The 72,089-nt window shown below is 40.0% G+C and overlaps 1 protein-coding gene and 1 long non-coding RNA gene across 2 annotated transcripts; one reads left to right on the top strand and one right to left on the bottom strand.

Moving 5' to 3' along the window:
• Nucleotides 1-4,222: 4,222 nt before the first annotated feature.
• Nucleotides 4,223-17,931, bottom strand: LOC116315953 (CMP-N-acetylneuraminate-beta-galactosamide-alpha-2,3-sialyltransferase 1-like). Its single transcript, XM_031734403.2, has 7 exons — nt 17,818-17,931; nt 17,249-17,510; nt 16,964-17,160; nt 16,694-16,873; nt 14,083-14,128; nt 13,877-13,996; nt 4,223-5,755 (listed from the first exon to the last, which is right to left on the bottom strand). Exons 2-7 carry the CDS (start codon nt 17,501-17,503, stop codon nt 5,576-5,578), a joined length of 978 nt encoding a protein of 325 aa, XP_031590263.2. The 5' UTR covers nt 17,504-17,510; nt 17,818-17,931; the 3' UTR covers nt 4,223-5,575.
• A 45-nt stretch (nt 17,932-17,976) lies between these two features.
• LOC120435521 lies at nt 17,977-51,704 on the top strand. Its single transcript, XR_005609785.1, has 3 exons — nt 17,977-18,100; nt 22,450-22,517; nt 51,406-51,704. It is a non-coding gene; the product is annotated as an uncharacterized LOC120435521 (long non-coding RNA).
• Nucleotides 51,705-72,089: the final 20,385 nt, after the last annotated feature.

The following is a 72,089-nucleotide window of genomic DNA, read 5'->3' on the forward strand; positions in this document are numbered from 1 at the left end:
GACTGATCAATTCATTCAATCATTCACTGGTGTAGATTTTGATCTCTACTTCAAACCCTGCATTTGAAACTGTGTGTGTGTGTGTGTGTGTGTGTGTGTGTGTGTGTGTGTGTGTGTGTGTGTGTGTGTGTGTGTGTGTGTGTGTGTGTGCGCGCGCATGCGCGCACGCATTTTCTGGTTAAGTTCTTCTTTTGGTTAAGAAGAAGTTAAATTAAAGCCATGCAGTTTCTTGTGCTCCAATAAGAAGTAAAAGAGCACCCTCTATGTATGATCATGTATAATGACCAACCTTAAACCTTTTATTCAGTTGTCTAGAAGACAAATTTGTTAGATTCTAATTTAAATTTGATCATTTAAAATCACTCAAACACTTCATGTGAGCCTTTTTGTCTCTGGTGACAGTGATTTTGAGCTAAAAAGAGGCTCTCCGGTGTTTGCAAATGTCCCATAAAGAGGGAAAAATTGTAGCCTGCTCTTTCAGGACATTAGTTTGTCTCCTCTGGCTCAGACTTTTTCTCTCGTTGTCCTTGTTTAAAACTTCCCTCGGGATAAAGTCAATTACTATCCAGATCAAGAAGCATGACAGTGCATGACAATTAAATCATCACATATGTAACTGTTATTACAATTTATTTGGACATTTATTCTGCTGACTAAACACTTATGGCAAAGTACTGAGTGCCTTTTTGTTTTATGAGTATGTGTTTGTATACATGTGCATGTTTGTGTTACTGTTATATATTACGTTATCTGTTATCTGGCCAGGAACAAGCCAAAAAAAGCCAAATACGAGTGCTTCTTCAAAAGGCAAATTGCGAATCTAAACATTACCAGTTTACCTGTCACATCCCCTTATTGTGGTTTTTGGGTTCATACTGAGGACACATTGGCAAAGACCTTTTCACTTTATTGTTTTTAAAATATTGATTGACCGATTAGTTGGTTGCTACATTCATTTATTGATTGATTGATTTATTAATTGGTGTAATTTTTGAGCTCTGCTTGAAATACTGCATTTCAAAATACCTGTCACATCAGAAAAGATAATCAACTTCATGTGTTCTGTTTGGTCTATTCTGTAACTTGATAATGATATACATAATCTGCAAGTTTGAAGTATAACGGCATGGCATTGATTGGGGAGCAGGATAAAATTTGTTTTTGTTTTATTTGATTTTTACATTTATTTTCTCTGTGGCATTGGCTTGAGAAACTGTCCAGTATTTATTTATTTATTTGTCAACAGAAAATAAAATGCAATACCTCTGTAGATTTTGTTACGAAATCAGTTTTTACCCCGGTTCTTTATTCGTCGAGGGATCCAGAAAACGGCACCGGAACTCAGTAGTTATTTTTACAAAATCTTTATTCATCTTCATTTAAGCATGCACTTCTAGAAGGGAAGACGAGGCCGGTGTCTCTCTGAAACAATCTTCACCCCTTTGTTAGTTCCACCCAGCTTTATAGGAGCGACCCCATCATAAATCCCCATGTGTGCTGCAAACTCTGTGTCTGTGTCTATGTGCACGAGCACATGAGTGCCTGTGTGTGCGCGTACCCGCGTGTCTATGTGAGTGCTTGTGAGTGACTGTGTGTGCATACCTGGTATGTGCGTGCACGTGAGTGAGGGTGCATGTGGATGTGTGAGTGTATCAGTTAAAACACTGTGGGTGTGTGTCTCTTCCTAGGGGCCATAAATACCATCTCCCCTCCAGACCACAGTTATCAAGTTAAATGTTGAGACCCCCACACAGGTATCCTCTGGGGAATTTCCACTCAGCATTAACTCCTCTTTGTCTTACTTTCATAGTTCAACTGGGGAGGGTCTCCTAACATCTACTCCTAAGTTCATGACACACTCAGGCCTTTATTTATATCCAGGGCAGTGTCAGTGTCTCGACCATAATTCTACATTCTATCTTAACACATTTCTAAACTCTAAAACAAACTAAACATTCCTACTTGTCTAAACTCTAAAATAAGCTAAACATTCCTACAATTTTCAGAAAGAAACTGCCAAGAATGACTCAAAAACTATACTATATATATATACACACACATATATATATATATATATATATATATATATATATATATATATATATATATATATATATATATATATATATATATATATATATATATATATATATATATATATATATATATATATATATATATATATATATATTTAACAACAAATTAAATATTTGTTGACTATATTAAAATATCCAGAAGATAATATTGCATGACATGTGGCATACTCTCTGTAGTACTTACTTTGTTATGAATGTAAAATGTTCCTTTCATGTAAACAGCTTTTTTTTAGTGAAGAACAGTACAGCAGATCATTTCAGCTAAACACAATACACAATGTACACAGTGTATGGATCCATGTATTTTCCATATTTATGGATGCAGTACATAGATTTTCCTTCAAATGTCTTCCTATACTATATTGCCAGAAGTATTAATTCACCCATCCATCCTAACTTACATGAGTATATAAAATCCATAGGAGTATAAAATGAAGTGGACTGCTTCTATAAATTTGGGAAAGAACATTCGCTTTCAGGTCAGTGAATTCCACCCTGGTACTGTGATAGAAGGCGTAGAGAGCTACATGGAATGGGGGTCCATGGCCGAGCATCACCAAGTGCAATGCAAAACATCAGTTGCAGTGGTGTAAAACACATCACCACTTGCCTATACAGGGCTCTAGACTAACTTTTTGCTATGGGCGCACTGGTACGCCTAACTTTAAAAAGTTAGGCGCACCGGCACAAAAGTTAGGCACACTCAAATTTTTCAACCGCATCGCTTAACACCGCAGTTTTACATGTGCACTTTTTTGGGGAGGAAATTGCAGTCCATACAGACAATATTCATTTCTAAATTATTAACTAACAATCTTGTGCTTAAAGTGCTTTGTCAATATTGTAGAAAATGTTAAACTTAATCATCATCTCGGCCTCCTCTGACGTCCTGTTTGGTGTTGCATGCTGCTAAAAGGCAGTGGGGAGAGGGGACACTTGGGCAGTGCATTTATTGCAGCATATAATGTGTTTTCTGGATACACTGCTGCTTTTTCAACATTCAAAGATTGATGGCACCGTGTCAGAGCTGGCTATGAATTTCAGACGGATCAGTCCTTAACATAACAAAAAAGTTATCAATAGTTCTTTTCATCTTTTCTTATTACTCACAGCTACATCCACTTCTGTCAGGCCTAGGCTGCTCACTAGGGCTGGGTATCATCACTGATTTCTATAATCCATTCGATTCCGGTTCTCAAAGTCCTGATTCGATTCAATTTAGCCTCAGACAGTCAGAAATATTATAATTCTGATCATTTATCAGTACTGATACATGTGAGACTTCATCAGAATTGTGAACATCACAGCAGATGCCTTTGTGTCAAAGTAACTGAGAATAAAACACAGAAAAACATGAAGGAGATTTTTCTGGTCTGGCGTTTTATAGCAGATAACCTTAAAAATTTAAAAAAGTTTAAATTTCTTCAGTATTGAACAGCAGAAATTAGGCTTTCTTGTCCGAGGTCATTTAAGTGAAAAAAAGAAAAAGACAGCGGCCGACAGCACTGTAAACAACGGTAGACTGGTGGGTAATAAGCGAATGAATAATGCCGAAAACAGAAATTTGAGACGGGAAACTGTTCTTGAAGTACAGAGAGAGAGAGAGAGAGTTGTGCATGAAGTGTGATTTTTATCGTGTTGGAAGCAAAACAGCAAAAGTCAGAGGGAATTCATGAAGACATTGATCAAATGTGAAGCGCAGTTTGCTGCTTCTTTTGCTGCTGGCTCGGTGAATTTTGGTTGGAGAGAGACAAAACCTGCAGCTCAGAATCAGCGCAAAAAGACGTAAACACAGCGCGGACCCGACGCATCAGAATCGGTGAGCTCCGACAGTGTGTCTGTCTACGTGCCGTCGGGTGAGAAAGCCGAGAAAGACAAAGCTGATTCTGATGCATCGGGTCCACTCTGTGTTTACGTCTTTGTGTGGAATCCGTGTACCTGCTCTCATTTGCTGTTTGCTGGTTGTTGAAATTGTTTTGTGAGCTTTAATCTGAGAATCTGGCGTTTCTGGCAAAACACAGTTATATTTAAAACTCAATTCAGGATTTAATGAATCGATATCGCTTTATTCAAGCTACTCACCTCCCTCTTCCAACTGCACTTTCAACTGCACCACGGCCAATCAGAGAGGTCCCGCCCCTGACTATCTCTGATTGGTTTAGTCCACGATAGGGGCATAATGTGTGTCTGTTGTTGACCACATGGAGAGTTGCAGAGATTTTTTTTGTTACCCAAACAGTTGGTCGCACTGGTGTCACCAAATATTTTTTTTAGTCGCACCATTGAAAAATTTGGTCGCACTCTAGAGCCCTGCTATAGAACAGTGGACACGTGTTCCCCAGAGTGACGAACCATGCTTCTCTATCTGGAAATTTGATAGATGAGTCTGGCTTTGGTGGTTGCCATAAGAGTGGTACTTGTCTGCCTGCATTTTCCCAAGTGTAAAGCTTGTTGGTGGGGGGATAATGGTGTGGGGTTGTTTTTCAGGAGTTCTTAGTTCCAGTGAAAGAGACTCTTAATGCTTCAGTGTACCAAGATATTTTGGAAAATTTCATGCTCCCAGCTTTGTGGGGAACAGATGTTTTGCTCTTGTACATGCAGTTGAATCCTCACGTCAACCCAACCCCAACCTTTGGAATGAGTTACTTTGGAAACTGCAAATCAGCCCTTCTCATTCCCATAAAAAATTCCCATAAACACACTCCTAAAGAATGTCCAAATTCTTCCTAGAAGAGCTGAAGCTTTTATAGCTGCAAAGGGTGTGCCGACATCATATTAAACCGTATCTACTCAAGTAGATATGTGTCCGAAGGCAGATGAGCTAATACTTTTGGCAATATAGTGCACAATTCTGCTGACCAGCTTTTTATGACCTACATAAACTTAATCACATTTACGAAAACACGTCATTCTAACAAACTTTCAAAAAAAATACCCTTTCAGATATTTTTTAACATAGTTACAAATATCTGATTTCTAAATGCAGTTAAATGCTACTATCATCAAATACCTTCAAAGCATTTTATTTCAAAAGCTGTAATATTTTGTTTCTCCCATGGTCATTACAAAAAGCAATAAACTTAAATTATTGTAACCCTATATAAAATGTGGATGCAAAAGGATGCAAATGCCCATTTTAAACACAATTTGAATTGTGTTATGTCATCTGCTTCTTTACCCTTTGCTCCTCCTTCCATAATGCCATCCTTCAATAATTACTTTATAATGCTCGGCATGTATGTATGTATGACTGACTGCTTTTCCTTGGGTGCACCTATTTATTTTCAAAGTTAGCATAAAGTCTAAGATGAGGAAAGACACTGCCAAAACTGCACATATCAAATGACTTGTCCTTCAGGGAATAATAGTCATTCTTCATAATAAATCTTAATTTAAGTTTGAATTGTCTCTATATGAGACAATTATAGTTGTAAATTCATACATTTGGCTTCACATCAGTACTTTGGCTCCTGGTTCAATCATATCGTCTTCATTACAGCCTCATAAAACTTAATTTTTTGTTGCTGAGCTAAGCGCCAGATGATGTCATATTCATATTTTCCAGCATGTACTCCAGTTTTTAAATTTTTGTTTTTGAGTATTTCCCAGTAGTGACTCCAGTTTCCATTACTGTCAGCTCCATAACCAAACACATCAACCTAGCAAAAAAAAAAGTGAAAAAAGATATGAGAAAGAGATAATGTATGATGAATGGAAAAATGCATTTCAGAAATATTCAAAATGTCACTTTTATAATCAAACTCAAAACCAAAGGTGGAAACCTTAACATGAAATGAACTGTTAAGCTGCTTGGGAAAGCAAATTGTCCCTGGGTTATCTGGGTACAGTTTGCCTTTCTTTCTCTCTCTCTCTCCTCTGTCAGTGTGAGTGTGTGTTTGTTAGTATGTTTGTTTGTTGTCCAGAGGCAGAGTGTTTCCTGGGTCTCTGCACTTGTTGATCACACACCTAAAAATCATGTCTGAGTGCACACCTGCAAACAGTTGGGCTGATTACATCTGGGTTACTTAAGGCTGGGTTACTGGATGTGGTATCCAAGCTTGGCTCTGATTCATGAATTGTTTGGGGAAGTTTTTTTGTGCTGAACTTACCTTCGTCTCCTATGCTTAGATTCCATAAGAACTGGATTGTGAGCCTGAAAGTATTGAGATGATGTGGCGGGGATTACTTGCCTACTCCCTTACTTTGCCTATGTACTTGAAGATGGCCTTGAAATGTGAACTGACTTTCTCTTTTACATTTGTTCTCTATGTTGATGTCCAGGTTTACTATTGTGCATGATGGAATGATCTGGCCATTCATTGGATGCAGGAGACATGGACCCAGTAGACTTTCGTTTTGTTTTTAAAGAGTCTGAGAAAGATTTAGCCCAGCTTCAGAGACTCTTCATCTGTGAAGAAAGCCCAAAGCCATTACAAGAGGCTGATACGGTCAACCTCCTTGGATGATTTAATTTCATCATGACCATAGCTCCTGTCTCAAGTTGTCACAGTAACCCTGGCACACACAGTCACCCAGCAGAGAAACAATTGATAGTAGGAGCTGTTGGCATAGGTTCTCCTGTTAACGAGTGTTTCCACCTCTCTCCTGCAATTAGACAGTGCTTAGCTTCCTCTGCAGCCCAACAGTTCTCTGATGCAGCTGCAGACTAAGACCTTTCTGTTCTTGGTGCTGCCCAACAACTCATCGCCACTGTCACGGCCAGCTCACTGCAGGAGGAAACATGTCCAATGACTTTGCTCCTCTTTTGTGTGCCCTGCAAAGCCTCAGCTCAAGCTTTACCCCTGTTTACAGATGCCAGGGTAAACACACACAAAAAAAAAATGAATTTTATGTGGTAGAAGGTAGCCAGGGATGTGAGTTAGTTGCTGAACTGGCTACTACGGGCCACTACACTAAGCACCCTACATCCGTCCCTTCTCCAAGGGTGAGCATAGCCAGGGCCCGACCTGTCCCTTCAACAATCCCAGCTCTGGAGGTGATATTGGCCAGGGTTGGCCTAGCTCTTCATCCATCCCTGCCCCAAGGGTGAGGGGGCTCACATATCAGTCTCAACCTCAGCCTCCAGGGTTGGTTGTATGCCCCGCTGCAGCCCTGGGTCCTTTTTCACCTGAGTCCCATGATGGCCCATGGCTCCACTGCAGGCCTCCTGCCAAGCCATTGGAGGACCTTCATCAACACTCTCTAAAGATCTTCCTATGATGTTTGCTCATGGCAACCAACACAACCAAGTCACCAGAGAGCTTTGTGCATGACATCGTGGAGATCTCCTTCGCAGCCAGCCACCCCCTTATCCTCCTGATTGTCTCTTTTGATAGCAGCCTCCAGAGGGATCCCATCCAGAGATCCTCTGGAGTTCTTGGCTGGCCTCCAGAGGATCTCCTTCAACATCCTAACTGTGTCATCATCACCGGCCCCTGCTTCACCACTTCTGGCCTCCCGTCAAACCTACTATCTTCTCAGACCCCCATAGCTGCCAACCAGGTTTCCTGAAGAGCTCCAGCTCTTGTCTTTGTCACCATTATTCACCAACTGAAAAGAGCTGTCTCCACTGCTGGCCACCAGGTTAGTCCCACAACTGTTGTAACTCTTCTGCCCTTTCCCCACTTTACTGACACATACATAGACCAGCTGGGGTAAATGCATGATTCCGGGATGCTCTGCCACAATCAGTCTCTCTGCTCTCCTTTCCTGAGCTTCTCCCTGCAGCCTGATATCTTATTGGATACGCTCAAACAATTCATCTTTTTTTAAAACTCATGGCACCCACCATAACAATTAACATAACCATCTTTTGCTTTGTCTGTCACTACCGGTATTTTCACAGAACACCTGAAGTTCATGGCGGTTTCCACCCACAATGAATCTTAGGATAGTGTAAGCTGAGCCAGGATCCGTTTCTTGGATGAACACATCTTGTAAAATCCAGGAAAAGAAGGACACATCTAGGGGCTGCATTCAAAGGAGCCTTCAAATTTGGACTGCTTTCATTATCTTGACCATGACATAATCAGGTTACAAATGGAACCTTTGAAGCATGCAGTCCCTGAATTTGGACACACCTTCTGCGTGTGTGTTTATATTTGCTTGCGTGTTCCAGAATCAGCATTTTCCTGGGTTTCTGCCCTCGTTGACTACACACCATGGCTGATTACACACCTGCAAACAATTGGCAATTGCCTTACAACAAGAAGATCTGAGCTGGACTTTACCATCTGGCCAGGGTCTTTGTGTGTGGCATTTGCATGATTTCCAAGTGTCTGTGTGGGTTCTCTCTGGCTTCCTCCCACAGTTCGTAGACATGTAGTTAGTGGGATGAATGGTTGTCTGTCTCTTTGTGTTAGCCCTAGGACAGAGGTCAGTAACCTGTGGCTTGCAAGCCAAGGGTTAGAATCGAGGGTTAACTGTAACCAAATTAGTGGCATCCACATTAAGGGGATGGCTGTGGAGCGTGTGAGCAGCTTCAAGTTCCTGGGAGTCCACATCTCCGAGGATCTCATCTGGACGACCAACTGCTCCAAGCTGGTCAAGAAGGCTCACCAGCGCCTCTTCTTCTTGAGGACTCTGAGGAAGAACCACCTGTCCTCAGACATCCTGGTGAACTTCTATCGCTGCACCATCAAGAGCATCCTGACCAACTGTATAACAGTCTGGTACGGGAAATGCTCTGCCTCGGACCGGAAGGCGTTGCAGAGGGTCGTGAAAACTGCCCAGCGCATCGCCGGAGCACCACTTCCTGCCATAAAGGACATCTACAGGAAGCGGTGTCTGAAAAGGGCTGGGAAAATCATCAAAGACCCCAGTCACCCATCACATAGACTCTTCACCCTCCTGCCCTCTGGGAGGCGCTACAGGAGCCTCCGGACTAAGACCACCAGGTACCGGAACAGCTTCTTCCCCACAGCTGTCAGACTCCTGAACTCTGCCTCCTGACATCTGACCCACGTTAAACTCATGGACTGAACATACACACACCCACAACCACTAGCACTTTACCACTATTGTATAGTTCTGTGTAAATATCATTCTGTACATACGATAATTTTTAATCCTACAACTGTTTATAACTTACATAGTTCACATTTCTGTATAACTGTATATCTCAGATTTCTGTATAGTTTTTATTTCATATTTATATCCTGTTCATAGCCTGTACATAGCTTGTACTCACTACAGCCTGTACATACTTATAGTTATAGAATATTCATAACATACTTCACACTGTGTACATTATAACATACCATAATAGACCCATTTCTGCAATATACTTACACATCTCTATTATTGCTAATATATATTGTAATATATCTATATCACGGCTAAAGCACTTTCTGGATGGATGCAAACTGCATTTCGTTGCCCTGTACCTGTGACATGTGCAATGACAATAAAGTTGAATTCTATTCTATTCTATTCTATTCTATTCTAAATTAATACATGTACTATATGTATTAATTTAGCCTCTCCCTGTTACATCTTTTATATGCTGTTTAGTAGAAGGAGCTAAAATGGCCCTTTACATATTGAAGGCTGCAAACACTGGCCATAGAGCAAGAGGCAGGGTGTACCCTTTGACAGCTTGGAGGGCTGCCCAGCAGCCATTGATGGTTTGAGAAAGTTGCTTTGTGCTCAACTTATCTTCATCTCCTCTCTTCAATAGCATGTCTTTTGTCCTGTCTCCCTCCAGTCACCCCTAAGCGGTCACAGCAGATGGCTCTCCCTCCCTATGCCTGGTTCTGCCTCAGGATTCTTCCGGTTAAAAGTTTTTTCTTCCCACTATCCCCAAAGCACTTCCTCATAGGGGGTCATATGATTGTTGGGGTTTTCTCTGTATTATTGTAGGGTCTACACCTTACAATATAGATTGTATTGAGGCAACTGTTGTTGTGATTTGGCGCTATATATATCAAATTAAATTATGTTTACATGCCTACTGCTTTGAGGATAACTGACAGGACAGAACTGCATTCGGACAGCCTGAAAGCACTGAGATACAGGCATGGATTACTTGCCTGCTCTCCTGTTTTGGCCATGCACTGTTAGGATGCCTGGGTCGTTGACCCAGGGTTTTGAGTTTATTATATTTATCATTTCTAGTCTTTGGTTTCTTTGAAGTTCTGTCTGATGGTTTATGTCTCTGTGTTATCCTTAGCTGCTGTCTCCCCTGTCGGCTATATCCTCGTGTCCAGTCAGTGTCTGTGTCTGCCCTGTTCCCACCTCTGTTCCCTCTGTAGTGCTTGCCTGTGAGTCTGTGTCTGTAAGTTCAGTCTGTGTTACTTCCTGTTTTACTTTGAAGGTCCGAGTCTTATGTGAATGTGTCCTGCTTTGCTTCCTTGTCTCGTTAGTTCTGATTTCTCCCAGCTGTGCCCTCCTTCTGTGTCTCATTCCCCTCGTTACTTCCCAGTGTACTTAAACCCTGTGTTTCTTTGAGTCAGTGTCGCGTTGTCCCTAATGCTGTGTGGATCTCCCTGTGTCTCACTGTGAGTTTAGGTTATGAGTTTCCAGTTTAGTTTGCTTTTTGTATGACTTTCCCCTGCCAGCAAATAAAGCTGAGTTCTTTGTGTTTAAACCTCATGTCTGAGTGCCTGCATTTTGGGTCCACCACTCCTCCTTGCCAGCCTGCCACACAGCCAACCTTAACAGAACGACGCGACCATACTATGGACCCAGCAGACTCCGTTTGGTATCGGCGACCCGCAGTTTCTGCCTTCCTCAAGGAGAGCGTGAGGCAGGAAGCTAAGCATGCCCAGGAGCTCCAGTCACCCTTCTATGGGTCTCGTTTGGCTTTCGGAGGGCCCCGCAGCCTCCAAACTGCCATGGCCACGGCCGAGCCGGCGCCTATGCCTCGGGCGATCAGATTGAGCACGTGCTCATTCTCTCCAGTCGCTACTCCTCCGCCTCCACCCCTGGATTACCAGTCCGACAAGAAGGTTAAGCGGCGGAGGAAGAGGGATTACGTGACGCCGGACGTTAGACTCACTCCGCTGCAATCCTTCGCTCTGTTTTTGGGTCTGCCATGTTCTGAGCTTCACAAACTCTCTGCTTCCTCGTCGCAGCCCGGTCTTTTGGAGGATTCGCAGCCCAGTTTGCCACCTCCCACTTCCCGGAGAAAGCGACGTTCACGCAGTCGCCACTCCGTCTCTGCTGAGCCCCTCCCCGTGGTGAGTTATAATGACTGTTTTCATTCTGCTCCCTCTAAGCTGGAAAAAGACAATCATATGAACACTGCTAAAACTGAGACTGTTAAGACTATTACACATGGTGGTGGTAGGAAGCTAAAAAACATTTTAAAGGATTCTGTGTTTTCTGACCCTGCTCCTTCGCCCAGTTGCGTTCCTGCTCCCAGGGCGGCTCGGGCCCAGCATTCCCCTGCACCTGTTTCAGTGCTTCAGGTGAGGGAGGCTGAGGTCCAGCTGGTCCCTGCTCCGGTGCCTGTCGCGGCACCCGTACCTTCTCCTCGGGTGGGAGAGGCCGGTATCCGGCAGGTACCTGCACCTGTTTCTGACCTCGCTGGAGGCTCAGGTGAGCCCGTCCAGCGATTTTCTTCAGGTTCTGGAGGCTCAGGGGAACTAGCTCAGCTTACTGCTAATCCACCACCTAACCCACCATTACTACCATCGTTACAACAGTCAATAGAACTTAAACTTCTATCCATAGCTCGAACATTAGCTCACCTATCAGCTCAGTCACCTGCTCAGTTCTCACCTCAATCGTTTACTCAGCCGTTTATTCCCGCTGGAGGGTCCGAGGGACCGCTCCAGCCTTTGTTCGTCTCTGCTGGAGGGTCTGAGGGGCCCGTCCAGCCTTCTGTTCCCGCTGGGGGTTCTGGAGAACCGCACCAGCCTTCTGCCTCCGCTGGAGGGTCCGAGGGGCCCGTCCAGCCTTCTGTTCCCGCTGGAGGGTCCGAGGGGCCCGTCCAGTCTTCTGCCTCCGCTGGAGGGTCCGAAGGGCCCGTCCAGCCTTCATCGCCACCACCTGCGGCTCCCACGCCGTCGCCTGCAGTGCCACCACCTGCGGCTCCCACGCCGTCACCTGCAGCTTCGTCCTCACCTGGTCCAGCTACGGCTTCAGCTCCGCCGTCGTCTGGTCCAGCTTCAGCGTCGCCTGCAGCGTCACCCTCGCCCGGTCCGGCCTCCGAGTCTTCGCCTTCGCCCGGTCTGACCTCGGCTACAGCTTCGCTTGGTCCTGCCTCGGCCACGCCGACATCCGGACCACATCCTGCGCCTCTACAGCGCCGGCCTCCTTCCAGGCCTCTGATTACACGTCCTGGTCCTGCTCGTCCTGTCCGGCCTGCTCGTCCTGCACGTCCTGTCCGGCCTGCTCGTCCTTTCTGGCCACTTTCCAAGCCGATGATTGGGCGTCCTCGCCGTCGTGGACGGCCTCCTTCCGGGCCGATGATTGGGCATCCTCGCCGTCGTGGATGGCCTCCTGACCTGCTCCGTCGCCGCCGGTGCCTCCCGCCCGGCCGGCCTCCTGACCTGCTCCGTCGCCGCCGGTGCCTCCCGCGCGGCCGGCCTCCTGAACTTTTTTCTGGACTCTTGGGTCGTCATCCTCCGGGCCGGCCCCCTGAACTTTGTGTGACCTGTTTTTCCTGGCCGCCTGCGCCTGTCGTGCGCCTATGTTTTGTTATGTTGCTTTCTGGGCTCCGGTGTTTCCACCTTTTTTGTTTCTGGCTCCTTGTTTGGTTTGTTTCGAGCCCTCCGTCCTGTTTCCCCCACCGCCCGCCCTGGTTGGGTTGTTTTTTGTTTTGGTGTTTAGGTTTGGGCTGTCTGGGAGCCAGCCCTTTAGGGCGGGGTACTGTTAGGATGCCTGGGTCGTTGACCCAGGGTTTTGAGTTTATTATATTTATCATTTCTAGTCTTTGGTTTCTTTGAAGTTCTGTCTGATGGTTTATGTCTCTGTGTTATCCTTAGCTGCTGTCTCCCCTGTCGGCTATATCCTCGTGTCCAGTCAGTGTCTGTGTCTGCCCTGTTCCCACCTCTGTTCCCTCTGTAGTGCTTGCCTGTGAGTCTGTGTCTGTAAGTTCAGTCTGTGTTACTTCCTGTTTTACTTTGAAGGTCCGAGTCTTATGTGAATGTGTCCTGCTTTGCTTCCTTGTCTCGTTAGTTCTGATTTCTCCCAGCTGTGCCCTCCTGTGTCTCATTCCCCTCGTTACTTCCCAGTGTACTTAAACCCTGTGTTTCTTTGAGTCAGTGTCGCGTCGTCCCTAATGCTGTGTGGATCTCCCTGTGTCTCACTGTGAGTTTAGGTTATGAGTTTCCAGTTTAGTTTGCTTTTTGTATGACTTTCCCCTGCCAGCAAATAAAGCTGAGTTCTTTGTGTTTAAACCTCATGCCTGAGTGCCTGCATTTTGGGTCCACCACTCCTCCTTGCCAGCCTGCCACACAGCCAACCTTAACATGCACTGGTACCATTCCTGGAAAAGACTTGGTTGTCACTGCCTTGCCTGCAATAAACTTACTTTACTCAAAAGCATTGAATGGAAACTCCATGACTTTTTCAAAATGATCCAGATATTGTTCTGTCCATCTTCACTATGACAGCAACAATAATAAGGATTTGTGTCACTTTCTCCCAGAAAACACTGTGTGTGGACATTTATAGATTTACATATATCTAAGAGGGAAAGATATAAAAGTAGAACAGATTGGCAAAGACTCACATGAGCCAGCTTGTAAAATAATGATAAACACATTTTATTGTGTACTTGTAGCACTTCAGAAACTAAAAACTTTGTGGACCTCTCAAGGGAATGAGCTTACCTCATCACAAATGTGCAGTGCAAGAATCAAAGCCATAAAGCCAGTGGATGGATAAAGTCCTCTGTGTCCCAGCCAAACGTCATGAACATATTTCATAAAAGCTGGATTTACCACCATGACCTGTTATAAATCAAAATGAGCCTTTAAACGTATTTTATTAACATTTGCCATTGCCACCAGGTAGCTTCATCACTGAAGTTACTCACCAAATCCTTATTAGCTTTGATCTTTGAAGGCACTGGCATATAAGACCTGTTGGAAACAGCAACATTTGGGAAAAAAACATGTTTAAACAAAAATAAAGCTAATCAAGAGATTTGTTTTTATAAGTAAACTTACATGTGTGCTTCACATGCAAGAGAAAAGCTGCAGACATGTGATTTCTTTTCTGAACAATGCTTGAATGATTTTATTTCAACCTCACTGGAATTTGTTTCCTTGTGACATAACTAGTATATTGTTAGTTACATTTGGTGTTTATTCATTAATCTAGTACCATCTGTGTTTATTTTAACTTGCCTAGACTTCTGATAAAAATCTGTTAATGTCATTTAATTCTACTTACATATACACACACACACATATACATATATATATATATACATATATATACATATATGTGTGTGTGTGTGTGTGTGTGTATTAGGGGTGCAACAATACTCGTATCCATATTGAACCGTTCGATACAGTGCTTTCGGTTCGGTACGCATATGTATCGAACAATACAATTTTTTTTTTTTTATTTTATCAACTTTTCTTCTGACGATGTTGTTTGTGTTGAGCGCTCAGTGGATCTGCGTTCGACTACTCCACCTAGGCTGCACTGTCGAGTGCAGATCCACTGAGTGCAGCGCAAGCTAGCGAGACAGAAGCTAAGCTCGTTGCAACATGGCAACTCCCTCAATGCTACCCCAAACTGAGCCTCCCCCACCCTCATTCAGATCTGGCGTTTGAAACTATCTTGGTTTTCATGTGAAGCATGACGGTAAGCGTGTCATGGACAAAAATAAAACAGTGTGTCGGATGTGCTAGGCAATGCTCAATTTGTGGGAACTACTGCGTTAGGGCAGTTAGCTCGTTAATGTGTTGACGCCGTCCAGCCCCACACACGGGGCGATCCCCGGTAACTCGTTAACGGAGATTTGTGGTGTTATGGCGCCAATGTCATTTTAACGAGATTAACGCAGACAGCTCTAGTGGGAACACAACGAATATGACTGCACATTTACGCCGACATCATCCTAGTGCAAAGACAAGTGGAAGCAGACAAAAACAACAAGCACGCATGCTACAAACTTTACCCGAGTCATTTAGACAGCCGTTAGCACATGATTCTCCTTATGGGGACCTGATATGTTTAATATGCTGCTGAGAATATACCCCAGAAGAAGCATATAGTATAGCTTTTATTTTGGAAAGAGCCATTTCTCTGTAATAAACTCTCTTTTCCAAAGAGGAGTGATTTCTCGATCAGATGGATTTTTTTATTTATTATTATTATTATTTTGTTGTTTCAGCAATATTAAATTTAAAAACTGTACTTTTGAGTTAAAATATATATTTATAATTTTAATAAATGACAAATTAAAGAAGCATGAACATTTTTTTGTATCGAAAAAATATCGAACCGTGACACCAAAGTATCGAACCGAACCGAACCATGAATTTTGTGTATCGTTGCACCCCTAATGTATGTGTGTATATATATATATATATATATATATATACACACATTGGGTATAAAAACGTTTGAGTGTATAATGTTTGTTTTGTTGGAAAAAAAAAAAAACGCCAAATTCATAGTTTGAGACTGGAATTTACCTTTTCTCTGGGATATCAATCAGCCAATACTTTTAATCTGCATACACACTGGATTTTTGCATCATGTAAATGTTGTGCTGCAAGACAAGCTAGAGAAGTGTAAATTTCCTGGGATGCTTTGTTTAGGGGCAGGCACAGGAGGTCCTAGCAACTGGCACAGAAGTCACAGAAGAGGGTGCTGTATGTTGACTGTAAATATTCATAGCAGAAGCATTTTTTTTAAATGGGGTGGCATTGGGGGGACCAAGAACAAAGGCGTGCAAGCTCAGAGGAATATTTTATCTGAAACAAAATTAGCAAAATTAGAAAGCATAATTTTCGAGCCCAAATATGACTAAATACAAATGTCAGTATATGAAAAGTAAGTCACAACTGCCTAAATATGTTTTTGCATTGAATGACTGTTCCAAACAAATATTTAGTCTTTTCTTTCAAATTTCAGAATTCTTCAAGGGCATCCTTAAATTAATTAAAGTAAAAGTATGATATGAGGACTCATATTTAATCATCATCACTGATTAAAAAATGGTTCATTATAATAAATTTGTAGCTGCAGATTATTTTTATTTTTTACGAACATGATTTGTTTTGTCTTGCTTTGGTTTGTTTATTCTGCAACATGATAGATAGCTTTAACAATCTGGACATACACCTGCTACAGAGCTTTAAGTGAAGATCAACCTGCCAATGTGGAATTGCAGTCTTGCATGACTGTTGGGACATGTGCAATGTGCACCTAAGGTCAGCAAGGCTTTGATTGATCTTGTTTGAACAGTAAAGTCTGATATATTTCAGGACTCACAATTTTTTTGTGGTAAAGTAGTAATGGAGACAAACATAATTTCTTGTGTATACAAATATCTTTAATCATTCATAGCTGTCTTTTTTATATACAAACATGTTATCTCAGTACTATGAATATTTCTTTCATGATAGCCTGGCTAATATAACATTGAATGCATGCACAATAAAACAAATAACTTGCATGCAACTCACCTTCCAGTAAAACCTGTTGTAGAGGCATTAATGAGCCACTCAAAGTCCTGTATCTTAAAAGGAAACAGCACAAAATGAGTGTTGTCATCCACATCCACAGCACTCTCTGGATACATGACACGATGAGTTGTCTTGTTACCAACATCTTTTTCAAAGCCTCTGGTAATACCAGTGTTCATTCTAAACAGCACAAAGGGATATATATCACATCAGTTCGGATCTTTTCCGTAAGCAAGGAACTTAAATGGTTAAAGAAGACTGAGAAAGTACCTTATGACAACTTCATGTAAATCTATCAGCGGTCCATAATGTGATCTCCTTAGATTACCAGAATTACCTACCACTGCACAAGTCCTGCAGTGGTCAGGTTTGGGTTGTATAACATCTGGATTCCGTGGGAAGATTTTAAAGAAGTTGGCCACCGTTGTTTCATAAACTCCAAAGCTACGGCTTTCAGTCTGCAAGCGCTGACAGACATATCAAATAAACTTTGTTGTTAGACCAAATGAGCTGGAGGGGGTGTAAAAATGTTACCCTTTCCGGGTGACTACTTACCTTCCACCAGTTGAATTCATTCTCCAAGATGCTGAAGTCTGGAGTCAAAAATGGTTGAATGCTTCTGTTCGATTGATCCAGAAGCAACTGCTTATCTTCAGATAAGCATTTTTTACAAGCACACGGCTTTTGGTTCATAGCATAATAAGTGAAGTGGTAGCCCATTTTGAAATACACACCAATGCCAGTGAAACACAGCAGTAAAACAAGCATCTTCAATTTTGAAATCATTCTAGATGTGTGACCAGGAAACATTACAAATCTGCAGACAGAGTACACACAAGTTAAGCTCACAATAAGAAAAGACGTCATATAATGCTTATATAATATCTATATTGTGCAAAAGGAACATACAGTCCTGCAAGCATAAGTCTTAGCTTAATTAACACTTATACAAAGCCATTAAAAATAAACGAATAAATAAATAAGTCATGGTCATTTTCAGAATAGTAAAGATTTGGCTATGACGTTTTTTTGTAGTAATATTTGTATTCACTCATAAGAAAATAAAGAAAATAATATCAGTGAAGATTAAGCTGTTAAAATATGATACCTTTTTTATGACTTACCTGATCTGCGAGGGAATCCCTTTCCAGTCTAGTTTTATGAATTACACGTACAAACGTTGCGTAGACTCACTATCGGTGACAGTCTTTTCACCATTTCACTCACAGGTAACAAACATGACATCAATACGCGTTTGCTACCCGAGAACGCGACACCTTCGTCTCTGACAAAGGTGTAGAGAGGTGTGGTTTGTGCGGGTTTCCTCATGTACCCATGTTCGCCTTTGGAAACCGCTTCACCCATTTTATGAAGGATATGTTTTTCACATCAGGACAAAGTTGAACGGTAAGATTTGTGGAAGACTTCATAGTCTGCAGATTAGAACAAAGCCAGAAAATCCCTCCTTGACTGTTTTCGCTTATGTGGAGAATCCTAACGGGTTTCAAGGTGTAAATAACCACCAAATGAGCTCTGTTTATATCCATTTTATTCACTGAGACAATACAGAAAGATTAATAAACGATTATACAATATAAATTATCATAAAAACGCCGAAGCAGACGCGCGCGCGTGTGGGTGCTTTCCCGTTCACTCTTCCCTGGGAAAAAACAAAAAGTCATGTTAAATATTATTCCACGTGATGAAGATCTCTGCAAATTAGCTGGGCTTCTGTCACTTATTACGTTTATGTTTTTTCCCAGTTATGAATCGTATTCTAATATGTTACTTTCCTTAACATTTGAATGAGATTTGCGTATTAGTTGCTGTTGTCTTTCCTCAGAAAGGGTAGATTAGAATAGGGCTGGTTGTCACATGAGTTGGTTGTCACATGATTGTTATTGCCACATTAGAGCACATAGTACAATACTGTTAATGTCACACTGTCAATCTGTCCATTTTGCAGACACACCAAAACTTTGAGAGAAGGGAGTATTTTGTCATCTCCATGAGCCAAAGTAATTTTTTGTCCCTTTGTTCTTTTTGCAATAAAATCTCACACAATATTAGTCATTAAAAAACAGGCATGTTTGAAGGTAAAAACTTTGACTTGAATAAGTTTTTCTCTAGTAAACTAAAGTCATGTGAGAGTTAGATCAAATGTTTATAAAGAGTTCGGCTGATGGTTGTCTCACTTGTCTTGGAGTTGATTGTCACATGTGTGAAAATCAAGCCCCTGAGTATGAGAATGCACAGGCAGTGATGTTTCTTTGTTTCTTTGTTGGCAGAATGGTTTGTGTTGATCCACACATCAATAGCCAGCCAAAGGAAGTATGGCTTTGTTGTTGTTGTTGTTGTTGTTGTTGTTGTTGTTGTTGTTGTTGTCGTCTGCAAAGACTGATCTCACAAAGATTACTCCTGGCAATCCAGGGATAAACATTTGTCATAACTTGCGACTCGTATGACTGTGAGTCAGGGTTGCTGCATCGAGACTAGAAACCCAAAAAATTTCCGTACCTTGTTGATAGGGCATGCGTCAAGACTTAAAATTGTCAGAGTCAGATTAATGTAGTACATTTTTTCTGTTTTTGTTTTTTTTGTTGTTTGTGTGTTTACACTGACTTGCTCACTATTGCTCAAGTTAAAAAAGAAACCTTGTAGAAAAAGACTGTATTTTAAAATATAAACTCTGTCTTAGATTCCAGTGGCAAAGTAGGAAATGAATAAAAGCTGATTAGTGAACTCACCACAAACTAGTGTAGTTATCTGTGAGTGCATTTGTTTTCCATTTTTAGTATGGCCGCACTTTCTACCTATGCAGCTGATGAATTCCCTCTATAGTTTCAAAGAGTCATGAGGAGATATTAGGGGTAATCCTAGTGTGTGAATTGCTTAGGCCCGTAAACTCTGTGTTCTCCTCATACTTACTACAGTTCCTGCAGAAACACTTGGGGGAAAAAAAACCTGGACTGCAATAACCTATCAGCTTTAAGGGTGTTTATGTTTTTTTTCTTTCATAATGTATTTTTCAGTGCTCCTTAAACCTAGTCCATCCATAAAGCCATCACTTCTTCAGCTACAGTCTTTCCTGATAGGGCGATATGTTTATCAATGATTTTATATATCTGCACAAGTCATTTTTACTGAAATACATTCAGTCTGCTATGATGATTGCTATGTATTCAAAAAGAAAAAAAAAGGATTATCAAGTTTCCTGTCAATGGCACCTGACTGTGTATTGTTTCCACTGACACTTTTGTCTGTCGTGTCATCTCCTTTTAGATTCAAGACTTGTATTTTACATTCACATTTGCGCTTGGTTAAAAAAGCAACTCAGGCATTTTCAATTAGTCTCTGCAAATCTCCATTAGTTAAATCTAGCCAGTTCTTCACCTGTTCTCTGCTTACAGTTCTCTTGTTAATTATTTTCATTCCAAATTACAATTTAATGTGTGTCTTCCTAGATGAGAAATCAATTGATTCAGCCATGTGTGGAGTTTCTGAGCATTCTGAAAATACAGCACAACCTTCTTTGCTCCTTAGCTGCCTTTCCACCTAGGCCGCTTGAATCTCTGTCATGTCCGTCCACAAAACATTTTCTCAATGCCACTTCTCTTTAGTTACATTAGATAAAGGTTGTGCCTGGAAGTTATTGTGCTTGTTGCTCAATAATTTAAATGGTTTGTCCGTTTCTATATCATATTTTTACTATATTTAGTTTGTCACTCCTTTGACACTATTTTCATGCTTTTGGGGTGTACTGTCAGGGATAATAGTTGACAAGCTGCAGAACTCCAAAGTTTCTGCTGTTTACTGTCCTCCACAAAAATAACTTTAGTCTCATTGCATGTTTCTTATAAGGTTAGAATCGGCAGTGCGTGAATCCTCATATTACAGTACAAACATTGCAGCAGAGATGTGTCCATTCTTCACTGATGGCTAAGTCAAGATGTATCCTAACAAGACTTTAACTCAGTTAAAGGTTCGACAGCTCCACAAGGCTTTTCTCCCTCTTATCCACAAGTGAACTGTTGGTCAATAATGACCTTTTCTTCTTGCATCCAATTCATTTCCAGCATCATCCTGCATTTGTGTGTCTGCTCACATCCTCTCAGCTCTTCTCAAGTCTACATGGGGATGGTATCAAAGTCCCTTCTAGCTTTAGTCACATTTCTGCTCCCATTAACAAGTGTTTCATTCTGTGAGCTTGAGCAGGCTCCAGTCTTTGCTGTAGGCTCTCCATTCACTAACTCAACGTACCTTACCCTTTCTGCCTGAATGCAAGCTGTTTCTCTCTTCTCCCCCCTGACTTTTGCCAACTCTGACAGACTCTGTGCTCTCCTGGCCATCGGCAGCCTTGAGCCTTAATGCAGGCTCTCTCTTGCCTCTTCTGTATTTTGCAACTCTCATCTTTATCGCAGGCTCTGTACTTTCTGCTGGTCATCAGCAGCAGTGAGCCTTAAAGCAGGTTCTCTCTTGTCTCTCTTCTCCTTCGCCTTATCAAAGGCTCCATGTTCTCTCTCCTGGTGTACACTGGCCTCGAGCCTTTTTCACAGGCTCTCCTTCTCTCTCTTAACTTCAATCTAAACTCATCCCTTACTTTTCTTTTTAATCAGGTTGGTATAGTTGGTCGTGGGTTAGCACAGTGGCTTATGATCAAAGTAGCTATTTATTTCACTTGTGTCTCTCCTTTTCTCATGATGCTGATCTATTTTCTTATCATGTTAATTACACTTCATCTTTAATTACTCCACCTTTTCCTCACTCTGTTGTTGTCACTGTCGTCACACAGATAAAGCTAGCAACAGTAGCTTCCTGTGACTGCGAGGGATACAACTTGTTGTTCACACTACTTTTAACAGTTCAGCTGTAGCAGCAGCAGCCTTGACGACTAAAATGTCAGTTAATTTGAAACATTTTGCTACATCTATTTCTATTTTTTGTCTTTTTCTGTTAGCTTTTCAGCTCCCCCTTTGTTTCGAACTACATTGAAGGTCAGTTCCCACTTTCACCTGTCTGTAGTCTGCATTTGGGTACACGTTCCTCCACATCATCACAGCATGTTCTGACCAGTAATGGACCCTGCAGCCCTAAACCCTTATGATGAGGAAAATGAGACCAATATTTATATTGTGGAGATGGTGTGTAACAAGATAAGATAAGACAAGATAAACCTTTATTAGTCCCACACGTGGGAAATTTGTTTGATAATGAGTGGTTGACTGAGCCCTGTAAAAAATAAAATGAAGTGGTAGTTCTTAAACTACACAGGCAGGTTTCTGGCTTTCCTTTAGTATTAGACCCCCTACCTAAGTTGGTAAAGTACTTTCTAGTCAACACTCTAATGTACTCAACTCACACTAATGTAAATAATAGCATTTTACAGGAGCCATACCACTGTAAACGTGGCTTACACAGGACATCTGTCACTACATTCATGTGACAGACTATAGATCTATTCTCTACATGATGCTTTGTGGTGAGTCTGCACAAAAAAGGGAGGGTTTGTATGAATGGAAAAACTTGAAACTTTAATTCTGTATTGAATGATCAGCTGGGGCGTCAGCTGACCTGGGCGCTGCTCTTGTGGCAACCTGCAGCAGGCGTTTATTGTGTTTTCTAACTTTGTTTTTCAGGGCGTTGGCAAGACGGGCTTTTGGCCATTTATTACAAGCATGTGCTGAGGAAGGCTCATTTTATTGTTTTAAACATCCACTTCACCTTGAGTTTGACTTGTTGCCCTCTGGCTGTTTTAGAGTACCTGTGAGGAAGACCGAAAGACTCCAGGTTTCTCTTATCCCTACTGCAACCCGCCTCCTTAATGGTAAATAACTGTCTTGTGGCTTCTTTTGTATTTATTCTTTTTTTTAATTTTTATGTTATTTAATTTTTTTATTATTATTATTTTGTTTATTGGTGTTTTGGTGGACTCTATCTGTGGTGTTAAGAGACTCAAACAATGGTGTGCATGTCCCCCCCTTCTGTCTGCTTTGCCAAATGTTCTTTAACTTGTGAGCTGGAACACACCTGCATGTTTGCACACTGTATTATGAAGCAATTAGGACCATATGTGTGGTTCTAAGTGAAATAACTGGCTGATCTGGTTAATTTACACTCCTCTGACACACATATATAGATTTTGATCATGCTAAGGAGCATGCAGAACAGAATGTCCAATAGTAAACACAAGGACAGTATGGGGAAGGAAACAATAGTGAATGTAAAGTCACTATTGTTAGTGAAAAGGTATTGGCTTTGTAAGCCTCTATGCACATTACTGTGTTTCTGTGATGTGTTTCATAAATGCATTATGGGATCTGGGCCATTTTACTGCATGTCATCACCACTCTCTCTCTCTCCCCTGCCATACAATCACCTTTTGTCAAATAAAAGTAAAAGGCCAAAATTAAAAAATTTTAAAAAATCATTTGAACTATATATAATTTATGATAATCCTGAGTATGTTTTGTCAGAGTACACATGCTTGTCATCACCATTAAACAAAGTCATGTGTCTTTATTGTCTGACTCTAAGGGTGTGTTTGTAAGCTGAGTGTTTGTTATTCTGTGTTGCAATGCTTCTGTCTCCAAGATAACAAATAGAATAGAATAGAATAGAATAGAATAGAATAGAATAGAATAGAATAGAATAGAATAATCCTTTAATTGTCCCACAAGGGGAAATTTGGTTGTAACAGCAGCCAAAAAGACACATATACAAACAAACAAACAAACAGTACACAGGACACAGAACAGAAACATACACAATTTTTCTTACATATTTACATTAAGGACAATGGTTACTATATACAGAGTACTGTACAGTTATTAAATTAAATAAAAATAACTACAGATAAGAGGCAAACCAGGTTGCAGTGCGAATCGGTTGATTAACTTATTAAATATACATACATAAATACATAGCTTTACTTCCCACAGTCTGCTGTCATGAACTGATTTCTTTTTAGACAATAGCAGAGCTTTCTCAGATTTCTCAGATCAAATTGCTTGAGGTGCAGTTTTGTGATACAGTGTCACATTAATACAAAATCAAAATGCAATTAATCAGTATTTGTAATTTTACCGTTCAATAGTTTCTAAATTCTGGCATATGGTTTCCTATCCAGTGTATTATGTTGTAAATGGATGATATTTAAAAGGTCCTTTAGATGATTTCAAAATTTAATGATTGTCAACAAATCTGCATGAAGCAGAAAGTCAGTTTGGAATGTCAGGACAGTGAAAGCATTATGGGAACTGTCTATAAGTGTGTGTGCGTGCGTGCGTGCGTGCGTGTGCGTGTGCGTGTGTGTGTGTGATTTTGGTGTTATTTCTTCTTCACTGTTTAACTGTTTTGTGCATGTGGTAATTAAAAAAGCTGATGGTAGTTGTTAGACTTTTCTCACTTCGTTCATTCACAGCTCACATTTATATATAATATAATATAAATGTATATTATATTTATATATAATATAACATATAAATGTAATATATATTATATTGTTTTTAATATAATAACTAGCTAGAAAATTTCATCCAGTATATTTGTGTGAATCAATGAATGTAGAAGGGAAATCATGAAAAGAGAGATTTTAGTGGTTAAATCACACTATGAGGCACATAAATTTAAGACTATACATTTCTTTATTTCATTACATATAGGTTGCCATTCCATATAGAAAAATATGGTCTATCATAATGACTCAGATTTGATCTGAAATTCCTTGTTTTGATACTCGTATTTCACCTCTGCCTACAAGATTATTTCCAAACTTAAACTCACAACTTAAACTCTGAACAGGTTTATTTTACTTTCATTGCCTCCCTAGCAACAAAAACAACTTTGAGCTGTTGTGTGTAAGAGCTGGGACACATGTATATGTTGCAGTTGTTTTTAACCATTGCCTTCATTACTGTTATACATTGCAAGTGAATTAACATGAAAAGTGTGTTTCTGCAGATTGTCCTGAAATACATTAAAAGGAAAGCCTGAGGTTTTCCAAAAGTCACATTCATTTGGATAAGTGAGTATTTCATTGAGAGAATGCGAATTTTTCTTTTAGCAGTTTAAAAAAAACCCTTAAAAATATGAAATTAAAAACAGTGTTATATTTAGTGCTTCCAGTGCTCCCTGGTGGTGGCTGTGGCACACAACAACAAAGCCCCCTTAACTTAAGTGCATCTCAAGCTTTGCTACGCTCACAGCATCACCTACACTTTTATACATACTTTTAGACTAAATTGTAAGCTTCTTTTCTGTGCACTCTGAGTAGGCAATTAATTATAAAATGTTTCCAGTGATGGCATTTAGAATTTTCTTTTTTTCTCTCTCAGTTTAGATTTTACATCTTTAATCATCTTTCTCATTTCACAAATGAGCTTGGATGGAAGATTTATGACATTTGACAGGATATTTACCTTCTAAATGTCACCCAGTCGTCGCAGTTTACCGTCTGGAGTGGGTACGTGCAATTGAGCATAGTTCAGAAAAAGAGACTCCAAGAAATGCTTCACATTTTCTCACTCCAACAAAAACCACATTTATTTATCTGTTGCCAGCACATGATCTCTATCTCAGTACATTATAATTATACCCACAATGCCAATAAAGAATGGGTGGAAATACAAAAGGCAAACTAGCTCATACACACACACCTTTTACAATTCAGTACTTTTTTAATGAAATATTGTAAACATACACATAGATTTTTTCCACATTTTTTAAATTTTTTTAGGCAGCATCACACAGACTGTGGCTTCAAACCATGAGTGAACAGTATAATCACAGTACAGAATGAACACTGCTAATGAAGGAGTCTTTGTTGACATCTATTCTAAGCAGGCAGTGTTCATTTAGGATACAGAAGCATGATGTCTACATAAACTGGTGGACAGCCTTTGGCGCGTGAAGAGTTAAATTTCCAATTAAAATAGTTTGAGGCAGCGCTGATAGAGTTGTCTGAGAATTACAAAGCACCGGAACTTTAACTACTGCCATTTAAAGTGTTGGGTTAAACCCTGGATGTGTTTAATTAAGTAGCAGTCAGGAAGTCATCACTGTGTATGCTTTTTTCTCTTTCCTTTTTGTAGTTAAGGCGATGACAGGCAGAAATGGGGAAAAAAGAAAGACATGAAAACAATTAGAGGGGCTTCTCCTGCCTCCTCCTTCCTGTTTTATTAAGAAACAATCAAGTGAACAATCGAGGGAATTTGTGATGTATGGAGGTGTCTGTTTAATTCAACCTGTGTGTACAGCGCCGATTTTATTGTTCTGATTGAAAATGTGCCTGATTTAATTTCATTTAACTGAAAGTTACTAGTGAGGCTAATCACAGTCATTAAAAAGATAGACATTTATATCAAAGCAGCGTGTGGACACATTCACGTTGGGCACTCATATACTGCAGCAATAAGTATTTTATGTATGGCAGGCATTTTTCATCTATATGGGCCTCAAACTGCGTTCTAATTAAAACTGAGCTGAAAAGATTATGTTGTTGTAGATTTTGTTGTAGTTGAGGATATTTTTCTTGCTGCTACAGTTTATTACTGAGATGCCCGAGTTATCAGTCAGGGAAAGCAAATGACTTTCATAAACTGCCCGGGGACTACAAAGTTTCCAGGTTTGGTAGACGGAAATTAGAATGTGGTAATTAATTTTCTATTAGTCGCATTAATCGGGGAAAATGTACAACCAAGACATGATATTAGCTGAAATGATAAGAAGCTAGTTTTTTCCCCCTCTCCCTTTTGTTTATTTACTCACTTACTTATTCTACAGATACCATGTTATACCATTTTAATGTAGAGAAACTAGTGATGGTCTGCTGTCACCTGCTTATTGTGCTACTTTGACCCAGACTCATAAAGACAGCACAGCTCTAGTTCCTTTCAAATAAGACTGGGTAAAGCTCATTCAGGTAGGATTTTTTTTACTTTTTGTCTGACCTGTTGTCAGATTTTTGGGATCACAAGACACATAATGAATCTCCTGTTAATGTATGAAATGGTTTTATGTCATGTAAATAAACAGTAAGAGTTTTTAGCATCAAGTTTTGACTTCTATGGATTAGTTTTCCTTTAATAAAAATTGTAATTGTAATTGTGTAAAACAGGCAGGTGTAGCTCTTATCTGCCTGCTAGGCCTCACGTCTGCTAACATCAGTGAATCAAAACATAGGATCACAAAGCAAAATTCATGTAGTAAAGACAGAAATCAAAGACTAAACGATAACACAAGAAATCAGGTTCTTTGTAATAATAGTAAATAAACTGAAGCAGGAATCCAAAACTCAAATTACCACATATAATAATCTAAACTTTTAAGCACTAGAAGAAGTGAAAATCTAAACTGAGACATTGTAGATCGTCACAAAAGTCACAGATCATGACACTCGAGGCTCCAAAACATCAACATGGCAGTGATGAAAAATGCTAACATGAAATCTTTTATTTACAGTCTGTGCTTTACAATTGTGACTAATGTCCAGCACTTCAAGTTCAGCGATGTTAAATTCAGGGTGGACATGTAGAGAAATGATTCGGAGTCAACTCTGATTGCATGCTGTGCGGTCTGTACTTCATGCTCCTGTGAAGGTTGCCAAAGACGAGAAGGCAAAGAGAGCCAAGATTTAAATAACTGTAGAGCTGAGGAGTTGAGAGACACTTGGTGCAAGGTCAAAGCCGGGAGCACTGCGACCGTTACATCAGCGGCTGCACGGAAACAGAACAAATTCAGAGTCTCAACACTTTCCAGTCAGAAGTGATTAATCTGAAGGTCGCTTGGACAAAAATCAAATATGTGATATTTGGAAGCTAAAAACAATCCCAGTTTCTGTATGAAATATTTCCCACCTTTATGGTTTTAATGTGTCGTTCCTCTCACCTTTTAATAATCAGTCCACTTTGGATGCCAAATAAAATAAAAAAACAGCGACTGTTTCATGTTCTGTTAGGATACATTAATGAAGATTGAAGCCTATATGTTTCTCTCTTCACTGAAAAGCACACCCACGTGCATAGCTGCAAAGACGAAGCGACTCTTTGATCAGACAAAGACCGGCCGGGAAGACGGCAAGAGGAGCAGGTGACACAGAAGGAGAGAGAAGCCCTCGACTTAAAAACAAAATTCAGCTCATGTTTCTCTGCTGGAAACATAAAGTGACAGGAAGACCTTTAGTCTTTCACAAACAGTTTTGACACACTGCTCCATGGTCCATCACAAATGATCATTTCAGTTGTGATGAGGCTGGCACGAGTCATAAATCAGTATTTATGAGTGTCCCATGTAGCTGTGAGGAGTCTGCAGCCAGACTTTATGAATGTGTTAATCATCAGGTTATTAAGAGAGCAAGTTTAATTCCAGGCTCAAAGGACTCTTAAAGCAGTCCTGCCATATTTATGACTCTACTCTTAGAATTAGTAATTGCATTATCAGATAACATTTTAAGGGTGACTTTCCACTTCGGGGCTGGATCTTCATTTTTCATTAAGCTCACCCTGATGTGACATGGAAATATTTTCACCCAGAGGGCGGATATCTCTCACCGCAGTCAGCACTTTTGTTTCCACAGTGGTCGAAAAGAGAAAAAAAAGTGCACCCTCTGTATTTTGTGCACAGATGTGAACAAATATTCTGCTAACTAGCATACACTTTAAAATGCAGCATGTTTTCTACTGCGCTCACTTTCATTTTACCAAAGCTCAGCAGTAGCTGACGAGAATATCCAGCCATCTCTGTTGCAAATTATCGTCCTTATGGCAAATTCTCAAACAATAAATTATGAAATCCTCCAGACTGTGAAGTGTTTAATTGAACATTTGCTCCAGCAGAGGTAAGCAGCTAATCTTTCTCTTCAGTGAAACCATTTGTCATGTTAGTTGGAAATTATGAAGAGTGTTACAGCTGCACAGCATGTCAGCATAAGACTATCAAACAGCTCCAGGACCATCAAACAGCACCATGATCACATTATAGAAAAAATATCACTAGGCTCAGTCCCAGTGCTTCTTATAGGCTTTCTGAAACCCGTATGCTCAGATGAAATGAAATGGTTTATTTCCTCTTTTAGCCATTCAGGACTGCATTGGATTTGGCTGCGTTTTTATAACCTTATATACCAGCCAAGTCCTCTCTGATAGATGATTAATGATCCACTGACTTGCTTTGCCAGAATGGGGCCATCTACATAGTGACTCCATCACTGAAGACAGTGAAGGGCAAAGCCCAATAATATAGATTGCTGTATCAGTGCAACAGGATTTCTTGCCAAGTGTGCACATGAGGGTTTAATTGATATTACCAGTTGCATTTTTATTAAAAATCATGAATTATATGTGTGTGGGAAAGTAGCAACATTAATCTGATAAGTCTTTAACCCTTAAAAAATAATTCCACAAAAGGCCAAATGGCTCATTTTTGAGGTGTATTTTTGAGAGGTTACTAACTTTTTTTATCTAATTGTTTTCATTTAGAAAACACTCATTAGCAAACCTCATTTCCCCCACAGTACACAACTGCTTTCGGTAAAAGGCATGCAACCTCCTAAGTAGGTTGAGACTGTAGATATTAAAGATGGACATAGCCACTATGGCGTCACCCAATCATTCTGGACTCTACATTTTGAACACATTAGTGTCTTCTGCCTAGTTACTTTTTAGGAGTCAAATGTGTCTAGAAATGAATGAGGAGGTGGATTACTTGGTCAGCAAGCCGCATTCATAAGTCCCCAGTCATACTGGCCTACAGAGTGGTAGGCAGTCATAAGGGATAAAGTTGTATTCTCTGACTGGTTGGCGAGTGGTTGCTAGAGGTTGATGACAGCTGCTGAAAAATCATGCAGACCTAGATCCTGGTCAGTGACCAACCTGGCAATGATACACTGCTAGAAAAACGTGGGTTGGCAAATAGTGGGAGGTTTGCTTGGAGGGTTGCTGGGTTGCTGGATGGTTGCTGGCAGTTACAAATTGAAACTCGTTGTAAAAAAAAGTTGGAAGCAACCAGTTTATTTCTGTAAAGTTGAACAATGTAACATTTTGAGCCATACACGGCATAAACTGCAGTTTGTGGCCTTTCCATGCTAGCTTAATTTTCATTGTGGGAGGTTGTTGCTTGTTCAGCAGTCACAAAGTTTTAAGAGGTTGTATGTATTGCTTACCAAGCACACCAGCATGTTATTATCTCCTAACTAGCACTGAATGTACCACTGAGGCACCAGTACAAGTATAGATAAGACCTTTAAAGATATTTGGTTATAAATCAATGTAGATAAACTGAACTTCTGAAATTTAAGAAATAAAACATAAAACCTGTGAAAAAAAATGAATTTGAAGCTCGTGGTTCCACTGATTGAAAAGTTGGGTGACTTTTCAACAACACTAGTAAACAGAATTACAGTAACAAGTGTTTGTGATATTATGTACCCGAAAGGTTGGGCAGCCAGGCAACTGATATTCGCTGCCCTACAGTCACCCTGCTAAAGGCTAAATGTGCTGCAGAGTATCCAAATGAAGTAACAAGTTATTTTAGGCCTAGACTGCTGGGGCTTTCCCAGTTTCTTCTTCACTACAACGTTGTTCACTCACCCTGTGTTTATACAACACTTTGCATTTAATCATTAGTCATTTACCTCTGGCTCTCCTCTACAGGAGGTCTTTTGCTCTGTCTTCCTCCTTCTGATTTCATAGAGGTGGTCACTCTTTATGATGATCAGTTAATCAAGTTCACTTGATTAGCAGCACCTACAGTAGCTGCTACTTACCCTCTTAATTTCTATGAAAGCAGTAATGGTGCACTTACTTTTTCACAGGACTGTAAAAACTTCTTTTTTTCACATGGCTGTGGCAACAATGTGGCAACTGATACCCTTACACATGCAATGAGAACTGCATAAACATGTTCTGCAGCTCTATATGGCCCGAGGTTTACCCAAACACAATAGCAGGGATTACCATTTGCTAAAAGAAATTTTGAACAGAACAACAGTGGGTCATACATACAGAAGAATGGGTATTAACTGATCCATTAAAACCAGACTCATATTACACCGGTGCCTATTTTTCATTGATTCTTCCCTAGCTTCTCACATTCTGAGGAGTGCCTTCACTCCAAAATGGCCACAGAGCATATCATAAAGTATATTTCTGGGAGATTCAGTATGAAATGATATGAAATGACCTGTGTCCATAGCGTGACTCAGAAAGTGCCGCAGTAATTGGTTTTGTCTTCAGAAGGCATTCTCCTTACTTCATCTTTATGTATTACATGCAGCTTGTGCCGACGCTTCCTGCCACTCCATTGTATTCTCAGGTGAACGAATGAGTTATTAACTCTGGTAAACATGAAACACCTCCACCCAGACAGGAGAGATTTTAAAAGTGATGCATGACAAAGGAAATTGAAAATAAACAAACACTGATGGGGAAGAATACAGCATTTGCAGGGGGGTATGGGTGCGTGCTTAACAATGTTTGTTTCATTTATGGAAAGCATTTAAGGCAACCACGCATTGCTAGGAAAAAAAAATCAGGGTTGGCAAATGGTTGGAGAGCGTTGCTGGTATTTACAAATTGAAACTGATTTGTAGTTCGAAGTTGGAAGTGTATTTTTGTAAAGTTGAACGTTGTAACATTTTGAGCCTGTGGAGTTGAACTCATGTTTTGAGCTAGCTGTAAGAGGATAATAGAGGAACTGCAGTTTGTGGCCTTTCCATGCTAGCTTAATTTTCATTGTGGGAGGTTGTTGCTTTTTCAACAGTCACACAGTTTTAAGAGGTTGTGTGTATTGCATACCAAGCACACCAGCAAGCTATGATTTCCTAACTAGCACTGAATGTACCACTGAAGCACCAGTACAAGCATAGCCATGACATTTACAGAAATTTTGTTATAAATCAACACAGATAAACTGAACTTCTGAATTTTAAGAGATAAAAAATAAAAGTCAACAACCCCAAAAGGTTGATTCTGTTCATCTGGACGTAACGTTGCTCATTCAAGTGACTTCTTCAGTCTCAGCTGACTGCAGGATTCCCCAACCTTATAAACCTTTTGGGATTTACTTACCTGAATGACTGAGCATGCATCAAGACAAAAGTCAACAACCAGTGGGAAAAAGCTCATAGTTCCACTGATTGAAAAGTTGGGTGATGATCAGAATAATTTTTATTTTCTTTGGACAACACTAGTAAACAAAATTATGGTAACAAGTGTTTGTGATATTATGTAACAGAAAGGTTGGTCAGCCAAGCAACTGATGCCCTACAGTCACCCTGCTAAAGACTAAATGCGCTGCTATTTGCTTCCTCACAAATGAAAAAAGCCTGGCTTTTCATTTCCTCCAGAACAAGCTCTGGTTAGGCAATACCCTTGGATATTGGTGAATTCCAGTTGGTGACTGTGGGCAGGGATTACAGCTGCTCCGTCAGCCACAGACGGGAGGACAGGTAGGACACTTGTCGTCTTACAGTGCAGTGAGAAGTAACATGGCACCGGCTGCTTTTGATCACAATGACTATGAAATAAATTGTACACACACTACACATCAGTTATTCCTCGTCTTTCCAACCTGTTGTATTGTAGGATTTTCATGCAAAAAAAAAAAATCCTGTAAACAAGTTTGCAGGATGTCAGCAGCCGACAGCCATGCTCGTCAGCTATAGCACAGTGCCAAGGACAGAAACACATCTGCCAGAACCTTCACAGCCCCAAACTGCAAACTTCTTTCACTTGTCAACTGAAACTATTTTTCACTCCTGACATCTGTGTTGGCTTTCCATCTTGCCCGTAAATTGAATCTCAGATCCTCCTCCCTCCCAGTTTTTTCTCTCTGTAGAAAAAAAATGGAATACACACATTGAATCCACAAACAAGCCTGAACCCACAGCACCCAAGGATGAATTTCTTGTCCTGTGGTGCAGCAAATTGTATTCCCCCCCCCCCAGCTTGGGGATATATCCCTATAATTAATAAACATGAAGCAGAGCAATTTCTCTACGACATCTGGAAGCATCTTGTGAAAGGATTTCTTCATTAGAACTTCCAAATGCACTTGTGTGCCATAAAATGCAGATAAATATATGTCCGTGTGAGAGTATCTCATTTACAGGAAGCATGGAGTCTGCCCATCTTAATACGTAGCATGAATTATACATTTCATTCACACCGGCGAACACTATATATCAAACTGGACATGCTGACAGTTCTCATTGTCTGGCTCACCTGTGCCTCCAGATATACATTTACTCCTTTGCCGACACTGAATCACTGCAGACTTAAAACTCAAAGACAGTTAGTGATGCACCTTGGCACTCCCCATCTGTGAAACCCATTTCAGGAGCGAGAAATGGGGAAAAAAATGCAGCAAAAGCTACAGATGAACTCAGACAGGATTAGGTTTCACATTGTTTAGCAAGTGTTTTTATGGCTAATGGGATTTCATCAGGTGGTAAGGTGAGAGAGGCTGGGTGGCGAGGGCTCACGATAGCCAAATGTCAGCTCTGGGTGCTGACATTTGACATTCGAGGGCTCTTTGTGTAAAATAATAACCAATGCATTTGTTTTTCCATTCAAGAAATCAGTTTTTTAGTTGCTGCACCCTTCGTTAGTACACTTTTATCATTTTAACTGAGTACATTAGAATATTTGTCTGTGTTCATTATTGAACTGTCCCTCTGCAACCTTGAATTACATAAGGAGCTAACAGCTTAATGCAAAACATGATAAAAAAAAATTTTCTTATTTTATGACTTTCATTATATGTTCAAGAACATTTGAGTTATGTATTATAGTACAACTCTTTGTCCAGAGTAATTTTGGTTCCTACTTGTCACTGTTTATGTTGGGACTGTTTAGATTGTTACATTCTCTAGGCAACATGTGCACTAGAGAAGCGAATGAGTGCTCGCTGGCCTTCTGTGTTGGTTTTAATTAAAAAAGATAAATCTATCAGACTGTAGCCCACCTTCCCCCCATGAGACCTGAAATCGAGGTAACTTTGTCAAATATATAAATAATATAACCTGGTTGATTTCAAGTGTCTGTCAGTTGCTAAGAAGTGCTACTTCACATTTTGAAGAAGCACCTGTAAGCTAAGCGCAGCTCCACAACACTGGTTGTGAGGCTCACTGAGGAGCAAAATAATCCCTATCCTACAGAAAAACTCAATGGTTAGCATTTAGAAAATTTAACCAGCTCGTTGTTTTTCAGTGAACATGACTTTGTGTGTGTAAAAATACTGAATCATGAACCCACAGATGTGTATGTTGTTTTTACAGATAATGTAAGTCAGCATTCATAGTGGGTGGATCATATTAATTGTTGCGTTGCTTGCTGAAGTTTATTGTCAGAGCTTACTTTGTGATGTCTTTCTATCCCTACCCAGCCTTATAAACCTGTGTTGGCATTTATGTTGGACAAAGCAAGAGATTAACGTTGTATGAGCTTCTTACTCTTCCCACAAGCCAGATTTTTTTATTTTGTTTAACAGTATAAAAGGATAATACAAAACAATTCTTCTCGGAAAATTCACCTTGCTACAGAGGAGAAACAGGCAATATTCAAGAGTGGCACTGAGCAGATGTCAAGGTTATCTCAGTTAGCTAAAGTCAGCACAGAGTAAGTTTATCAAAAAAGTGATACTAAAAATGTAAGCCAACTGTTAGGGTAGTGGCTACTACATACATTAATGTTGGAGCTAGGGAGAAATGTCATCAGTCCTAGCCATGTGTAATGTTAATAGGCAGTGTTAATTTAACTGCATAACATATTGATTTGTGTCTAAAAAGTGTTGTTTCTCAGATTGAAGCTAACAAAAGTCTTCTCTTTTTGATCAGCAAAAAATTACAGTATGGTCCAGCACTACCTCAGAAAACCTAAAATTATCTGCCACCTTATACTTTATAAGTGTATTTTTGCACTATGTCATCCAATGCAAAAAAATTGTGTTATTCTTTTAGTCATTCTAATCTTAATGAAATTGCAGAGGTAAATGTACCTTATTGGCACTGGCAATGACTGATTGTATCGCTGCCAGGCACCGGAGGAGCATACCATTATGGTAGCCCTATCCACTGTGTGTAACGTAAAAATGTGTGCCACAAAAAAGCACACAGGTGAAAGAGAAACACATTTACTTGGTGTTCATTTTTCACTTCCAGACAACTTTTACACTTACATAAAATGCGTGACTGACTTTAGCCAATCATTAAATGGCTGGATATCAGCTGACAAGCAATAATATTAAGTCACGACATTTGCTGGCTCTTTAACTTTTAAACTCAGACCTATAGTTCAACCAGCTCATCCAGTTTGTTTTTTTCTGTCTAAAGTATCTCACGTGTCTCTTTCTGTGCTCTTTACTTTCTTATCTCCCTTCTAACCGGAAGAAACCTCCAGAAAAATCAGGTTCAGTAATGGAGACAGAGTCTATCTGTTGCAACCTTTTTGTAATAAAGAGAAAGAGAAGACAGAAAAGAGAGAGAGGACAAGAGACACACTGTGGGAGATAGGGAGAGTTTAAAAATTACTAATGATTAAATCCAGCAGTGGTTTATAAACACACAGGGGGATAAAAAGAGATGAGTGAAGAAGAAAATGCTCAGTGTATCATGGGAAGCCCCTCAGCAGCTTAAGCCTATTGCACCATAACTAAGGAATGTCAGAATGTGCAGGAAGGGCCAAATTTGAATTTCTGAGGCACCTTCCACCTAATATGCAGCCAGCAGTGGTGAATTACATGGTGAATGTCAGAGGCAAAGAAGACCTTTGGAGGCCAGTGTCAGCAGAGGCAATTCAATTCAATTTTCAATTCAATTTTATTTATATAGCGCCAAATCACAACAAAAGTCGCCTCAAGGCACTTCATAGGTACAGAGAAAAACCCAACAATCATATGACCCCCTATGAGCAAGCACTTTGGCGACAGTGGGAAGGAAAAACTCCCTTTTAACAGGAAGAAACCTCCGGCAGAACCAGGCTCAGGGAGGGGCGGGGCCATCTGCTGCGACCGGTTGGGGAGAGAGAAGGAAAACAGGATAAAGACATGCTGTGGAAGAGAGACAGAGATTAATAACAGATATGATTCAATGCAGAGAGGTCTATTAACACATAGTGAGTGAGAAAGGTGACTGGAAAGGAAAAACTTAATGCATCATGGGAATCCCCGGCAGCCTACGTCTATTGCAGCATAACTAAGGGAGGATTCAGGGTCAGCTGGTCCAGCCCTAACTATATGCTTTAGCAAAAAGGAAAGTTTTAAGCCTAATCATGAAAGTAGAGATAGTGTCTGTCTCCAGAATCCAAACTGGAAGCTGGTTCCACAGAAGAGGGGCCTGAAAACTGAAGGCTCTGCCTCCCATTCTACTTTTAAATACTCTAGGAACAACAAGTAAGCCTGCAGAGCGAGAGCGAAGTGCTCTAATAGGGTGATATGGTACTACAAGGTCATTAAGATAAGATGGGGCCTGATTATTTAAGACCTTGTATGTGAGGAGCAGGATTTTGAATTCAATTCTGGATTTAACAGGAAGCCAATGAAGGGAAGCCAAAACAGGAGAAATATGCTCTCTCTTTCTAGTCCCTGTCAGTACCCTTGCTGCAGCATTTTGGATCAGCTGAAGGCTTTTCAGTGAGTTTTTAGGACATCCTGATAATAATGAATTACAGTAGTCCAGCCTGGAAGTAATAAATGCATGAACTAGTTTTTTAGCATCCCTCTGAGACAGGATATTTCTAACTTTAGAGATGTTGCGCAAATGGAAGAAAGCAGTCTTACATATTTGTTTAATATGTGCGTTGAAGGACATGTCCTGGTCAAAAATGACTCCAAGGTTCCTCACAGCGTTACTGCAAATTATGATTTTGGTCAGTGATTGTTGATCAATCGTCATGGGAATTTGCATAATTATGATTAAGGACCTGACCTCACAGCCCATTGTTCCTTCAGTGGGCTGGTTTCAGTCATTATGCAAATGTACTGTTTATAAGGTTTGGGGAAACCTGCAGTCAGCTGAGACTGAAGAAGTCACTTGGATGAGTGACGAAACGTTTCTCCCACCAAACGCTACGTCCAGATGAACAGATTCAACTTTTGGAGATTTACTTTCCTGGATGATTGAGAATGCATCAAGACGCTCTAATAGGATATTATGGTCAACAGTATCGAACACTGCACTGAGGTCTAGCAGGACAAGCACAGAGATGAGTCCACTGTCAGAGGCCATAAGAAGATCATTTGTAACCTTCACTAAAGCTGTTTCTGTGCTGTGATGAGCTCTGAAACCTGACTGAAACTCTTCAAATAAGCCATTCCTCTGCAGATGATCTGTTAGCTGTTTGACAACTACTCTTTCAAGGATTTTTGATATGAAAGGAAGGTTGGAGATTGGCATATAATTAGCTAAGACAGCTGGGTCTAGAGATGGCTTTTTGAGTAAAGGTTTAACTACAGCCAGCTTGAAGGCCTGTGGTACATAGCCGATTATTAGAGATAGGTTGATCATATTTAAGATTGAAGAATTAATTAATGGCAGGACTTCTTTGAGCAGTTTTGTAGGAATGGGGTCTAAAAGACACGTTGATGGTTTGGAGGAAGTAATCATTGAAGTTAACTCAGAAAGATCAATTGGAGAAAAAGAGTCTAACTTAACATCAATGGTACTAAAAGTAGCTGTAGACGATATTACATCTGTGGGATGATTATTGGTAATTTTTTCTCTAATGATAAGAATTTTATTTGTGAAGAAGTTCATGAAGTCATTACTAGTTAACGTTAAAGGGATGGTTGGCTCAATAGAGCTCTGACTTTTTGTCAGCCTGGCTACAGTGCTGAAGAGAAACCTGGGGTTGTTCTTATTTTCTTCAATCAGTGACGAATAGTAAAATGTTCTGGCTTTGCGGAGGGCTTTCTTATAAAGCAGCAAACTATTTCTCCAGGCTAAGTGATCATCTTCTAAATTTGTGACACGCCATTTCCTCTCCAGCTTACGAATCATCTGCTTTAGGCTACGTGTTTGAGAATTATACCACGGAGTCAGGTACTTTGGATTTGAGGCCTTAGTTTTCACAGGAGCTACAGTATCCAGAGTCGTACGTAGTGAGGAGGTAAAATTATTAACAAGATGATCGACCTCTGTTGGAGTAGCGTTCAGATAGCTGCTCTGCTCTATGTTGGTACAGGGCATTGAAGATGATAACAGTGGGTGGATTATATTCTTAAACTTAGTTACAGCGCTTTCAGAAAGACATCTACTTTGATAAAGTCTACTCTCCACTGCTGTGTAATCAATTATTGTAAATGTTATCAGGAAATGATCAGACAGCAGAGGGTTTTCAGGAAACACTGTTAAATGTTCAGTTTCTATGCCATATGTTAAAACAAGATCTAGAGTGTGATTAAAGTGGTGGGTGGGTTCTTTTACATTTTGAGAGAAGCCAATTGAGTCTAATAACAGATTAAATGCGATGTTGAGGCTGTCATTTTTAGCATCTACATGGATGTTAAAATCACCCACAATAATTATTTTATCTGAGCTGAGCACTAAATCAGATAAAAAGTCTGAGAAATCAGAGAAAAACTCTGTGTAAGGCCCAGGTGGACGATATATGATAACAAGTAAGACTGGTTTCTGAGTTTTACAGCTGGGGTGGACGAGGCTAAGCATCAGGCTTTCAAATGAATTAAAAGTCTGTCTTGGTCTTTCGTTAATTAATAGGCTGGTGTGAAAAATTGCTGCCACACCGCCCCTCGGCCTGTGCTTCGAGGTTTCTGGTAGTTAGAATGACTCGGGGTGTTGATTCATTTAAACTAACATAATCATCCGGCTGCAACCAGGTTTCTGTAAGGCAGAGTAAATCAATTTGTTGATCAATTATTAAGTCATGTACTAACAGAGACTTGGAGGAGAGAGACCTAATATTTAATAATCCACATTTCACTGTTTTACTCTTTGGTTCAGATGTGGATACTGTATTGTTCTTTCTTTGTGATTTTTTATGTTTAAGTTGTTTATTGCTGGTTTTTGGTTTGTTTTTTGTCTGTTTGGGAGCTGACACAGTCTCTATGGAAATGGGTTTTGGGGGGTAGCAGGAGGAGAGAAGCTGCAGAGAGGCGTGCAGTGTTGCCAACTTAGCGACTTTGTCGCTATATTTAGCGAGTTTTCAGACCCCCTAGCGACTTTTTTTCTATAAAAAGTCGCTAAAAAAAAGATGAGCGCGCCATCGCTTTTACTCTCAACAAGCAGCGGTGCTGTAACGCAGTCAGTTCTTCTTTTAATCTTTTACTCTTATGCTGTTTTGTGGATCACAAGGTTTAAAACTACTTATAAACACACACAAACACAAAGTAACTCCACCAGAGTGCCTATTTCGGGTCACTTTTGCCGGTCCAAGCCCGGATAAAGTAGCAGGGTTGGAATTGTGACATTAAAAAAAACAATAATTGCTAAAAGAAATTTAATTGTAGTTCTAAATAAACTCTAAATGCATTTAGGACGTTTTTTACTCACTTTATGTCTCTTCCACGATGTTATTTCTCTCTCCAACAACATAGGTTACAATTATATTAGCGTGACCAATTATGCAAATTAGGTGATGACGTCATTTAGCGACTTTTAGGACAGCCAATAGCGGTTTTCCTTACTGAGGAGTTGGCAACACTGGAGGCATGTAAGACTGCAACTCTGCTTCCTGGTCCCAACTCTGGATAGTCATATTTTGGGGGGTTTAATAAATTGGTCCATATTTCTAGAAATGAGAGCTGCTCCATCCAAAGTGGGATGGATGCCGTCTCTCCTAACAAGACCAGGTTTCCTCCAGAAGGTTTGCCAATTATCTATGAAGCCCACATCATTTCTGGGACACCACTCAGACAGCCAGCAATTTAAGGACAACATGCGGCTAAACATGCCACTCCTGGTCTGATTGGGGAGGGGACCAGAGAAAACTACAGAGTCCGACATTGTTTTAGCAAAGTTACACACCGATTCAATATTGATTTTAGTGACCTCCGATTGGCGTAACCGGGTGTCATTACTGCCGACGTGAATTATGATTTTACTGAATTTACGTTTACCCTTAGCCAGCAGTTTTAAATTTCCTTCAATGTCGCCTGCTCTGGCCCCTGGAAGACAATTGACTATGGTTGCTGGTGTCTCTAGCTTCACATGTCTGAGAACAGAATCACCAATTACCAGAGTTTGACCCCTGGCGGGTGTGTCGCCGAGTGGGGAAAAACGGTTAGACACATGAACAGGTTGGTGGTGTACGTGGGGCTTCAGTTTAAGACTATGCTTCCTCCTCACCGTCACCCAGCCGCCCTCTTTCCCCAGCTGCTTGGGGTCTGCCGGGGAACAGCTAGCGGGGCCTACGCTATCTTCGGCTGCACCAGCTACAGGGGCCTGGCTAGCTACGGGTGAATGAAGGGTGCGGCCGAGTCTCCAATTCAGTAATCCTGGCCTCCAGAGCTGCAAATATGCTACATTTGTTACAGGTATCATTACTGCTAAAGGAGGCCGAGGAGTAACAAAACATCTGACACAATGAGCAGGAAAGTGCAGGAGGGACAGGTGAAGTAGCCATGGTGCTAACGAGTCAGCTACGAGCTAAGCTAAGCTAGCGAAACAGTACAGAGACAGTGAGTGAATACTTTGGCTATAAATTAGGTAGTGAGTACACAAAAAGTGTGCTTCGGATGAAGCACGTGAAGATTATACTATGAAAAAAGAATATATCTACCAGTTTTTAATTAAATTGCTAAGCAGATAAGCTACTCAGAAACACCACTGTGTTTGAGCAGGAACAGGAAGTGATACTCTACCGCAGGGTTTTAATAGTTTTGCAATTTTCATTAGTTTTTATTTTTATTTCGTTTTGACTTCAGATTTTCAATTTTATATTAGTTTTAATTAGTTTTTACCAATTGTTTGCTAGTTTAGTTTAGTTTTTATTTTTTTGAAAATCCTTAGTTTCAGTTTAGTTTTGATTAGTTTCAGTTATAGTTTTAGTTGTGTTTGCAATAAAGTGTAACAAAATCCCAGTTTCATCATATCAGTCATTCTCTTCTGCTTATCCTTGGGTATGTTGCTATTCCAGCTACCATACCCTGCACCCTGGACAGGTCGCCTGTCTGTCGCAGGACTAACACGCAGAGACAGACAACTCACATTCCCACCTATGGGTTCTTTAAATAAATAAATAAAGGCAGACGAACAACCATTGATACCAGGCAACTATAAAATGTATATATATATTGCAGCACCGGGTGTTAAGGCAATTGACTCACACAGTTATGTAGATATCCCAGTCCTGTTGTCTCGGGATGCATCACGCTGCCTTGCCTGGGGTTAGCTTCGGTTTCTGGGGATGAGGGTTGAGTGTGCTCCCTTACCTTCTCCAGGTAAGCTAGGTTAGCCTTATTGTGTGAGCTTTTCAAGTGCACTTTAAGGTTTGTGGGATTTTTTTCCTTTTAGAAATGTCTCTCATAATTTGTCTCTTTCCACTACAAGACACTTGCTTTATCCAAAACACAGTCATATTCAAAGTAATCCCAAATTGGACTCTGGTGCTTTCTCCAGACTTTTCCTGCCATGATTCTGCGCGTGGACGGAGCAGCAACACAGATGACTCGACTAACGTACTGCCACCTGCTGGCATAATGAGACACAGCAAGAAAAAAACCTGGAAACTAAACTTCATTTTCACCCTTGACTATTGTATGACACGCACACATCAACGAAAACTAAACGCAGTTTTGCAATAAATTCAGTTAATTTTAGTTAGTTTTGTGAACACTCATTACAGTTACGACCCGGCTCAAAGGCCGCAACATAAAAAAAGAGATGAACACCAGATTGTGGGTGAGAAGAGGTTTTTCTTAAAATGGCATAGCAGGTTCGCTAAAATGGCTGGTGCCACCAATGCAAAGACAAGTGAGCTTTTCGGAAGCTTGCCTCAGGTATGCTTTTATCCACACCTGAGTAGGTGTGGCCAATTAGCACCAGCTGAACACACTGAGCAGATTAGAGGCTGCAGAGGGACGTAACAAGTTAGTTTTCCTTTTTTTGTTTTTATTTTTATTTCCGTTAACGAAAATGTTTTTTCACTTCTAGTTTTCGTTATTTCGTTAGTTTTCGTTAACGATAATAACCTTGCTCTACCGCAGAGCGAGCGAACACCAAGTGACAGCAATAGGGCAATACTGGTTTGGCTGGGGGTTATTGATGACTGAGGAGGCAGAACCCTTCTGGAGGAATGACACGTGGCCGAGATGAGGCCGAGACCCTTGAACTTGATAGAAATGCACAGTCCATTGTCTCCAAAAGTTGAATCTGTTCATCTGGACGTAGAGTTTTGTGGGAGAAACGTTTCGTCACTCATCCAAGTGACTTCTTCAGTCTCAGCTGACTGCAGGTTTCCGCACAGTCCATTGGTTCAGCCTTAGGCGGCACAAGATCCACTGCCTGGGGCTCTGCAGGTTCTGTAGGTTCCAATTCTGTCTGTATTGAATGTCCAGGACACTCAGTAGTGCAGAATATTCAGGTAGCTCTAAAAGCTCGGGCTGCTCAGCAGAGCTATCTCCTCTGATGGCTGGAGCTCTAGCTCTAACTCGTGATGCTCAGCATTAAAAAACTCATTTTCTATACTATCAGGCTCAGAAAAAGAAAATTCAGTCTTAATCGTGCCATTTTATTGCTGGTCAACTCAAAGATGGGAAGCACTATTGCAATTTACCAGCACTGGAGATATTTTCAGAGCCACAGGAATTAGCAAACATGGGCAAATAAGCTGGCTCTGGCTGGGAAAAAGAGACAAAGGCGGGAGTTCTGCTTCCTTTTGGATGAGAGACCAGCCAGAGCAACAGCTACAAGCTTATAGTCCTCTGCCCACAGCCTAGCCAGGGAAGCGGCTGGAAAGCTGGGCAGCACTGCAAGAAGACACTGCTGAGGTAATTGTGACTCCGGGCTCACATTCCTGAATCCACCGCTGTGAGCCTTGCCTTCTCTTGCTGACTCCTGGTAATGTGGCTTGAGTGCTGGGCTGCTGCTCCAAGAGAGAAGAATTAGCTAAATGTAACGAGAACGAGCGGATTGTGATGGGATTGGAGAAAAGTATAGCCAGCCCACCATCATCGCTGGAGCTTCAGGTTGAGATGGGGCAGCTGCTGGGATAAGCTTGAACAACTCCCCATACAGAAAAATGAGAGTTAACTTGAAACACCTCAGCTACTCTTCCAAAACAAGCCCAGAGTCTGCTTGGTTTATGTTGTTGTCAGAGCCTTCTATCAGAGATCTGTATGAAAAAGGACTTATGAAGCAGAACTTGATTTTAAAAATAAATAAATAAATGTCCATAGGTCCATTAAAAATGGAGACGGCAACTATTCATACACAGAAAGGTGATTAGCGCAAAGTGGAGACACCTGGGACACAACACAGCTGAATTAAATCAGAAGACAAGAAAGGGGAAGTAAAACTAAAAGCAAAGCACAAGGCACAAATACCTGACAAAATAAAGCAGGAAGTGAAGTACAATAACTAAACAGGGACACGATTTAATATAAGGAGACCTGACAAGAGAGGATGGAAGAAGAAACATTGTGGAAAATGTGAAGTAGTCAGACTCGAACGTCAAGGAAGGTGATAGGGAAGCAGACTACGCAGACATTTCAGGTTTCCAGAGGTGAGCAATTTATTTACAGTGAACTTATTTTAATGTGTAACTTAACAAAACTTCTCCCCAAATCAACTCAATTAACAAAACTCAACAGTCCATGGATCTGGTAACACAGCTCACCTCTCCTCTCCCTTGAATCTGGTAGAGACTGGCTTTAAATAGGGCTTTGGAGTTGACGTCACTGGAGGTGGGCCACGCCCCCTTTCCGCCATGACAGTAGGCTAGACACAGGATACAGCTTCAGCTATGGTTCGTACGTGTTGTGTTATCAGTTGCAACGTTTGATCACACGATCGTGAAGGCAAGAAGCTGGATAATGGGCTCTCTTTTCATCGTTTTTCAACCTGGAGGCAATGTGAGGGATCCCATGTATCCGATATTACTAAACAAAGACGTCAGGCTTGCATTGCAGCGGTGAGACGAGCGGATCGAGTTCTGTGCAATCCCCAGCTTTTTGTTGGTTTGGTCTCTGCATCTTCTTTCCGGTGAGTTCTAAATTAATTCATATCACTATTAAAATGCTTTTAGTGTTATTTTCAATGTGCTGAGGTCATAGATAATGAGATAAAACATGCTAATGTGTGATGCTGCAGAACCACGTCATGTCATCATGTCGATTGAGTAGCTTATGATTTAGCATTATTGCAGGCAAACCAGCATATGAAATAGATGTAACAAATCCAGACTGGGCACCAACACTGCTCATGGGCCTCTAAAAACATACTAAATTGCTCTCATTGTACACTAATCCGCACATAACTTCCAGATGAATCACACACCTGTCACGTGCACTAATTTTATCTTACAGGCTTTTATTATGCAGCTGCAGAGTCTGAAGGTTCTTATTAATAATAATAAGTATAATTCTTAAACTGGTTTGCTGTGTATGCGCTGACTCCACAGACAAAGGGCTGTATCGCGACCGATTGCGCCCAGACGCCAAGAGACGGTACTTTCAAAAAATTGCATGCATCGGTAATGTGGACCCGTATGAAATAAGGAAGTGGAGTGGAAACCCAGACGACCTACCGCCTTTGTCCTATCCCGATCTTTGCATACCTTGTCTGTGGAGTCAGCGCATACACAGCAAACCAGTTTAAGAATTATAAATCCCTGGAGGCCCACATCCAATTCACGAATGGCTGGGTGCAAGATTTGTCCATCTTTATGCCTCCACGCTGCGACAACTGTACGTTGTCGTTAAGACAAAGGTAAGTCGGTTTGAACATGATAACTTTCTAAACAACTTCCTTGTTACAGTTTTTGATTTGCACGTACAGCCAACCCATCTATATTAGCCTTGGTTCATTACAGACCTTTTATTAAAAGTGGTTTTTGTGTGTTTCAGGTACTGCACTCACAACGACTGAATGAAACTGCACTGTGACCTCGTTGTGTGGACACAGAGAGACCTTCTGTCATACGCATCTTCCTGATGTGGATTTCTGGGAACCACGTTTAAAGCAAGCACAAGACTTCTTTCTTAAAGTGTGTCTTCCTGAACTTGTTGGGAAATACATCTCCAAACAACGTGCTGCTCTAAATAGCCTGTAATGTTTCATTTTGTGGTTCAAGATTGATGCCAGCTGTGTGTTGCCATGTAAATAGTTTGCATTTCATTTTATGTTCTTGCTAAGTACATGTGATAAGATCAAGAATAAAAAAAAAAAACATGTATACTATTCTTTTCTGTTTTATTGAAACTACTTCACACAAAGTACAATTATTTACAATGAACTACACATGCAACACAACAGCTTTATGAATACTCAACAAGAGCAAGTTTCATTTGGCACTGGTTTGACAACCACACTGGGGCACATATTCACCAAAACACAGCAAACCTTAACAATCTTATCAAGCAGTGTTGTGTTTATTTCTGCTCTGCCCTGTTCATTGCACACACAATGCTTTGTCTGCCCTTTAGCTTCTGTGATGCTGTCTGTCCGATCACCACTGTCCACATTTACAGGTGGTACCTCAACCTCCACTTGTCCAACACAACTGCTGTCCACAGCTATGACATTGTAATTTTGTTGTTGTTCTTCTGTCAGATCTTCATCGATTACTTCTGCACGGGCACACCTTCAGACTCTGCAGCTGCATAAAAGCCTGTAAGATAAAATTAGTGCACATGACAGGTGTGTGATTCATCTGGAAGTTATGTGCGGATTAGTGTACAATGAGAGCAATTTAGTATGTTTTTAGAGGCCCATGAGCAGTGTTGGTGCCCAGTCTGGATTTACATCCATTTCATATGCTGGTTTGCCTGCAATAATGCTAAATCATAAGCTACTCAATCGACATGATGACATGACGTGGTTCTGCAGCATCACACATTAGGATGTTTTATCTCATTATCTATGACCTCAGCACATTGAAAATAACACTAAAAGCATTTTAATAGTGATATGAATTAATTTAGAACTCACCGGAAAGAAGATGCAGAGACCAAACCAACAAAAAGCTGGGGATTGCACAGAACTCGATCCACTCGTCTCACCGCCGCAATGCAAGCCTGACGTCTTTGTTTAGTAATATCGCATACATGGGATCCCTCACGTTGCCTCCAGGTTGAGAAACGATGAAAAGAGAGCCCATTATCCAGCTTCTTGCCTTCACGATCGTGTGATCAAATGTTGCAACTGATAACACAACACGTACGAACCATAGCTGAAGCTGTATCCTGTGTCTAGCCTACTGTCATGGCGGAAGGGGGCGTGGCCCACCTCCAGTGACATCACGCTCCAAAGCCCTATAGGGCCATCAATTTCCCTCCAATTAGCCCAGCCAGTACCACTCACTCAAACTGAGGGATCTAAAACTCTACACAGATGATCTAAAAGACACAAAACCTCTTCACACTTCTAATATGCACATTTACACAACTAAATGGCGTTATTAATGAAAAGAAAAACATTCAACAAATCCCTTTAAACCTTAACACAAACAAAAGGAAGCATCTCTATGGAAAAAGAAACCCCTCCACTTGGTTTGACCTGCCGATGTCATGTGTGACATCATCAGGACTTTAAAATGAGGAAATGCTAGGCGGGCGTTTCCCTACACCTGACCCTCATGAAGACTGAAAAGACAGAACAAAGTAAGTATGAATAAATGACTTAATCTGTAACATAATAAAATATAAAGAAACATGTAACTGAGTATTTGCCTTAATTTGCAGAATGTTTGATTTGCCAGCAACGGAACGCTTACACAAGCAAACCCAGGATAGTGAGTGCAGCAATGTTACTTGACAAATAGTAAATCATAGCAAATAAACAGAAACAGAATAATGTGTATAATGTGCAAAAAAAAAAGGTCAACGCATATGGCACAAATGGAGAGCATTGCAACTGCTCATCCACTTTGTCACAGAAAGGACTAATACAAGTACAGCCAGGGACTGAGAAAACTCCACCATTAAGCCTGCAGTCTGAGAGTGAAGTGTTCATAAGATACTGTGAGGTCTTTAAGATATTGCCTCAGTATTCAAGATTTTGTATTTGAGGAGAAGGAATATCAATAGATGGTCCACATTTAATTGATTTACTCTCAGGTGACGTTGAGGGTGTTATATCAATCTTTCTTTGTTAATTTGTATATAGTTTTTTTTTGGGGGGGGGGCTTGTCTTTTGATGATACAGGAGCAAACATGATTTCTATGGGGATGACAGGAGAGAAGCTGCAGAGAGTCTGCTTCCTCGTCCCAACTCTGGATAGTCCCGTTTTGGGAGGTTTAATAAATTTGGCCAGATTTCTAGAAATGAGAGCTGTTCCATCTAAAGTGGGGTGGATGCCATCTCTCCTAATAAGACCAGGTTTTCCCCAGAAGGATCCCCAATTATCTATGGGTTTTTCATCAACAAAAATGCCTGATGGAAAAAGCAAAGGAGATGAGAGAAACCAGTGTCTCGGCAGATGCTGTCACATTAATCTCTGACTCAAAAATCAATCAGGCAGTCAGAAATATTCTGTTCCTGTTTTCTCTCACTTTATGATGATGTAATCATGTAGTCACTCCACACACACACACACACACACACACATACACACACACTTCATTTAAACTTAAGTGAGCAGAAGCCCCAACATGAACTTGATAAAAAAAAAAGATTTTTTGAAAAACCCTAATTTCCCCCAATAAACACAACCACAACCTGACATTTTTGTATGGGTTATATATGGACGTGTAATATGAAACTGTGACTTTGGAGATGTAATTTACTATGAAACTCAGCACAAAGAGAATGTTAATATAACACATCAGTGGGAAAATTAGATTGCCTTGATTGGGAACCTATCATTATTAACTTTGATATCATCATCTACTGGCACAACCCTCGAGTCCACAACTCCTGACTCTAAACTTAACAAGCTAATTGCAAAAGTTTTTTTATTTTTGGCAACACAAAAGTTAACTAAATAGTAGGTGACTTTATAGAGTAACAGATTACTTTTAAATGGTAGTAATCATTTGTTTTGGTTTTGTTATTCCAAAAAGAAAAGTAATGTATAACACATTACTCATTACTCTTTTTTAAAGTAATGCAGTGTGTTGTTTAATTATTCGTCAAAGTAATTTGTTACCAAACTACACCTGAAAAAACAATGTCATATAATTTCCAGTTAACAATATAAACCTGAGGCTACAGTTCAACACACAAACACAAATCCCTATTCACAGAAAAATGATCTTTCTTTTAGTTTTTACGTATCAACAAAACGATTTTTTTTTTTTTTTTTTTTTAAACACTTCAAAGAGACTTCAAAGTGATCACTACAGTGATTAAACTTTAGAAAAATGAACAGGTAGAAAATAAGGCTGCAGCCTGACTGCTCATCAGTTTGTTACCTCTTGAAGATCTGGCTTTGGCTGCTGGGCTAGGGTCAGCATGCAATCAGCTTTACAATCACTCTGGGTTCTTGGATAGCTTAGCATTAGCATGCTGGCAGCGCAGATGTTATCAAAGTGCAAAGTTCTATCCAGGATCCAGTTTGAAATTTACCGCAGGCTTGTCATCTTTTTGTAGAATAAAAGTAAAAGTAATGTCCATATCAACACACCTGAAAAGCTGTAGACTGCTCTGCCATTTTCGTTCTCCCACACACCAACTTAAATCAAATGATTGTAGTGAAAGTCTGAAAAAAGCAAGTTCCTTTGATTTATTTGAAGTCACCCAGAGTGCAAATAATTGAAGAAATACAGACATATTTGTAGCTGTATTGTAATTACTGAATTTAGAACACTAACCTGTTATATTACTGCAGCAGTGAAAAATGTAATGTGATTACAGTAGCACATTGGGTTGGAACATGTCACACCCAACAATCGTAATGACATGAAGTTATTTTTAAAGGTAACTTTACACAGGTGCCAAATTAGCACAGAGCGAGGAAGGGGCCAGATGTGGTCGCTGCAGGACAGACCTGGCAAATGCTTCAGCAGATCGCTGCTGCAACAGAGACAAAGGGAGAAAATAGATGTCCTTCTTCACAGCTGTGTAAACCAGGGCAATGCAAATGACTTTATTACTCCAGAGACTGTAATTCATGCAATCAGTTGACTCGTGAAGCGGTGAAGATGCCATTCATAATAAGTGAGAATGGCTGCACAGCGTAGGTTTGAGCGCTCTCTCGCTGAGGTGCCCGGTGAATCTATGCTGATACTGTGATATTATTTAAAAGAACCACTTTATTTTTCCTTGTTGTAAATATAAAAACTCCATAAAAATGGATTTTGATTTTCCCTTGAAGAAACAATGTGTGTCCTGCGCTTTTATTGAGACACTCAAGGCTTTACATTGCTATGCAAAAAAAAGTATCTCGGAGAACAAATGCCACCCACTTCCACATCTCTTTGAGATTGTCATCCCAAACCAAAGACTATTTTCTAGCTGCCAGTCATGCAGGCATAGCACTTCAAGGTCTGCCAAGGTTGAAAGCAAAGTATGTAGCAGATGTAAGCAGCCTCTTCCGCGCTTCTTTGTTGCTCTTGAAATGTGTATAACCTTGCAATCTCCTTTATTTCACTATTATAAATGGGCAGATCAGCAACAGCACACAGAAGTCGCACAGCCTTGAATCTGTCACACGCTGCGCACTTTGAGAAAAAGGTCAACGGAGCACACTGTGATGTGCACAGAAGTGACAATGACATCAAGCTAAGTAATGAATTTTATGGAAGGAAGAGGCAGCGACGGTGGGGTAAACGGGGGTTTGGAGAAGGAGGCAGACTGACTACTGTTTATGTCACGGTTGTGTAAAAAGTCCTGTTGTGTGTAAGTTGTGTAGGGAATTTGCAGCGAGCCCCGAAGCTCGTTTTTTCCTTCTGGCAGTGCTGCTCCTGCTGCTGTTGCTGCTGCTACAGTCTCTCAGCACATCACACCCAGGATTGATTTTAATGTAAGAACAGAGTTTAGAGTATAATTATTTTTGCAAGCTCCAAATAGAAAGAAACAATCCCAGCAAGAAAAAAAAATGTAGGTCGCACATGACAGTCTTGCAAATGCAGATCATTAATTCACTGTTGTTATGTAGAGTCTGCCGTTGCAGTTGTGCCTAAATGCATAATTAATTAGCGGCATTGAAGCTCTGGAGAAAATTTCAACTAATGAGAGACAAAGAATGTATAAGCAGTATTGAAATCAAATAGTGGGGAGGCAAAGAAGAAGGAGAGGTGAATGTCACTTTTGCGGAGTGCACCGTTCTGTTTTTTTGCCGAGAAATTTATTTGCAAGCCAAGGTCTTGCTTCATAGTTTTCTCCGCAGTGGGAAAGAAAGTCAGGTAGCGTGACCAGATTACATGGTTCGAGGGGTTTACTTTTCACCTTCGTGAAGCCGTAGGTACACAAAAATCCAACTCATGAGGAAGAGAGAAGAAAGAGAAAGCTAATTCTCTCTTCCATCAGGTCTGCCGCCTAAAATGTGGATCAGAAAGAATAAAATAAAATGACAGATTTTCTTTTCCACTTTTAGCTTTTCACATTGATGTAATTCTGAGAAAAATCAATGGCCTTGTACTGTGTATTGATCGGCTGCCACAAATTAGAATTTCTGGTTAGATTGGAGGGTAATCGTGTCTGGTACCGTGTGCGTTGTGTCACAAGGATCAGTCACATTAAAGCAGGAAGTTGTCCCTCCTTTGCGGTGTGTAATAGAGGATGAATAAGCCCTTGTCTTCCCTCGTCTAGGTTCTAATATCACATGTTCAGGCTTCATCCCCTGGAGACCAACGGGAAGGGATGAAATCCCACTGTGGGAATGCTCCCCTGGTGCTTCTCCTTTATCCAGGCTACCCCAACCTCCTTAAACTACAGATGTGGAGAATTAAGAGATAAACAGAGTAGAAATAATCCAATTACCTCTAATGGGCATGCTCACGATAGAAGTATCTGAGGAGGAAATACCTTAATTCCATTCAAAGACTGCTCTAATTAGTCTACTGTAGAGCTGTAGCTGTGTTTACAAGAAGACACTCTCAAGGTGAGTCACAAAGTAAAGTGTGCAGAAAGAAAGCATTTTTGAATGATAGCTCATCTGTGGTGCAAAAGCATAGTTTTATCTTTATAAAATACGCTGAAAAGCCCTGGCTGCTTCATTTTGCATTAATATCAGGCACTAATCTGTTTTGTGGTGGTTACTATTAATTTTTTTCCAGTAAGCTACAATGCTCACCATTTGGAAATATTATTTTTATATCTATGTACACGTCTGTGTGTTGTGTTCAATTATCGGACAAAGGAAAAAAAAAAAGTTTGATCATTTAAAAACAACGTTGCTAGAATTCATTTTTATCTTTAAGTCTATATACCTCCTAATTTGTTTTATCCTTATTGCACACAAATAAGTATTGTAGAATAGTTTTGGATTCAGACTGTTACACTCAGCCAATAACAGATATGAACAGGGAGGGGGATGGTCTGCCTAGACTGGTGATGGCGCCAGAAGGTGCAAAACTTTAAGGCTGACTCTGCAAGAGAAAAACAGGGATAAAAATTCTGGTGTTAGGGATTGCTCTATTTCCCCCCTTCTCTACCTCTGCAGGCCGGACACAAACCTAGATATGGTTGCCATGGTGAAGAGGGAAGAATCATCTACTACAGGAGGATGTCAAGAAGGTGCATAAGATGAAACACGAGCCAGATATCGGACCTAAGGCCACCCTCAGCTGTAGCAACTAATCATGTCAACATTCTGTTTCTGTGACCTGCAATAAAAGTGTTTACTGCCTGGGTGTGGTGCTCTTTTGCTCGTTTGGGCCTCCTGAGTAAGGAAAGAGACACGGCAGCTGTTTTTAACTTGAACTTTTAACTGCTTAATAAATTTAAGAAAATGCACTTTGAGCATATTTGTCTTCTCTCTCATAAAATGAACCTGACTCTAGGGCCTATCACGTTTCTGTAACTTGATCATTTGGGCACACCCTGGGCAGGCTGTCAGGTGAGACATTTACTGGCACCATCATAGCCTGTGAATAACTGCAAATGATATGTGTGCTTGTTCTGTCAGCTTCAGATGGTTTGGAAATTAGCACTGAAAGTGAAATTCAAACTGGGACATGATCTCAAATCATGGTTAAAAATCCATATTCAAGTTTCCTTGTGCTACCTCCAATCCATTTAGTTTGCTACTGTTTCTCTGTCTAATTTAAAAGGTTCTGTTTTAAAATGGAACACTCCTTGGGTCATAACATGAAATCAGTAACATATTAGTTTGGAACATGCTACACCCAAGAATGGTAATGACATGATCTAAAGTTATCTTTAAAGTTATCTTTATGTTTAAAGTTACCTTTAAACATAACTTCAGAGTCCAGAGCGGACCCTGGTGCAGACTCAGAGTTTTGAAAGAGTCCATAGTGTAATATTTATACAAGGTGGGGGGCAAAGGGTCCAGGGTCCCAGGGAAGGAAGAGGGGGAAACGGTCCACATTCTTGCTCCTCTTCAGCCACTCACGCTCCGTCACACTCCAAACCACTCGTGCAAACAGGTATCCAGGAAGGTTAAGGGACAGGTCCAGGGAATCTATGTACAGGAGACACTAGGTCAGAAAAATAGTAAGCAAACACAAGGAGGTGAACTAGGAATATGCCAGAAACACGAACTCAGATAGCTCAACAATCCAGCGACGAGAAGCTCTGAGCCACTGCCTAAAGTAGTGGCAGGAAAACTGGGTCAATGAGCAACAGCAGGTGGATAATCAGGCCAGGTGCGTGGGCCGAAGGTGGGAGCCCATAATATGTTCCACCCAGGCAGACAGGAGAATGAGGAGAGAGAGAGAAAGAGGAAAACAATAACAACGTGGCCAGGAGTGAGCCGGCCGGATAGACAAAGGGACCCTGACATATGTTCCTTTATCCAAGAAGAAAGTAAAAAGTGCAAGAGTCTACAGCACAGACTGTATATAAAAGATAAATAGCAACCATTACATTCACCACCGGTTTCTGGACTCTCTATTCCAAAGTCTCAACATGAGGGTTTTGACCATCACCATCTTGGTTTTTTGATGTCAAAAGTGTGTGAAAGGTTCAACTGCAAGATGCAGTTTGGCATCTTGACATGGAAGTCTGTGTGGACTGATTCACTTTTGGCGCCACTCTCAGGTTGACTCAAGTATGAATTTTTTTAGCAGGTAACATTTTCAACTCAATTCAATTCAATTTTATTTATACAGCGCCAAATCACAACAACAGTCGCCTCAAGTTGCTTTATATTGTAAGGTAGACCCTACAATAATACATACAGAGAAAAACCCAACAATCATATGACCCCCTATGAGCAAGCAGTTTGGCAAAATTGGGAGGGAAAAACTCCCTTTTAACAGGAAGAAACCTTCTGTGGAACCAGCTTCCAGTTTGGATTCGGGAGACAGACACTATCTCTACTTTTAAGATTAGACTTAATACTTTCCTTTTTGCTAAAGCATATAGTTAGGGCTGGACCAGCTGACCCTGAATCCTTCTTTAGTTATGCTGCAATAGGTGCAGGGGGATTCCCATGATGCACTGAGTATTTCTTCTTCAGTCGCCTTTCTCACTCACTATGTGTTAATAGACCTCTCTGCATTGAATCATACTTGTTATTAATCTCTGTCTCTCTTCCACAGCATGTCTTTTATCCTGTCTTCCTTCTCTCACCCCAACCGGTTGCGGCAGATGGCCCCGCCCCTCCCTGAGCCTGGTTCTGCTGGAGGTTTCTCCCTGTTAAAAGGGAGTTTTTCCTTCCCACTGTCGCCAAAGGAGGTCATATGATTGTTGGGTTTTTCTCTGTATGTATTATCATAGGGTCTTTAACTAACGATATAAAGCACATTAAGGTGACTTTTGTTGTGATTTGGTGCTGTATAAATAAAATTGAATGAATTGAAATTGAATTAATATTTGCATTGAAGGACATATCCTGGTCAAAAATGACTCCAAGGTTCCTCACAGTATTACTGGAGGCCAAGGTAATGCCATCCAGAGTAAGTATTTGGTTAGATACCATATTTAAACGATTTTCGGGGCAATAACCTTAGTTTTATCTGAATTAAGAAGCAGAAAATTCAAGGTCATCTGGGTCTTTATGTCTTTAAGACTTTCCTGCAGTTTAACAAATTGGTGTGTGTTTTCTGGCTTCATGGATAAATAGAGTTGCGTGTCATCTGCAAAGCTGTGAAAATGTATGCTATGTCTTCTGATGATACTGCCTAATTTAAGCATGTATAATGTAAATAGAATTGGTCCTAGCACTGAACCCTGTGGAACTCCATAATTAACCTTAGTGTGTGAAGAGGACTCTCCATTTACATGAACAAATTGGAGTCTATTAGATAGATATGATACAAACCACTGCTTAGCACTGAAGCCACATACAGTTTAGGTTGGTACAGGTATCTGATGATGGATAAAAGCATCAAACATATTGAAGCACTGAATTGTTAGAATAATAAAACATAGAAGTCAAGAATACAGCAGTGAATGTGAATTGCATGGATGGATGCACCAGTGGAAAGTCAGTGTATTCCAAAGTGTCTAAGATAGTTTTGGCAGCACCAAAAAGGCTGATCAATCAATTCAATGATCTTACCTGCAAGCTGAAGATTCTGCAGAGTAACCATTGTGAATATTTTTCTGCTTTCACAAATGCAACTGATCCCAGTTTTGCTGCTCTTTAACGATTTCTGTCAGCAGGACGGTGTGGTATATGTAGAACAGAGGTAGGTTACAGTGTTGTGGTAATGAAGGAACATGGCAGTCTATTCACCACTATGACTCACTGATGTTTTATTAATAGTTTTGTAACAACAATGGACCTCCTCAGCACAGAGGATAAAAGCAGGTTGTGGATACTGGCAATACTTCTTTTATGATCTTGTTTTTGTGGAATGGCAGAACAAAATGTGAATTTAAAGCTTTCTGCTTTAAATCATTTCATTAATCCACACAGGTGCATAATAAAACTATATGTGCAATATAGAAGATTTCCTTGTGAAATCCCCACATACTAAATGGCCCTGTGCATTTCCTCCCACTGATTTCTCAAATCTTATTAGCTGAGAGGTGATCATGTTGACATACCTGTCCAAACACATTATGTCCTGCAGTCCAATCCCCTTGGTAATGCTATTAGGATAGCATGAGATGCCAGGGTGTGCACATCATCAGCTGCCATGGAAATCTCATCCTGCAGAAAGGTAAGCAAAGAGCAGGCAGGCTCTCCTCACTGACCCCTGCACTTTTGACACGGAAGATTTTCCTCACATGACCTGTTTAGCTGCGAGAAAGCTTTTCTTCTGATTGAATGTTTGCTATGAGTAATTTGCAAGGGGAATCATAAAGAACACAGAAACTGTTTTCACAACAGTTTTCACAAAGATTGAAATCCTGTAAAAGTAAAACAATGTCAGTTAAGATCAGCCATGTCAGGTGCTGCCAAATAAAAAGATGTTGTCTGCTGCTATTTGCAGAAACACAACCTGAGCCTTTTTTTCAAAGAGTGTACTTTTATTGTTTATTTTCTCTTAAACTTTAAATTCTATTGCTGGTTTTTACAGCCATGTTTGTCCTCCAAAGACAGATGAGAAAAAAAACAACCACAGACAAGGAATAAAGAGATTCCCCCTGTTCTCAGGGACATGCTTGCAAAACAAATTAACATCTCATCACAGTTTTTCATTAGTTATTTAATATGTTACACATGTAAAACAGAACATTAGTCTATTTTATAGAGAAACATTAGATTGGTCTTTCACCCCTATATCCAGGTTGGACGAGAGCATGTCAGTACCACTATAAAACTCCCATTTCAGATACTGGACTATATGACACAGAGGAACTGGGACAAGTGACTGCGTCCTTGAGTTAAGATCAGCTAAGAGCAACTGACAGTCTAGACCTCGGGCTAGTGAAGGCCAAATTCAGAGCAAATCCAGAACATAGATGTGAAAGTAGTCAAGAGACACTGGCTAACCACTTTCACTTCTATGTTGGTGAAATCGGTTTTACATTGACCAATTCTTTCCGATATGATATCATGAGCATGAAGTGACAGAAACAAAAACATTCAAAAGACTACAATGAGACACACTTAAAATAAGCAAAGGATTCATCGGTGTTGTGAAGGACAAAAAGATGCAGGTATTGTGTGTTTTAATCACACAATTTTAGTCATTAGTGTGTCCCCAAAAACACTTCTGTAGTGTTTTGGGCTCTTGTGAGCTTTTGTGTCGTTTCTGTTTGTTTGTTTGTTTTTTATTTCTGCTGTTTTTTATTCAACTTCTGTTAATTGCTTTTGAAGCAATTTTCATTTGTTGGTGTTTTCTTGACCCTGTAACAGCAAGTGTATCACGTTGGTTCATGGGTTTTTGAGACTTATGCATCATCAGTGTGATTATTTCCCCCCTAAAAAACCTATATAAATAAATAAAGGGCATAAAAATGTTGGATGTAGAAAAGATCATACAAATTGAAACTTAAGTACGCAAACAAAAAAAAAATTAATTGGCAGAAGGGTCAATAAACACTTTATTTTCAACAAATTAGAATTTCCTGGTAATTATTTTATGGTTCATGTTTTGCAGGGTCAAGCTGCAGTGCATTTGAGCTCTCAGGGCCACCGTATGTTCTTTTTTTTTTAAACATCTGAAATGTCATATATATATATATATATATATATATAACAATTCAGATGTTTTTATATATATATAGACATTTTGAAAGAATGCTTTCAAAAATGGAGGTGTTAATCATTTATTTTTGTCAATCAACAAAACGCAGTGAATGAACAAAAGAGGAATCTAAATCAAATCAATATTTGGTGTGACCACCCTTTGCCTTCAAAACAGCATCAGTTCTTCTAGGTACACTTGCACACAGTTTTAGAAGGAACTCGGCTGGTAGGTTGTTCCAAACATCTTGGAGAACTAACCACAGATCATCTGTGGATGTAGGCTTCCTCACATCCTTCTGTCTCTTCATGTAACCCCAGACACACTCAATGATGTTGAGATTAGGGCTCTGTGGGGGCCGTACCATCACTTCCAGCACTTCTTGTTCTTCTTTACGCTAAAGATAGCTCTTAATGACTTGGGCTGTATGTTTGGGCTCGTTGTCCTGCTGCAGAATACATTTGGGGCCAATAAACAGTCATTTATGTTTCTGAAAGCATTTTTTGTTTACAGCATTTTTCACACCTGCCTAAAACCTTTGCACAGTACAGTACAATTAACCCCACTGCAAAAGCAAAACATTCTAAGTAAATGCCAGTGTCTCGTTTAAACTAAGGCTAACATTTTAGAATGTGTAGCAGTATATGTGTATAATAATTATGGTAGTATTAAAGCTGCATTAAGCATTTTTCAGTATTTTTTACAGCACGCAGCTTTGGTGTTTTTGTTCGCTCATAGTTTTCACCAACCTCATTTCAAGATGCAGATGGTTGCTGTTTCCACCTAATGAAAAGACAACCTTGATGAACGCACTGCATATTGCCGACCCAGTGTCAAATGGTAAAGTGGCAATCATAGAGACCAGCTAAAGGACACAACCGAGTATTTAAAATTGAAGCTAAAGTTGGACTTTCTCAGAAGCTGACTTTGAATGATGATTAATATTCATAACAATTTGGGTGGCATAAAATTGTAAAAACTTTTCTCTACCAGCCTGTCACTCTGAACAACAACAAGATCTATTCACGAAGGTGATTTTTTAAGAATTTAAAATATGACATTCTTGTGCTTGTATCTTGTTTCAGTGCCCCCAAGTAGCCAGAAACTCAAATGTGGGTTATTGTTCATCACGAACGATAATAGTGAGGTTTTGTCTGTCATCCAGAAATAAATTAGATGTATAACATGTCCATTACCATAAAGGTGCGATGGCAATCTTTCCAGGTCTACCCTGATGTGATTAACAAATCACTTTCAATATTGTTTGAAGTCTAAAGTGCCTCAAGCAGCATCCTCTGACTCACAGGGTTATGGTTATGCATGTCTTTATTTCTTTTCTGCTTTTGTTTCCAGCTTTGCAGTTTGATAAAAAAACCATCCTTCTATGGTGTATTTTCGAAAGCTTTCTCTTTGAGTCCATGTGCAAAGGGCGGTGCAGCAGCTGCGACACAACGAAGAAAGAAACAAAGAAAACAAAACATTTTACACTTCACATCATTTATGACAAGGTCTGAATGAAGCTGTGACGAACAATAACACAACAGTCACTGACATCTGAATGACAGAAGTCATCCCTTTAACAGATTGATGGGGGGGCCGAGTGTACCCCCCCAAGCAAATGTACGGCTGTCTAAAATAAATGCCATGTTCATATATTTTCTGTGTCTTTGTATCTTTACAGCCCATCCTGATTGCTGGTATAAAACAATCTTTTCCTCAACATACAAACAGTGAAAGCTCATTTATGTTGTGAAAAATAGGGGATAGTAGGGGATGGTTGTTTCTCTTTCTTCTGCACCCCTTTTTTTTAGTGCACGTGCAGTATGAACAAAATTTTAATGACAGGAACGTTTTTTCAATTCATTTCTACTCTAGTGTTTACTGAATTCATTACTCATTCATGCTTTCTCTTGCTTTAAATCAATTTCTCTGCACTTTTCATATTTAAAGTCCACTTGAGCATTGTCGTAAATTGAGTGTTGTGATTGGCAAGCGCGGAGGCTGCAAAGATAAAAAGACAAGGCAGAAAAACCCTGGTGTATCATGATGAAATGAAAAGATTTCAAGTGCACTGAGAGGATTGAAAGCTTTTTGTATGCAGACTTGTCATGTTCTGTGGAAGAAGTGCTAAATTAAATTCTGAAAAGCTATTCCCCTTTAAAACATTCACTGTGCGGAAGAATTAACAGTTGTTCTCCCAAATAGAAAGTTTCATCATATTAAACAAGGACATACACAAATGTGGTAGCCAGGACAATAAAGTATCCCCTAGTGCCTCAAATGTCAAACAAAAAGCTGGAATGAGTCCTTTAATTGCTATCTAGGCCATAAAACATGGGTCTCTTCACTCCTTATCAGTCACACATGGCAGTATAACCTGCAGTACATTACTGTTGCTGCTGTAAACAGATATGACACACACTTAATTCAAAGGCGCTATGTGAGAGTCAGCTAAGTGCAAGCGTCTTTGAATGTTAATAGTATATATATACACGTGGTGCTTTTAAGGCCTCTTCTAAGGTCTCAGCATGAGCCACTCTCGCTCCCAGTGTGGGCCTCCCAAGTGTACATGTCAAACACACTTTGAAGTTCTTAGCAATCTGGCAAAATGTCTGTTAGTACCTCAGCAACACCGCTGCACTCCTGCTGCTAAGAAGCTGAGAGTGTGAAAGGAAAACAAGCGCAAAAGGCAAGAAAAGACATGGGTGGAGGGGATGGGACATTTGCGGGGCATTTCGTTCCAGAATCCCCATGAAGTTGTTTTGATCATCTGGCATAGTTGAGGGTATAGGATGTGTTTGTCTGTATGTGGGGACCCACGAATTAGAGTTTGTGTGTGTGTGTCTGTGTGTGTGTGTGTGTGTGTGTGTGTGTCAGAGTCCAGGGATTACTTATGTTATGGGAACCTAAATCACATCATGATGTATGATCGTCTTTGGGGGGGGTTTCCACTCTGCCGGTCACCCGCGCATTCAGCGGCATCGGTGATGAGGTGGTTCCGGGGGCCACCCGCACCTCCAGCAGCAGCCCCGGAGCTGGTCCGGTGGCCACCCATGTGGCAAGCAGCGGTGGTGGAAGCAGCAGACGAAGTGAGCAGGGGCTCACAGGCAGCTGGGCAGGCAGCCGGCACGCACACCACGCAGCATGCCGGCCTCTGTTGGAAGAGAGGCCGGACCGGACAGCATGCCATGACTCGCGCGTACCTTGACCTCCAGCTTGGCAGGTCCCGCTGGCACGCCAGCCTCCAGCTCACCACGAGCCGGTCCTTCCCGTGCGCTGTCCACCCTTACAATAATCACACGGTTGCTTTAACAGTACATTCAACGGCTGCAGCTCTCCCGCTGCCAGACATACACATCACCACCAAAAACAACAACACAAGCAGAGCATTGTAGATGCTGTGCAGATGAGTCCATCTCACCTGCAGCGGCATCGCAGACCACGCCCCGCCACAATAATAAAGCATTTTCTATTTAATTATAAACTTTGTCTTAATTATGTCCTGGGTTTTAATAAAAAAGGAAACATCACAAAAAACACTTAAGGTCGTGAAAATTAATTGAGATTTAGCAGTTCAATGGCACATTCACCTTATTTATTGAAAAGTATCGGTATCGGCAATAGTGGCCCGTATTTACTTGGTATCGGATCGATACCAAAATATGCAGTATCGCACACCGCTAATGAACGGGTCTGTTTTCATACAGAAGGCCCACTGGATTATTAAGTGAAACAAAACAGTCAGATAAGCCAAACTTTACTCAACTCATTCTTCTTGCTTCCTCCACTTCCGTACCATTGATTCATTAATGTTGAATTCTCTCGCAGCTGTTCTATTCCCATGTTGTTGCAGTATATTAATGACTAACCTCGTATGGATTATCTCAGTTGTTCTGACTGAAGTTTGGTCCGTTTACAGCATCCTGCCATGCGATTGCATTTGTCTCTATTTTTTTTTTTTTTTTTTTTTTTTTTTGTCTGTCCCATTTGGTTCTTAAGCCGTCAGAATTGTTGTCTGAAGACCAACAAGGATACCAAATGGATTTATTTTGCCAAATGGATCATCATGGCATTGCCGTATTGGTCCATTTGATCAAACTTTGTTGTTATTATTTATTTTATTTTCAGTTGTTACAGATGGGACAGACATGACTGGGGGATAGGAAAGGGAGAAAGAAAGAGAGGAAGGAAAAGAAAAACAGAAGGGAAAAGGGACAGTGAGAAAGGGCACTTATAAAGACAAAGAGAAAGAAAAAAAAAAAAAAATCTCCTGGATCACCTGTTGAGAGAAAAAAAAGAGAAGACAAGCAAAAAAAACCAAACAAAAACAAAGCAACATACTAAACACAACACCATCACGTTAATCTAGCTGAGTGTGAACAGCAGTAAATACTAAATATTGAAAGTTGTTGTGCAGCACGCAGGACAGACAGCGCACAATGTGCTTTGAAGTAGCAGCTAAGAAAGGTGTAGTTTATGTCTACGAACAGTGAACACCCGTGTGCACACCTGTGTGGATTGCATTTATCTCTAACCATCAGGAACCCTCACGTTGACTTTTATCAAGTGGAAAAAAGTTAGCGTTCATCCTCCAGCTTCACTGTGTTTATGTAATGCTAACATAGCTGTGTCATTAGCGATCACGTAGCACATCATTATATACCAGCTAGCCCAACTTCAGTTACCCTACAAACCTCACTGCTGTTTAGTTTTCTGTCTTCATTTATGTTGGACGTGATAGTAGAGCTGTACGTTTTATTTTTTCAGAAATCTCTCAGTCAGAATATGCTATATCATGTTTAGGTGGAAACTAGCGAGCTAACTTCCTGCTAACTTCTAACTCCGTTAAATTTAAGAAATTCTGTTTTCATGGATGCCTGGATGCTAACCTTAGTTGTTACACCTGGTAAAGCATCAACGCCGGTCATTTTATTAAAGATGATAGAATTTAGACAGTTTTTAACTCTCAGTGATGCCACAGTGTTCGTTTGACTTTGGGACTTGGAGGGGACGGAGCTTTGGACCCAGATTACTCCGCGAGGCTCCTGACTACGGTAGCCGCAATGCTCTGAAAAATCCATCAAGAGGTGCGGCTGCGTAGCTTACCAAAGTCGTACTAAAACATTTTTTGACAGATTTTTGAGCGCCGTGTACCACATAAAATTGGTCCGAGGTCAGTAAGCACAATCAGAATTCATACATAACGAGCATCAGAACATGCTATATAAGGCGCATTGTCGATTTTTGAGAAAATGAAAGGATTTTAAGTGCACCTTATAGTGTGGAAAATACACTATATTACAATAATAACTTCTAAAGCAAATTATATTTTGTGAGAGGCAAATAATAAAGTCCAAATTATGATAAATGATTTTAAAATTATTTATAAACATAGATTTTGGGGAATGATAATTGACCACAAATCCTGTAGCAAAACACAGAAAACACAGATGAGATAAAAACAGAAAATAAATATTAATCCAATTTATACAGTAGAGAAGAAGCATCTGAACCAAACAACAGCTATCATTCTGCCTGTCTCTCATCATCCATGCACCCTCTGCATCACTGACACATGTGATGCCACATTCCAATCTCACAGCAGTTTGGGAAACACTCACAACTTCTGATATGTGTTTGTTTATATGAATTTAAAAGTTATAAGGTTTATATAATGTTTATATCTGTGTCCCTGAGCAAAGTTTTGCATCTGTATCAGTATTTTCCACTTAGAGTCCACATTTGGCATCTGAAGAGTTTGGTGGTGGAGTGAAACATTTTTGAACAAGTTTGAATTATGCAAACAACCCAGTGTCATTTTTTGAGGTTATTTTTACAATCATTTTTACAGCTCTGCTTTTTTTGTTACCATGGTAATATACTGAAATGTAATCCCTTTGCAATGCACTGCTTAAAAAATCATAATTTGTGTACAAACAGAAACAAATGAATTGCTTTTTTGTGACTATTTCATGTTTTGATGTTAGACCGGGCTTGTTTATCACTAATATACTTATCACTATTTGTTTTTCAAGATATGGGTATTTTGGGATATTGTTATTGCCAAACAACTGTCAAAATAAAAATTCCCTATCACTGTCACATAACATTGACATAAAAATATCAACTTAATCTTTGTTTTTCATTTATATCAGTATGATAACTATAATAACAAAATAACTACATGATAACTACATTTCATGATTGTAATAGCAGCGATTAGGGATGTTGTGTATTTTTAACAAACTGATACTTGGTATGCATCACACTTCCTGGCTGGAAATCCTAAGCTTAAAATGCTCTCTTGAGGGATTTTATTCTTTTCTGAGAAAGCCGTCCATTTATTGTTTCCATTCTTTGTCACTTTCCACAAATATTGGCAAGATGGTCTTGAAGTTGTTGCTCTTCATCATGATATTTTTGTGACCTTATAATTTTTACTGTGTGTGTGTGTGTATGTGTGTGTGTGTCAAAAGTTTCCTTTATACACAGGGTCGGGTTTTCATATTAACTGAGGTCATGAGTGCATGTTCTCTGATTTGGAACCCAGCCATAAAGAAGGGATTTTTGCTCTACCAAACTGCAATTCATTTCAGGGCCTTTGGAGTATTTTCTGTCATATCTTGGAATCTAATAAAAAAACAAACAACCACCAGAAGTATTCCTAATGTGTAAAATGTGTGTACTTGCAGAAATAAAACCGATTCAGTATTACATTCAGTTGAAACTGTCAGACTCACAATAGACGGGAAATGAAAAAAACAACATTAAAATCAATGCAGCAGAGTCAGAAAGCTGACTTGAAATTGATTGAAATTTCATTTTTGACTGGATTGTTTTTGGCTTTTGTTTTATTTTATCTCATTTCATTTTTGTTGACCAATCTCAAAAACGTTCTTGTTCACAAAAAGTTTTTTTCTGCAACTGTAAATCAAATTTTCCAAAGCCCTGTTTTTGAAACAGGAGTTGTGGTAGTGCTTCATATGGTTTCCATAAACTTGTTTATCACTCTCACATTCCACTGATGCCTGTGCTGCCAGCTCCCACCAAGTCAGTGATAAAACGGAAACTGAACATCAGTGGGTCTTTGAGGATGAATGCTGTCTTTGGTGATCCCTTTAGTGCCACCAACAGGTCAAAGTTCTTATTTTTGAAGAAAACCGGAACAATAGAAGATGAGAGTGGAGATGAAATATGAATTACAATAACTATGGACTCCTGTAAATGTTTATTTCTCCAATAGTTTAAGTATCACACTTTGGTAAAGCTGGTGAAGTTCGTAAGAAGACCCATTTAGAAAAACGCATACCAGAGTCTGAAGGCAGGTTGTTAAATGAATTAAATATTTAAAAAAAACAAAAACAATAAAAGTTAAAATAACTTACATTAAAAATTAATCTTGTTTTTTATAAATAACTGATGAAATAAATAATTTTCATGCTTAAAATGTACGTGAGCAAACAAAAGGTGCTGCAGAAGGTGGCAGGTAATCCAGTTTAAAACAAAGGAGAAAGGAGAAGACATCAAGAGAAGCTAGCTGGAGAAACAAACAGGTGAAACACAAAAAGTGGACAGAGAAAGAAAAACGTTCATGAAGGTAAGACGAGCAAGAACGTCAACCGGGTCATGATTCAGCACAATTCACATGTTATTGGAATGTATGAAGTACCGAAGGGACCCTGGCTTCTTTGTTTGTTCATGCTAAATGCTAAATGATAGCATGTTAGCAGTTAAAAGTTTTACTTGCTGAACAAGCGCATGCAACCAAAGCCTGTTTACATGACAGATTCACTGAACAAGGATGCTGTACCCACGACAGATTTAGTGATAACTTCACCTAAATCATGTTATTTTAAGTTAATTAAGTAAATAAAATACTACATAAAGTACTGTCCAAAACATGTGTTCTTCAGTTTTGGAAGGTAAAATCGCAGTATTTAATTTGTCTGTTACTTAGCGCTCATTAGCATGTTGTGTATCTTTGAGTTGTACCTGCATAGTTTATGAACTTTATCTATACTCTATCTTCTGGCTCCAAAAAACTATCATAGCATCAGCCCAAAACACTAAGCTTGAGACTAATGTCAGAGGCGCTACATTCAACTTTTATATATAGTCTTTGCTGCAGACGTGAGACTCTTTTGATATTTGTCTTTTATCTTCAGTGCCTTTTCCTGATGCTGTTATGTGTGCAGGTTATTTCCTTGTGTGGAGGTTGCACAGGAAAAATACCCATCTAGTTTTATTTTCCTTTTAGAATTTATGCTGCTGTTTTATAGTTTTTCATTTTAAAGTTTTAGCTGTGGGGTGGTGGGGGGGTTGCTCCTCTGCTTGGTGTATAGTTTTAGCTAATAGAAGACTCTTTATTAATTAGAGGTCAGGCTGCCTCTGGGCCTTTTTTTCCAATTACTTTTAGTTAATGTTATGGGGAAGCTTTTTGTGGTCTTGGACACGTAACAGTGTGTGTGTGTGTGTGTGTGTGTGTGTGTGTGTGCGTGCTTGTTTGTTTAGGGAGCAAGTGTGTCTAGGAAGAGCCTAGCATTCACAAAGTGTAAGTTTTATGAATTTTATTTTTTATTATTAATTGCATATTATTAACCCAGAGGTGGTACATTTTTATTAGTGTTCTTATTATTATTTATTATTTCTTTAATAATGTTTGTATTCCTTTTATTGTGTGAACCAGGAATTTCTTTTTTCATCACCAGTTACAAGTTTGCAGGATTATGCCTGCGTCTGTGTCTGCTAATTTGCTACATCATAACAGATAAAGATGAATCTTAATTTATCATTAATTATGATCTACAGTTTGAAGTCTGCGCTTGTTTGGCCACTTTGCAAATCTGTTATTCAATACAAAATGATGATTAAATTCTTACCAAGGTGCCACTCTTCATGTATTAAATGTCTTTTAGGGCAGATTCCTACACTATATTTAATTCTTATCATATAAGAATTATCTTGTTTTCATCTTCTTTTTTCTTTCCTGTTGATCATCAGGTGGCCTAGTAATCAAAATTGTCCCCATGTGAAAGACTGAATTCTTATTCCCACGGTCAGCTCTTTATTATCTCAAATTAATATGTGATCCTTTACTTTTGCTCCATCCTAAAGGACAAAACTCATATCTTAGCCAAACAAACTGTGCAAACTGCTTGGAAGGCTTTTTCAATCTGTTTTTATTTTCCCATAAATAGGCCTCTGCAAAGTTTCAATGAACTTTGCTCTTTACTCCAATAACAACAAAGAGAGTTGAGCGACTCGGAGAGGCCAAGGCATGGCAAGAGTCACACAATGCCAATAACCCATCTAACACCCACGCTGTGAACCAACTCTGAGGCGCTTTCACAAATTGACAGGCAAGGACTTCGGGAACAAAAACTACTCAAAATCAAAAGCGAAGCTGTTGCCGAATCAATACTTCACAAGACCACACCAAGACAGAGTCCGTGGGCTACATTTCTGTCTTCACCCCCAGCGCTCCAAACACGCTTGATTATGATTTTCCATCAACAAAACATTCTAACACCTCCTCCTTGGAGACCCTGACTCACATCTCTCCTTGGAAGCCATGCAGCTCTCCAGCTATTCCAACTGATTGCAAGCACGACTTTTGATTATATCCCTACTACACAGTGTCCTCCTCTCAAGCCTGCTCAACCTGCATGTACACCATGCATGCGTGCACAAACACACACACACATGCACACAGCCCCTGTGAGCATAATATAATTGGACAAAGATTTGAAATAACAGCATCTCCCAGTGGAGAGAGAGTTTTTCTCCTGGCAGCAGTGAATTGATAATCCGCTCTGTAAAATACTCCTGGGGTCCTCACTCTCATGTGGAGCTGTTGCTTGGAAGACGGCCGCAACACTCAATTCTCCATATCTCAAATCGTCTAATCCTAATTGCCCATGACTGCAGAGCCACAAAACACCAACATGCCAATAAAAGCAATTAATTACATGACACGAACTTTAATTCATTTGTTGCTATATCCACAAATCTTGAGTAGTTTGCTGCTGTGAGGATAACTTTGAAACTTTTGCTTGTTAATCTGACTTTTTTTTTTTTTTACACTCATACAGTGTAAAATGGCACTGTCAGGACAGCAAAGCTTACTTCCCTTGCCAAGTAAACTCTTGAAAACGGTTGTTATGGGGATTTCTCTCCTTAGAAACCATTTTTATCAAACCAGCTTGAAGGCAGATGATTTTATTTGACCACACTGAAAGATAAAATTCCGCATAAACTATCAGGAGAAGCAGCAAAGAAGGATTTATTCCCTAACACCTGACTGCTCACTCCGGGTGAAGGAGAAGAGAGATGAGTGGGAGGAGGTGAAAGACCTATCCTTGGAAATAAGCCAAAAAGGGCTCTGGTTCATTTTTTTCCACAGGTGTAATTAGGTGTGCACCTGGAAAACTGCGAGAATACAAGCAACACTTCACACACACTGAATGACAAAGGGCAGCACAAGCTCGGAGTCGACAGCACTTGATGTTGGAGGGGCTATTGAAGAAGAGCAATAGTGAGGAAGCTTCCCCAATGGACAGTAGCCCAAAAAAATGGTAATCCTTTTGCATTGTGAGATGAGATACTGTAGTTAGCCAAGTGACCTTGGCTCTATGTGAGAAGGATATTGCCAGAGGGCTGTACGACTCATGCTGGGAGATATTGCTATTTGGTGCACAGATACTGCAGCTGAAGCCAAGCATGCATCGCACTTTCTGTGTTTAAAAAAAAAACACATTCTTGCAAGTCTTTTATTTTGCTGTTTGGTGTTGTTTACAGTACAGAATGTTTTTTCATATATATATATTTAATAATATTTCAGTGGAAATGATCATTTTTCATCGGTTATCTTTCTCTCATAGTGACAACAGACAAACTCTCTTTCGTCTCCGAGGATGTTCAAAACCAGTGTGAGCCGACCTCTTAGCCCCACATACTGAAATTAATTAACCTATGCTTCATTTAACCTGCCAGACCCTGTACCAATTTTGCCAGCAGTATAAAATGAATTCAGTGCTTGTACTTTTTTTTCCTACAACTATACTTAACCGAACAAAATATATTGTCTTGGTTTCTAATCTAAGACGTCTAATGACAAAATAAAATGAAAAGGAAAATGCTGACTGTAAGCTGTTTCTCCAGCAAACACTCTTCCTAATTTAAAACTGACAGATTCAATAGAATTTAAAGTTTTTTTGAAGGCACAAATCCTGACACCGTTTGAAACCACAAAATCCATCTACCATTCATTGTTAATTGAACAACTCCAGGGTAGCATTTGAGGAGAATTGTGAATGTTCACAGTATTGATTGCCCTGTACCCAGCCTTCAGAGTAACATTGGTGGCACTGCAGAGAGTGCACAAATCCAATTTTACCTCCTTTTTTTGTAATTACCAGCTGACATTATCCCATACATTAAAATTTCATGACCTGGGGACAAAGGCATGCTGTCAATCAAAAAATGAACCAGTTAATTATTTATGTATTTATTTATTTTTGTGGCTGTTTTTATGTTTTCTAATTCTACAGTAAAGACATATAGCTTTGATTTACAGATTGATAAAGGCCCTGTTTAATCAGTAATATCATATACATTGCTTCTATTACTGTAGTAACACAGTCTAGAGGGTTGTGTATGTTGAGGTTTTCCAAAATGGAAAAAGAAAGTTTGGGTTAATGGTTTCAGGTGGTTTACTAACAGTAGTTGAAAAGTGGAATGCTGTAGCCTTCCAACCCTAAATGGACACTATTTTGGCCCCAGTCACCAGTCTGTCACAGGGCTAACACAGAGAGACAGATATCATTTATACCCATTAATGTAAGTAAATTAACCTAATATGAATAACTGTATGTTTTTGGACTGTGGGAGGAAGCTGAAGTACCCAGAAAGATCCCACGCAGAAATGGGGACAACATGCAAACCCCGTACAGAGAAGCAATGGCCAAATGATGGCTTTAAACTCAGGATGTTCTTGATGCGAGGCAACAGTGCTAATCACCATGCCACCATGTTGCCCCACCTGAATCTCGAGTGACCTATTTCAACTGAGTTCTGATTTATTTTTCATTTTGACTTACTTTGTAATGCTGGCTTTGATGCGTGCTTTAAAAATAAACTGCATCATCAACATTCATATTATTATTAGCTAGCTAACAGCAACAGTTACTGTTTTTTTCAGGAACTGATATTACGTATATTCTTGAGTTATGTGGGGTTAATGTGAGTTAACTTTTATGTCTTTACTGTACAAGAGTGTTCCTGATTCTTTGGTTGAGGTCACTCACAACCTGAAAAAGTCAAATATATATATACATATATATATGTTGCCAAAAAAAAGCTAGCGCTTGCATGACAGCCATAGCTTAACGTTGCTAGTCATTATTTTCAGTAACTGTACATTTTGGTGACCACCCTATGTTATCAAAATTCACCCAAGTGTTGCTGTATATAGCTGACAACTACATGGAGCGGTAACTACTAAGAGGAGTAGGCTATAAGAACTGAATAATAGGTATTGTTTTGTATACTTAGCTTAGCATTTTCAGATAATAAATTTATCAACAGCCAGAACCAAGCACTGCTTCTAGAGCCAGAAGCATTAGCTAACTGCACTAAGTTTGTTGGGTTCAAGGTTATTACATCATCAACATTAAATATGCAAATAACAACCAAAAAGGGGTGACAGGCAGCCCCAGATTTTTCTTTGATCAACAAACTCAAACACATGGCTATACACTTTAGGTTTCATTAGCTCTCCTATCAAGAAGGGAAAAAAAGAAATATGAGCCTTTTCTAAATTTAAAACACACCAGTGGTTACAAGAGTGAGGCTTGTGACCACTGGAGGGTATCCACATGAATTTATACCTTCAAAGTGTATCACAACTCACACCTTCAAACGAAATTACCAACACACAGCGTCTTGTGACAGGCTGACACCCCCGGCCCTCTCTGCAGATCAGGACTGCCGATCTGCAAAGGAATTGGGACGTTAATGTTAGAGCCACATCAAAGGAAAGTCTGCATTATGCCCCCTTTAACAAAACTAATTTTCGGACCCCGAAGCTGGAGTTCAAGCTTAAGAGCTAAAAGGGATATGTAGAAGCAGAATATTTTTTATCCCCTTTCCCCAAGAGTCAGATGCTCAAAAGAACAAACGACTTCAACAATAAGACTATTATTTTATTGAGTCACTCACCTTTATACAGTATGCCTAGGGAATGTAAAGCTCTAGCATTACATCTTTGTGTGCAGGTTGTAGCTATTGTATTATTAGCCTGTAGTCAATACATATATATGTATATAATAAGCCATTTCCCTTGACTGTTAATTGTTCACATTTTGGTTTTGAAATTGTATAGATTGCTGCTACATTTTCCATTTAAAGTGAGTAGCTGTCCTCAACTACCTCCTGACTGTTCAATACAATGAACATCTCAGAGAACAAACTGACTAGTTAATTAAAAATACTGTTAATTGGTGCCAAAATTAATTCTAAAATTACAAGAACAAAAAAACAATCTTGAACAGTACTGCAAACTGCTTGATTTTGAGTTACATTCAAAGTAGAATGAAATAGGACTCACAGCAGATACTTTAGCTCACCTGTATGGATCGAGGTCACGTTTGATGATATCACCTTTATGCTTTCCCTGCTATGATATGCCAAAATATCTGGTGTAAAAAAGGTAATTGGCCTGCACTTACATAGGGCCTTTTAACCTCACCAGTTCTACAAAGTGCTCTAAAAAGTGGGTGTTGTGCATCCTCACACACTTACACACTAGATACTGGAAGTGCTCACCTGCTATAGGAGGAAATTTTGGGTCCAGAGTTTTGTTATTTTGCAGATGGGGATGGAGCACCAATGCAATAATACATCTTAATTTACTTTTAATTATTTTCCGTCTTTTTAAAGAAAAAAATTACAAAGATAGATATTCATATTACACATTGCCAGAGTTTTATATATTGAAGTCAGTATATTTAGAAACCACTGGATGATAATCATTTATTTATATTCCCTTTGTCTCATTACATGTGAACTACAATATTAAGATTACGATGGATTTCCAAACTTGTTTAAAAAATTATTTTAATCAAGGTTGAGAAATAATTATAACTTTTCTTTCATTTGCATGCGTGTGTATTACTGCTAATGTCACCAGGACTTTTTGTTTATCTGAGGGGCCAGTTCTGGCCCATAGGCCAAATGTTTGTCACCGTTGGTTAAATATTGAAGGTCAAGGAAATACAACAAACCACAATGAATATCTTCAATATTTTAAACACAGTATTATAACCCAGTATATTTGGTCCTAAACCCCATGGCAACAAATGAAACCACATCTACCATCACAACCAGAGATGTTGCCCAGAGCAGGGGAAAAAAGACAAAAAGAGAGAGAAAAGGATATTATGGGACATTGCTCTAAATGGACCTCCATTCCTACTGCCCGGCTTCCAGCCTAACCACATTATCTGCACCTCCTCCCTCACTCTTCACACACTCCATTCCCACCAGCCCCCCTGCACACACACGCTCTCTCTGCTAGAAGCCATCATTCCACCGTGTATGTTCAGCTGAAGTCCCCATCTAGCCAAGTGCCCACCCATCTGTTGAGCCTAAGACAGCATGCAGCTCTGAAACCAGAGAGGAAATGTTCTATCAAATGATGAACTTATCTGCATTCAAACAGCAGCTTTCAGGGGTCTCTGGGCTCAGAACTCATGCAGTGCATGCCACAGAACTACAGGCAAGGCTTCACTTATGAAAGACGTAGTCTTGGCTTTGATTAAGCAAAGCAATGTGCTTCCTTTAAACCGCATGTATTTCCATTTCTAACTGTTAAAATACAGTATTTCATTGTAGTTACACCTAATTTCATGTACATGCTTTAAAAAAAGTATCAATGACTTATTTGCCACATATTTCTTCACACTCTTAGCTCACATTGCAGGCCTTGAAATATGATTCGGCTGACTCGATGGATCTGATAAAGGTTGCCGCAAAAATAATTCCAGACACTTTCAATGAAAGCCAATGACAGTAAATATTTTCCTATGGCCTGAGGGTGTGAAGGTATGCAGTCACCTTAGCCAAGGGCATGAAAAACTAACAGGTCTCTGCAGGCCTGAGGCTATTATGGCTGAGTGAACTTCAGCTTGGGTGAGTTCACCCTGCTTAACCTCACTGCAGTTAAGCTACCAGTCACCTCTATTATCCTATTAGTCAGCAGCACTTACAGTACAGTATGGAAATCAGCCGAACTGGTCCTGTAAGCAAAACTCATTGGAAGCTTTCCAAAGTTTTAACCTTAAAGATTCTCTGCAGATATTAACTGGAGGTGAGCTTGTCATTTACCCTCACATTTATTTATATATTTATTTTAATAAAGGACTAGTTTTTAAAAACAAAAGGAATGAGCGAGAGAGAGTGATGAAAAAAAGACCCATAAATTGATTAAATAAATTCTTTATCACTTTATAAGCGCTTGTTGATTCCTGCGGCACCGAGCTGCAGGCTAACATCAGGACCTGGTCACGCATGCCAAAGGAAG

This window comes from Oreochromis aureus, linkage group 22 (genome assembly GCF_013358895.1).
Source record: "Oreochromis aureus strain Israel breed Guangdong linkage group 22, ZZ_aureus, whole genome shotgun sequence".
NCBI lineage: Eukaryota > Metazoa > Chordata > Actinopteri > Cichliformes > Cichlidae > Oreochromis > Oreochromis aureus.

Bases quoted from the DNA above. Each gene is read 5' to 3' on its own strand.
- LOC116315953 (XM_031734403.2), bottom strand. From the start codon at position 17,503: ATGTTTCCTGGTCACACATCTAGAATGATTTCAAAATTGAAGATGCTT. The intron at 14,129-16,693 runs GTGAGTTGCATG...TGTTTCCAACAG, and splicing joins ACAACAGGTTTTACTGGAAG to GTCTTATATGCCAGTGCCTT. The intron at 5,756-13,876 runs GTAAGCTCATTC...TTTTTTTGCTAG, and splicing joins CACTGCACATTTGTGATGAG to GTTGATGTGTTTGGTTATGG.